The sequence below is a fragment of the Mus caroli genome, unplaced genomic scaffold (genome assembly GCF_978045245.1).
Source record: "Mus caroli unplaced genomic scaffold, Mus_caroli_1 scaffold_1, whole genome shotgun sequence".
Lineage (NCBI taxonomy): Eukaryota > Metazoa > Chordata > Mammalia > Rodentia > Muridae > Mus > Mus caroli.
The window spans coordinates 36,534,548-36,587,308 of record NW_028227256.1 but is presented as its reverse complement, the minus strand read 5'-3'; the positions used below and the strand labels follow the sequence as shown (position 1 = coordinate 36,587,308).

Sequence of the window (52,761 nt, the reverse complement as noted above, 5' to 3'; positions counted from 1 at the left end):
GGTCTACAGAGTGAGTTCCAGGACAGCCAGGGCTATACAGAGAAACCGTGTCTCGAAAAAAAACAAAACAACAACAACAACAAAAAACCCAACAACAAAGTTCTATTAGTCTGTGTCGCTAGCCGCACAACACCGCTGACTGGGTGAGTGATGGAAGATGTGGGCGTATTGTGGTTCTCGGTTCTGCGGAGGTGATGGGGTGCAATAACTGAGCCTGGCGATGCCCTTCTTGTTGGCTCAGAGAAGTTAATCAGCTTGGTAGAATCGCACAGCTGACGAGCGGAGGAGTGCATTGAGCCTGAGCTGTGAACGCCCACCCTCTGGCTGCAAAACGCTTCCCATCCTGCGGAAAACCAAGACACGCGTGGACTCTGAGCCCAGCAGCGGCGGTGGGCGCAGGGGACTCTGGTCGTGCAGCAGACGTCGCTTCTTACGGGAGTGTAAGGCAATAGGGAACCTCGGCCCCGGACTGATTGGAGACCCTCAACCCGGGAATCCTATCACGGGGAGAAGGGTTCCAACGCACGCTCCGCCGCAGGGGGGCGCCCCTGGCTGGCCGCTGCTTGGCCAGTGGTCCCCGCCACAGAGCGCGTCGCCTCCAAGAAGATGTCGCTGTCCGGCAGGGAGCGTCCTGCTTGGCCAGGGAGTCGCCTGTCCTGGTTGCTATGCTGCAGCGCCCTGTTGTCCCCAGCCGCCGGCTACGTGATTGTGAGCTCGGTGTCCTGGGCTGTCACCAACGAGGTAGACGAGGAGCTGGACAGCGCATCCACTGAGGAGGCGCTGCCCGCGCTGCTGGAGGACTCGAGTAGCATCTGGCAGCAGAGCTTTCCGGCCTCGGCGCACAAGGAGGACACGCACCTGCGACCTCGGGGCTCCGCCCGCGCCAGGCCCGCACCGGCCGCGCGTGGCATGTTCTCCTACCGGCGGGAGAGCGGCTCATCTGAGGCATCCCCTGGCCCCAGGGTGCATGCCAGCACCGCCCGCTCCCTAGCCCACGCTAGCTCCTGGGGCTGTCTGGCCACGGTGTCTACCCACGAAAAGGTAAGCCAGAGGTCGGGACGCGGGGGCGGTGAGCGTCTCCCTTCCAGGACGCAGGGCGACTCGGGTTTCACAGGTTCATAGGCTGCAAATGCCCTGTGAATAACGGAACCAGAGTGTGCATGGGTCGGTCCATCCGGCCAAGTGCATGTGAGTGGGGAGGAAGGAGAAGCTGGGAAACAGTCTCGTGGTTAGTGATTGAATCCCTGTGTACTAAAATGGCCAAAGAGATGATCAGATAAACAGTGACAAGCTGGAAACCTGGAACACAGGCAGGATCGCTTTTGGAATCACAGATGAGGCGCATCCAGTTCCCAGCTCCTGCAGGCTCCGACAGTCCTGCAGACAGACTCTGGCACCGCCTCCCACACCAAGTGGGTGTGGAAGAAGAATGCCATCCACACTCCGGTAGACATTTACACTTAAAAAAAAAAAAATGGAACTCAGATTTCTCAGAAAGAGGACTTAAGCAAAAGGTAACAGCTGGAGGAGCTGTTTCGGCTGCAATTCGTCTCTTTCGATCCACAAAACTGTATTCACATTTTATCCTGCTTCCTTCCACCCAGAATGGCATGAAGAGGGGCCGAGGCTCTGTATTCCCTAAGAAGAGCCTCCAGAAAGCTTCTAGCCCTGTCTGGTAAACAGAGATGTGATCCCAGCCCCTGTTTAATCTGTGCAGGGAAGGGCTTTGTTATGTATCCCACGGTGTGGTTCTTGCCACAGCTCTGGGTCTCACTAACCCCAGCTTGGCCAAAGCATCTATAAAACTAAGAAATTCGGTGGGCAGAGTTTGAAAGTTCTTTCTTCTTCTCCTTCTTCTTAAAAAAATATTTAATGACAACTTTATCCTACTAATGGCAATGATCTTGTCCTCTTTCTACATCTGAATCTAAGCCAGTTCTGTATTCCCAGGGTTCAAAGACTTTTTACACATCTAACATATACCTTAATAGAATACAGACTTTAAATATGAAGCTAATCTCTAGGTTTATAACAAATCAGTTCAGACAATTACAAATCTACTGCCTGAAGCTAGGGAAGAGGCTGGGCTGTAGAATGATTGAGAGTCTGTGTTATTCAACCTCCAGAATCCATGTTCTTTTGTTTGCTTGTTTGTTTTCTTTTTTAAAGCACCAAGCAGGGTGGTGTTAATTTATGGTCACAGTGCTGAGTCTGCTGAAACAGGTGGATCTTTAGGGCTTGCTGGCAAGCTAACCTAGCCTTCTTCGGGAGTCCCAGGCCAGTGACAGACTCTTTCTAAAAAACAAACAACAACAACAATAACAAAAAAAAAAAAACCCCAAAAGTCCTGGACCCTGAGGAAAGACACAGGGAGGCCAGGAGGTTGACCTCTGACCACCATGAATACACACTATGCAGAAGTACCACACACTCAGGCACACACAAAACAAAGAAGCTGGGTGCCAGTCAGCCTGGGTAGCCCATGCTAACACAGCTAAGGCAGGAGAATTGTGAGTTCAGAGCCAACTCTAGATACATGTCCCGGCCCTGCCTCACAGAAACAGGTACAAGAGAAACCATCCACTGTCCTTGCGGGTCGGTCGTTGTGTTGAAGTTGTTTTGACCTCCGACAGCTCTTTTGCTGGCTTCTTTAGGCTCTTCCAGTGTTGACTTTGAATCCAAACAGTAAATTCAGAGAACATTTGCATGAACCGCTGAGCAGTTCATGATAGCCTGGAAATAGAATCTGTGGGTGATGTCATACTACCGTTTGGAGAACTCGTTAATGTTTCATATTTCTAAATTACTAAAGCCTTTCCTTTCAGAATCTTGCCCACCATGTCAGGTGCTTGGAACACAATGGCGGCTTCACTAACAGGAGGGTTCTTTGTAAGGGGCAAAGCAGGGATGGCAGAGTTTGGGGAAAGCTAAGACCTAAACACTTTAATTTAATGTCACATAAGCGTCCACTAGGTGAGCACAAGCAAAGATCAGTATATCATGCTTCTGTGACTTCCATTTATGCTAGAATGGTATCTAACATAACATTTTCCCATAACCTGTTCAGTTATATAAAGAAAAGTTATTGATCATAATATAACATAGAACTGATGAAGAAATAGATGAAGTAATGTTGTTGCCCCATCTGAAACAATTTAAAATATTCTTGACATCCCAAAGACCAAGCAGTTTGTTAAAACTAATTAAGTTTATCCCCCAAAGTTTAATAAAGAATGCAGGGGATGAGAAATGCAGTGGTTATTTAAGAGGAGCTTGTGGGAAAGGCCCAGCACTGTCTTCTCCAAGAGCCTAGTAGTCCCTCTCCCTTCAATAAAACGACTACATTCACTGTGTGAAGTCAGCATCTAGAATAACCCTTCAGCTTCCAGACAGAATGCACTTCCCTGCGCAGCCCCACCCCCAGAGAAATTCTGAAAGCATCACTGTTTTGAGTTGCTTAGATTGGGACCACAGAGCCCAAATAGTCTCCCTGTGAAATCCGCCGAGGCATGCAAGTGGTCCAAGCAAGGTCCCAGCGGGAAACACCAAGTTTGGTCCCAGCTTGTTACGCGTAGCTCTGCCACCACAAAACCTTTTTGTCTTTGTTATTGTTGTATTTGTTAGATCCAAGGACTGCCCTTTGGGAGCTGCCTGGCCATCAGTGATGGCCCCGTCCACAATAGCACAGGGATCCCTTTCTTCTACATGACAGCCAAGGACCCTGCGGTGGCTGACCTGGTGAAGAACCCCACAGCCTCGCTGATGCTGCCGGAGTCTGAGGGAGAGTTTTGCAGGTAAAGGAGGGAGGGTTTGTTCCTAGGGGTTTGGGCAGAGGTAGAAGGTGGGCTGTATGGCCACTGTCATAGGGCCTTAGATGTAAATTGACATCCTTCTTAGAGAGTTGCACTGTAGACCAAGGAATGTGATTTGGAGCAAGCTATCTCACATGTATTCATGTGAAAATGTGAGGGTGCATGGGTTTTGACTTTCACTGGGGTGATATATCCAGTGAGCCTGTTATAAAGAGAAACTGTTGTCTGTTGGAATGTGTAGGCTACACTTAACCTAGCAGACATCTCTGCTCAGCCTGGCCTGCCTTAGCTTCCATCAGAGTGCCAGCATTGACTTCAGGTGAACAAAAAGCTTATTTGCTAGTAAGAGTTTGACAGTGGAATTTGTTGAATCCTGAACTCAAAGGGGAAACACAGAGGACTTTTCTGTACCCACAGCCTAGAAAAAGAGCAAATTTCCTAGTGCACAGTTTGCTGAGCGTAGATCACTTGGAAACTGGCATAAAGCTGAAGACTGCCCTGAACAGTCACAAGTTGGTATGCACAATCATGTCTACCCTACGGAGTGATTATGAGCCTTGGGCATGGGTGCCTTCTGTGAGACAAAATGCTTTTGAGACTGGTTTTCATGGAGCCCAGACTGGCCTTGAACCTAACCTGTAGCCAAGGATGTACCACATTGGTTAATGCGGTACTGGAGGATTGAACCCAGGGCCTCGATGAGCACTCTACCATCTAAGCTATGTGCCCAACCCAAGATGCCTCATATGACTGACAGCCAGAAGGGCACAGTAGGCTGCAGGCTAGAAAGAGACCCAGTAGTTTGTCTCCCTGGGATGTTCAGGCTGGAGCCTATTGTTTTTTTCAATTCATTTATAGCCCCTCTCTCCCCCAAGGGATGCATGGGATACAAGCCAGCATCCTTTAATGCAATTTCTCAAAAACTCTCAAGAAGAAAAGACTTCTAAAGACATTTAAGCAAAAAAAAAAAAAATTAGAGCATCCATTCATTCAGACACTGTTATCTAAATTCAAGATGCAAACCCCCAAATCACTTGCTGCCAGGGAGACACTGCTCTGAGATCCTGTGGCAGTCCAGAGATTAACAATCATCACAGGGTGGCCTGGAGGGAAGGGTAGATTAGGCCTGGGCATCTACCATCTTATCTGCAAACACAGAGGTGATTGAGAGCAGCAGCTGGCTCCCTGCCACGTCTGAGGCTCTGCCCTCTACACACAGCATAGCAAACATGCAGCCATCCTGTTTGTTCTTGTGGAAACCAATTACAGCAAGAACAGGGTACCAAATGCAGCCTGGGAAAGGCCTTGTTAGCCCCTCTCACACCATTTATCCTCAGCAACAGAGACTCAAACTCAAGGACTTCCACTGTTCCCCACCAGGTCATGTCCGGAAGCCAGGGAAATAGCATTCTTTTGTTATGGAATGGTCTCCCTGTTCTGAGCAAGCTCACTGCTACTAGAGATATATTCCCAGGAGAATTTCCTAAATTGCTGGTCCTAAAAGCAGTCATATTGGAACGCATTGCTCCCAGAACCCAGAGTGCACCTGCTCTGGAAGACAAGCCACAGGGTTCAGTTCCAGGAGCAATGTGCAGCCAGCCACACTTGGCTGCACAAGATTTGCCTACCAGCAGGCCTCAAGCAGACATACAGGGACTGAAATCCAAAGCGTTGAGGAAGCAATCTCCATAGAGGCTGGAGGAGGGCAGTGTCTCAGAGTGGCCGTCTCCAGCCTCTTGCCCTTACCTGCATACTTTGGACTGTCTGTCTGTCTGTCTGTGTCTGTGTATCTGTGTGTGTGCCTGTGTGTATCTCTGTATCTGTGTGTCTCTGTGGGGGGTCTGTCTGTCTGTCTGTGTCTCTGTATCTGTGTGTGTCTGTATCTGTGTATCTGTGTGTGTGTGTATCTGTGTGTGTCTGTGTATCTGTGTGTGTCTGTGTGTATCTGTATGTATCTGTGTATCTGTGTGTGTCTGTGTGTATCTGTGTGTCTGCTTGTGTCTCTGTGTGTGTGTCTGTGTATCTGTGTGTGTCTGTGTATCTGTGTGTGTCTGTGTATGTCTGTCTGTGTGTGTATCTGTGTGTCTGTGACTCTGTGTGTCTGTGTGTTTTATGTGTGTCTATGTATGTCTGTGTGTGCATGTGTGTGTTGGTTTGCATGTGTGTCTCTGTGTTTGTGTATATGTGTGTATCTGTGTGTGTGTCTGTGTGCATGTGCACAAACATCTATGTGTGTATATGTATGTCTGTATGTCTCTGTGTGTATGTGTGCATGTGCACAAACATTGGTGTACCATGCTGAGTAAGAAATGAGACAGCATCTGGCCAGAAATGATGTCTCCAGGGTCAAGGGCACATCTCTATCCCCTACTGATGCGCAGAAACATCCACACCTACCGGCCCCTGTGTCTAGAATCTTTCCATAGAACTGTTCCCCAGAACTGCCAATCCCTAGCACTAGTAAAATTCTGAAGTGTTGAAACATAGTATAAATTAAATTGGCCTTAGCAATGGTCAGAATTCCAATCAGATGTTCTGAAATGAAGCTCTACCTTCCTGTGAATGACTTAAGCCCAGATGTGAGGTTCACCTACAATGTTAGAAACATTTGAGTACAGGGCTTAGTAAGTCAAAGCCTGCATTAAAAGATAGGCAAGTGCCAGAGCCCCCAGATAAGCAGGGAGCTCCTTGGGGCCACCTAACCAGAGAGAGGCAGCTGGTAGAAGATATTACCAGAACTGCATCCCAGAAAAGAACCTTGTAGAGTTTAGAGAGATCAACAAGACGACTCCTGCCTGTTCCCAAGACCTGGAAATATCCCTGGTGAGACCCAGACTTGTTGTCAAATACTTCACAGCAATTCTGGGGACTGGGAAGGGGATTCAGAACTCTCCAGATGGCATGATGGTGAGGATCATGAAGGCTCCAGTCACTTGTGTTCAGAGAAACAGCCTCACCTTGTGCTGTGACGAAGCATCCTGTGGGCTGAACCTTGTAGCCATGCTGTTTGCCCATTTGCTGTGTGCTCTGCTTAGAGTCCTCTGGGGCCATGTGCAGTGGGGTAGCGTAGCTGATACATCCCAGGGTCCCCACAGGCCTAGATGAGCCATCAGAAGAGAGAGCACAAGTCAAGTTTGGAAGGGAAGGGAGAGGCTGGTTTGGAAACCATCTCCGTGGCTCCTTGGGCATCCTCGGGTGTGCAGCTCTTTGGCTGCTGGCCTACCTGTGTCTTTATCAGGGTACACCCTGACTCCCACAGGCTTGGTGCCAGCACAGTTTGGTGAGCTCTGTCTTCACCAATGTGGACATATAAGCCATAAGAAGGATAAGCTTTAAGACTATCACAAGAGCAGACTGATCAGGCCTCTGTACATTCAGAACTTTGATAAAGCTGCGTAGAAAAGGTCTATGCTTACTAAGCAGAGCAAGGATAGATAAATCAGTCAACTTCCTGTGGCTGTCACAACATACCTGAGGCTTGATGGTTTGTAAAGAAAAGGGTTTTGTTTCACACCTCTAGAGACTTACAGTATAGTGTTAGTGTGTGCCCATCTCTGTGAGGACCACTTGGCTTCGTCACCCCCACCACCCCCCCAGCAACTGGCAGGTGCAGAGGAAAGATTGAATCACAGGGCAGGAAGCAAGAGGGATCAGGCGTGGTGTTTTGTAAAAGGAATTATATATTCTAGCTAGCCTGTATAAAAGACACACAATTCAGGTGTTTTATTTACAATCCATAAGTCTTGACTCTCTTTGGTTTGGAGCTGTTTTAATTTATATCTCAGTCCCTTGTTACTTGCTGTTTCTCCCGGCCATGTGCTCATGGTCCTGTCCTTTCTCCCTCTTTCCCTTCTACATGTGACTCCAGCCAGGTAACTGAAAACCTGCCTACCTCTATCTACTGCCCAACCAGGGGGTGGGGGCATGGTTACATAGCATCACTTGGTGTACACGAGGCTCTATCTTTTCCTTGTTGTCAGGGGCAACTAGATCTTGGGGAAAGTATTTAGCATTTGAATACATAGCATCACCAGACCAACTCCCCCCTCCCCCCCTTTTTTTAATAAAAAAGCACTCCCAGTATAACTAGACCACTTCGAGATTAGCATTGACCCTTTCCAAGGGTGGTGCCCCCATGACCACCAAATCCCACCTCTTAAAGATTCTGCTTCTCAATACGGCTTCACTGGGACCAAGCCCACGAACCTCTAGGGACCTATTCAAACCACACGCACACCAGAGCAAACCACTAGATCCTCTCACATAGCCAAGCTTTCTCCGAGAACACGCACTACATTCAACCACAGCTGCTCTCCCATTTACTCTTCATCTTGAGTTACTGGCCACTCAGATCCTGCCATCCCTCTGCTAAACTCTGAAAGCATGAGGCAAATCAGCAGAGCCCTCCTGGGCCCTGAATGGTCAGGCATCCATTCCTTCTCGGAAGAGATCACGATGCCCGCTGCTTCGCTGTGCCAACTCTCTTAATATTTTATTTATATCCAGCTTTATCAAATTAAAAGTCTGACCCGAGGCTCTTTGTGATCAAAGCTCGCACAAGTACTTTGGCAGGTAGCTACAAAACACTTTCCACTTAGTGGCCCCCACGGCGTATCACTCAAAATGGTATTCCGGTCCATTAGCTGGCTGTGTATTAAAAGGTTTCATCCGGGGGCTGGAGAGATGGCTGAACACTTAATGATGCGTACCGCTCTTGCAGAAGACCTGAGTTTGGTTCGCAGCCCCAGGGTGGGCAGTTCACAGCCATCTGTAACCGCCAGCTCTCAGGGGTCCCAGTGTTCCTTCTAATCTCCACCAGTACCTGTGTACATGTGGCATGCACTCACACACATAAATAAATATCTTTTTTTTTTTTTGTAAAAGTTAAATCTAAGTGGAAATGGGTGAAGGAGATTGTGGATCCAGGTTCCAGAGGCTTGAGAACTGTAACCATGAAGAGAACATTGCTCATGGTATTTGTTTAGCTAAAGGAGGGAGAAGCTGGTATCTTGAGAGATGAAACACATACATCTTCCTTCCTGTGAGGCAGATTTTCAATGGCCCAGAAGGAGTCTTGTTATTGTTAGATGTATTGTTTTGTTTATATGTATGTCATGTGTACATATGTGTGTACAGGTGCACATGCTTAATCATGTGAAGGGCAGAAGAGGGTGACAGATCCCTCAGAGATAGCGTTACACGGGACTGTGGGACATCTGCTTGTTACGAGGGTGCTGGCATCCAAACCTGAATCCTCATGCCTGAGCCCTCACGCTTAAGCCCCTCATGACTTAACTACCGAGCTAGTGCTCCATCCTGGCCGAGAGTTTTTAAGTGAACGTGTAAAATGAATTTGTGCTGTGCCACCTCACCTAGTCAGTTGTTTTATTGATTTGTTGTGGTTGTGGTTGTTGTGGCTGCTGTTGTTCTCTGTTGCTTAATGTTCTAGTATAGTTACTAAGGTCAGCTGGGTGAAGTTGTCCTGGCCAGGGTATACTGGTTTAAGTGCTTCACCTGCTCTTCAAAAGTGACATCCAGGGCTTAAGAGATGGTTTGGTCATTAAGAGGACAGCCTGCTCTTGCAGAGGACCCTGGATGGATTCTCAGCACCCGCACAGCTGCTCTTGCAAGTGTGCGTAGCTCCAGTTCCGAGGGTTCAGATGCCCTCTGCTGGCCTTTGCGGGTGCTGCATGCCTGCAGTACACATGCATGCAGGCAAAACCACTCATACATAAAAAAATAAATAAATAAACCTATTTAGGGTGACATTCAGTACTAGATAGGTAGCACTAGATTGGTCATTTTGATGCATCCTTATGGCCAAAATGTTGCTGCTGGGATAAAATTAAATATTCAGATTTCCCTTGGTATGCAGGAGAATGTGGGGTTGAACCTCAAGGGTCTTTGAGTCTGTGGTTGAGTAGGCCTTGCAGTAGTGAACCCTGGGTGAGAACAGGCACCTAGGATGCCATGTTTTCTACAGCAAGACTGCCCTTCTTTGAGTGCCATCCACAGATTCAGTCAACTACAGAAAAAAATTTGTCTATATAGAACATAAACTGATATTTTCTAGCTTTTATCCCCTGAACAGTTTAGAACAGCAATTCTTTGCACAGTATTTATATCAAATAGGTGTTAAAAGAAACCTGAGATGATTTAAAGTCTGTGGGGAGTGTGGGATGATATGCAAATATTACTACTAAAATACTTCTATTTTAGTAAGCTGAGCTAGCTTAGCAGATAAGGATGCCTGAGGCTAAGACTTAAGACCTAAAATTGATCCCTGGGAGCCTTATGGCATAGAGAACTGGCTCCCCAAGTTGTTCTCTTATGTCCATACATGTGCTATGACATGCACATACATATATATACTACATAAAAAGTGTAATAGAATACTTTTACTTTATAGAGGGCATTAGGCACCTTCAGATTTTGACATCCGAGGTGCATTCTGAACAGAATTCCACAGGCGTCCCAAGAGATAACTGTGTGTATATTTTTACAAAGGTGGTAAATTATAAAGTACAAGCTCCCAAAACTTAAGAGAAGGAGGCCTGTCAATTACTTGGAGGGCCGAGACAAAAGAGACTCATTAATGATAGGCGTGTCCATCTCTTAGGCCACCTTAGGAAGTATACAAGTGTATAGTCTGAAGGTGCTCTATGGTGAGCCTGATGCTTCTGGAAGATGTAGACATTCGTGAGTCTAAAATTCATCTCTAGTGCTGCCAAGAAAGTCCTGTGAGTTGTGGTAATTTGGCCCATACTATAGCTCATGTCCATTGTAAATTGGAATTAAAGTGAGAGTCTGGCAAAAAGAAGAAATAGTGACTGAGTTCACATACAGGTGGAATCTAAGGAAGTTAAACTCTCATGGAAGCCCAAAATAGACTATGCTTCCCAAGAACCCGGGAAGAGAGGAGTGGGGCGCACGACACCCCTGCTCAGGAAGAGGGTTTGGGGCTCAAACGCTCAGCACGAATCAGCAGGCATTTGCTAAGCTGATTGTGGTAATCATCACACGATGTATGCACACAGTGAGTGATCGCACTGCATACCTTCAGTGCGCTCCGTCTGAATTTGATAATTAGATATTCGAAAGGGAAGGGATTAGTCTGAGGAACAGCAAGGGAGGAGGGTTCTCTACTTGTCAGCCATCACGGCCCACACCTATGTCTTTATTAATAATCATTAGTTTATTTCAAGCACTTTATTTAATTAGTCTGTTTACATTCTGGTGCTGTGGTTTCTTCATTTAATTAATCAAATGAATTAGGGCTGGGAATCTATTTCCCAGCCCAGGTTAAGATGGTAAATTGAAAAAGACTCCATCTTAAAGAGATCCTGGCAACCACTGTCCTTCCTCCATTCCCCTTCCAGGCAGCACATACACGCACATATGGATGGGCAGGGACCAACTCCCTGCCCAGTCAGCACATACATGCATATCTGCATGGGTAGGTGCCCAACCCTCCGGGGAACTTACACTCAGACAGTAGACTTGGCTGTGTGAAAACCTAATCGGTGGTGACTTTCAATGACAACATCTCAGAAGCAAAACTTCTGTTGTAGTTTCTCCCTTTCTGTAGTATGCGGCCTTGCACTATGACCTTCAGCACTGTATCTTATTAATGAGCAGGCTAGCCTCTCATTAATAGCCTCTGGGCCAGGGCCTTTTATTGATTTATGTACTCCTGGAGGGTAATGGGTCAGTTTTCATTTTGATGTCTGGGATATCCATGGAACGAAAAGAGTTAATAAATGCTCTTCTTGAGGTCAAAACCACTTGAAGGGAGATTGGACAAATGCTCCGAGAGTTTGACTTGATCATAAACAAGGATTCAGAGGCCTTTCTTCTCTTCCCCCAAAGACTCTTGATTTTAAAAGGGGGGGTGTGTCACAGATGCTAGCAGGGCTCAGAGCCCTCAATCCTTACTAAGCAGAAACAACGGAGTTAGTAGGTGCTGAATTTAGTGATTCCCTTGTGAGATGTAAAGACAGGTTCTAGAAATAACAAGGACCAATGGCCACTGTGGCCCCTTCATCATAACATGGTGTGTGTGTGTGTACATCCACATATGTATGTATGTGTGTGTATGGATATGCACGAATGTGTGCAAGTGTGTATGTGTGTGTATGTGCATGTGCGCACATGTGTGCTTGAGGGTGTGTGTGCATATGTGTATGAGCATGTGTATATGTGTGTACAGCCATATGTGTGTGTGCACTTGTGTGTCTGTATATGCATGCATGTATATATGTGTGTGCATGCATATATGAATATATGTGCAAGTGTGTATTGTATGCATGTGTATGCACGTGTGTGTGAATGTGTGTGCATGTGTGCTTGAAGATATGTGTGCATATGTGTATGAGCATGTGTATATGTGTATACACCCATGTGTGTATATGTGTGTGCACTTGTGTGTATGTGTACACTCATGTGTGCACTAGTGTGTGTGTATGTGCATGCACACGTGTTTGTGTGTGTGTGTGTGTGTGTGTGCGTGCACACGTGTTTGTGTGTGTGTGTCCTATATCTCTCTTCACATTTTTGTTGTTCCCAGAATCCACTGCTCTGTGCCTGCCAACCCTGGGATTGCAGGCATGGGTGGGGGTGGCCATGCCTTGTTTTTATGTAGATTTCCCTTAATTGTTCTTACAAGAATAAAATGTGGAGCAAAGTGGGTAGTATACTCCTGTAATCCCAACACTTGGCAGGCTGAGGCAGGAGGATTTCCACGAGTTGAGCTAAATAGTCAACACCAGACCAGTCAGGGCTGCATAGCAAGACCCTGCTTCAGAGAACAAAAACAAACAAGGGAATAAATGTGAATAGCTAGGGTAAGCTTCTGCTTAGCCTGATACTAAAGGACTCTCAGCTAACTCCTCCTAGGTTTCAGCAGCTCCCAGTTGAGCTCCATCAGGTGTTGTAAGCACCTGCTGGCAGCAACTAAGGCAATGACTGTGGTGACTCTGTCTGCAGAACTTCACATACCAGAGATGTGTTTCAAAGCACAAGGCCCAGCCCTAATCAGACCTGGTGTGTGTGTGTGTGTGGGGGGGTGCATGTATGTATGTGTATGTGTGTACATGCATGTATGTGTGTATAGACGCACAGATCCATGTCACCTTCTCTTCACCTTTGCCTGAACATTTCTGTTGACTCCTTCTGGTTCACAATTGTTGTTGGAAAGGTCTCCACCTTAAACAGGAATGACTTAAATATGAAACAAGGTAGCAACACCCAGAGTAGATACCTTAAAAAGCACTTAGCCTGCTAGGGTGAATGAAAATGTGTTATCAAAGGGCCCAAGCCCCATAGATGTCCTATGGATTTATGTGTTCTGGACATTTAACTAATTTATTTATTTATTCCAGGTATCATATAAATGGAAGTCATAATGTGTGGTATTTTATAAGTGATTTTAAAAAGACCTATATTGATATTTTCAAGGATCATTATTTTACAACGTTTATCAATAATCCATTCCTTTTAGTGGCCAAATAGCTTTGCATTGTTCAAGTGTCCCATGTGTGGCTGTTTCTGTCCCTCTCTGAGTGGTTTGGTGAACATTTGTCCCCATGCTACAGAAATCAAGACTCCTGTTGCTGTGGGTATTCATGGCCAGTTTCTGGGCAGGTCTACAGTTCCAGTCTGTTTGGTGTGTAGTGGGAGTCGAATTGTTAGATCACATACTAATTCCATGATTAACTCTTTAAGAACTTGCCACGCTGTCTTCCCGAGTGGCCACACCAGCAGCAGTATTTGAGAATTCTGGTTCCTCCTTATCCTGGCCCATCTGGTTACTGTCTGTCTTTTTTGATTCAGTCTGTCCAGTTGTGGAGGTGACATCACACAGTGGTTTTGATGTACAGTCCCTGAAGGCTGTGGTATTGAGTATTCTGTCGTGGATTGATTGGCCATTTGTCCTCTTCTTGGGAGAGCTGGGTTATTTACCATTTTATTGTTGAATTCTAGAGTTTCTATCTATATTCTATATCTATAACTGTTCCTCTAAGCTAACACAGACGAGTGTGCTGGTTTTACTGCTCGCAAATGAGGACAAAAACATGATCATTCATGCTAATGTATGCAGCGCCTCCCTTTGATATTTTGGGGGTGTCACGATTGTGCCTACTTATAACCTAAACATTTTAAAATATAGACGTTGGACTGGGGAAGTGGCCCAGCCACTGGAGCATCTGCCACATGAGCAAGAGGACAGGTTTGGATCCCCAGAACTCTTCACTGCTGGGTAGCCATGGTTCCAGCTGCAGAAGGAGGAAACAGCTGGCTGGTGAAACCCGGACTTAAGCTCTGAGTTCAGTGGACAGTCTCTGCCTCAAACAGAATAAAGGTGGAGAGGGATCAAGGAAGATGCCTAACATCATAACCCCAGAGCATCCACACACATGTGCACACACAGGGACAAAAGGGCACACACAGGTGCATATATCTCTTCCAGAGAGAAATGAAAAAATGAGAATTCAGATCAACCTCAGTGGCCAGAGCAGACTGACTGGTCTGAGAGGGGAGGAGTCTCACGCCTCTGTGGTGCAGGATCTGAGGAGGCAGGACAGGACCCAGCACAGAGTCTGAGAGCAATGTCTGTAATTGGAGGTAGAGCATGGGGAGGGCATGGCTCCCGCTCCCTAGAAACTCCGGCAGGGACTAAGTCAAATTGCCTGCTTGTGTAACCTCTAGGCTTCTGGGTGTGTGGTGGGGCATATTTGCTCAGTAGGAATTCCATGAGCCGGACTCCCTAGAGCCATGGGTCCCTTTTAAAGCCCTGCTGCTGAGGGGAATTTTCCTTCACACATAGAAAAATATAGAGAAGGTAACATGGGTCTAATACATGCAGTATTCAGTTGATGAAGGCAAATCTTGCCATATTCCAAGCCTGAATCCAGCAGCAGGCAGCTACAAAGGGAAGCCCAGAGAATCTTCATTCGGACAGTGACTTGCCCCTCACAGGAGAGTGAGTGGTTTTACTCTCCCTCCCCACCCAAGGGGCTCTACCTCCAGCTTTTCCTGGCCCATTGTGTGTGGCTGGCCAGTGTCTGTTGAATCACAAGACTTCGTGGAGAATGAGTCAAGTTTCTAGCCCCAGTGAATGAGGAAATGTACGGAACCACAGTTTCCATTGGATGCTTTTGCCAAGCTCCTGGGCTGCTTGATTTCACGCAGAGAAACTCGGAATTCTGATAGAAGCTGTGCTGTTGTTGTTGTTGTTGTTGTTGTTGTTGTTGTTGTTGTTGTTGTAATCCTAGGGCTGGCATCAGAAAGCAACAGCGGCTCTCACTGGACCAACATTGAGGTGTTGTCAGGGCTCCTGGCTTCTATGCCCTCTGCCATACTCTGAAGCCAGGAATGGTGGCTGAGTCTTTCTCACATCCTCTCCCACAACATGTCCCTTAACCTTCTTCTCCTACTTTAAAATTGTAGTCAACTGTAGCGACCTAGTTCTTTAATCCCAGCACCCAGGAAGCTGAGGCAGGAGGATTGGGAGTTCAAGGCCAGCCTAGGTAAGGTAGTGAGACTTTATATCAATACACCAATATTGAGAAGAGAAGGGGAAGAACAAAAGAAGCTGATGATAATCTAGGATCTAGCTAGACAGCTCAGGAAAAATTCCCCCCCTTCAATGCCGACCAATTACTAACCTCAATTCTCTCTTGCCACCTATGGTATCGTATTCGCTAGCTCCAGACGTGTGAATGTGAACACCTTTGAGGGCTTGTTAGCCAGCCTATCATAGAGAAAGAAAATGATGCCAAGACAAGCTGCTACCTAATGTACACATGGAATGTTCTATAGTTACATTAACTATATAATTTTTTTATTCTGTATGACCATCACCAATAGAGAAGGAAAAAAAATCCTTATTTAAATATCTTGTTTTACTGGAGCTGTTGCCTGTACATGGGATATGTTCTTCTAGCTGGGTTGCCTTGTCTGGCCTCAGTGGGAGAGGAGGCACCTAGCCTCACAGAGACTTGAAGTGCCAGAGTCGGAGGTACCCAAGAGACCCCACCCACTTAGAGGAGAAAGGGGCATGGGGGAAGGATTGTGGGAGGGGGTAATCAGGAAGGGGCAGTAATAAGTAAATAAGTAAAAGTGAATAAGTAAAAAAAATTAAACTAAATTAAAAATAAATATTATTCTGTGATGACTTACTTAAGAGGGCTAATTCCATTGCTTTGTTCAAGAGAGATTTTGTTGAAGAAATTGGCTTTAACGGTGAACAGATAAAGCTGATGATGTTCTTGTGTGGACAAATTCTAGTTACTTGTAATGCTTGTAGAGTTATTTCTCACTTGCTGGTTCTGTTTATTTTCTCCTGTGTGTCTCGGGGCTGGTTCATTTGTTTGTTTTAACAACGTGCTGAGTGGATTCCATTTTTCTTGCAATTGCATTCTGTGATTCCTTTATCTTAGCCCACGAGAAAAATTCCCAACTCAGCAACTAGACTTTTGCCATGTTGAAAACACCGACGGTAACACTTCTAGATGGAACTCGATGTTCTCCCATGCAGCAATGTGTCTGAATACGTGTGTGCGGTCACTATTACCCTCTTGTTAGGACTCCACTGGGTGTGTGATAAAGAGAAGCTTCCAGGCAGGTAGAGGCAAGTCCCTTAAGTCTAAGCTAAACATGTATGTGGCTTGACAGAGGCATCTTTCTCAAGACATTAGCATAACATGATGGATGAGTCTGAGTGTGGGAGAGTCACGCCCCCAGACAGCTGTTTTATACTTGCCGTTAGTGTTACGAGGAGCTGTCAGTGTTTGCGTGGTCAGGTACATCAGAGCCCCCAAGGCTCCACTGACTTGATAACTTAATAGAAAGATTCACAGGACTCCAAAGCTCACGGGCTACTGCACTGAAAAGGTACAGGCTGACATGAACAAAGGCCTGAGGTGCATGTCCTGAAGTCCAAGAGAAACCAAACATAAGCTCCCAAGGGTCTCCTGCGGTGGAGTCGCATGCAGCAAACTCGACTTTCCAAGCAATGATGCCTAGCGCCAGGTACAAAGTATTGCCAACCAAGCTTCCAGTCCTGAGTAACCCGGGTTTAGTATAATCTAGTCCTATGCACACCGTACTGACTACATCTGATCTCAGCTCCTTGGACTTTTTAAATCCCCAGGGGGCCAAATGGTGTGGTGTGGCCAAAGGTCCTCAGATGGACAGAGCCAGTCAGGGCATTCAAAGGACTCAGAGGCTGCCACCCAGGGGCTCTCTGAGGGCCAGTCCTCCTAAAGATGGACCTTTCTTAGATCATCCTGGGTTTGAACAACCCAAACCTTCCAAGTTACTCCTCTGCTGACAGCACATTGCTGCTCTGTTCCTCATCAGATGGGCACTGTGAAAATTAATCAACCTATAAAATATAAAATATACTCCTGGCAAATAGTTAGACCTGACTAAATGACTGACTTAAATTAGGAGATTTGAACCAATCTGCGTAGCCCACAAGATTCAGTCACGATCTGACTTAAATAGAGCCTGGCTTTCACTATGGTATTGGCAAACACTACCATCTCTGTTGTCCTTACCTGGTGATAAACCCCAGGACATCATGTTTGATCATATTAAAGATTGTGAAAATATAAAATGTATTTTCCCATACTCTCCTGGGTTTCCTGGAAGAGGATCTGTAACAAACACAGCCAGTCTCTATTAAACCTGAATCTTTAAAAACACTTTCAAGTTTTTGTGTAGACTGATACGTGCTTGCATTGTGTATTATTCATTGCCCCTCAATTAAACCTCCTCCACAACAACCCACATCTGCCAAAAACACAGCTGGACCTGTGGTGGTGCAAGGGAGAGATGGCTCAGCAGTTGGAAGCACTGACTGACTGTTCTTCCAGAGGACATGGGCTCTGACTCCTTGACCAGGATACTTACTGTGTGCACAGTCAACTAAGGATAGTCGCCTGGGTCCTCCGATTGCACTCTGGAGACCACCTTGGCTGTGTCCACGCTAGTATTGCTATCATTTTGGCTGAGTTTTCTGTTTCTAATTTTTGTCTAGTTTCTTATTCTCTCTGTAAGGATGGCAGCAGAACTCAAAGCTCTGTGCACCTTTGTACCCAACCCTGTCTCTGTGCACCTGTACTCACCCCTGTCTCTGTGCACCTGTGTACTCACCCCTGTCTCTGTGCACCTGTGTACTCACCCCTGTCTCTGGGCACCTGTGTACCCACCCCTGTCTCTGGGCACCTGTGTACCCACCCCTGTCTCTGGGCATCTGTGTACTCACCCCTATCTCTGTGCACCTGTGTACTCACCCCTGTCTCTGGGCACCTGTGTACTCACCCCTATCTCTGTGCACCTGTGTACTCACCCCTGTCTCTGGGCACCTGTGTACCCACCCCTGTCTCTGGGCACCTGTGTACCCACCCCTGTCTCTGGGCACCTGTGTACCCACCCCTGTCTCTGGGCACCTGTGTACTCACCCCTGTCTCTGGGCACCTGTGTACTCACCCCTGTCTCTGGGCACCTGTGTACTCACCCCTTCTGCTTTGGGCATGGACAGGATATAAGCCTCCTGACTGCTCAATCAATCATAATAATGGTGCTGGGAAGCAATCCAGTGCTTGTTAGACATTATATAAGACTCAGTCTTGGCTTACTGGAGTTAGTTAGACCTTCTAATAGCGAAAAGTTTAGCTATGTAATATGAACTTCTGCCAATGTGTTGGCATTCTGATCTGCACATTTAAATAGTTAAACCCAGTTAGAATTGATTTGATGGCCATATGATTCATAGTGCATATGTGTGCATGAGAATGGAGACAGAGGATAACCTGAGATGTGGTTCCTTGGGTGCCATGTGCCCCATCATCTTACAGAGTGAACACCAACTTAAGACGAGATAAACTGTTAGGAGAATAAAAATTACATATCAAAATAGTTCACACCAATGCAGAAATCCAAAATAAGTTGTTTGTGAGCTATATCCACAACTCTTAGCTACCTCTTGCGAGCATCCAACTTCTCACACGTTTATTGGGAGAGCTTGATTGTAGAGGCAAAGAGACCCCGAGCCCAGAACTGGTGCTGCTTATATAGGCCTAGGAGAGGCGTGTCTCACACCCGGATTGGTTATGCACTATACCTCATTTGCATGTTCCTCATCTGATTGGTTACTCTCTCTCAGTATCTCACTGAACCTCATTAACATACCTCATTTGCATGTCTCACATCTGATTGGTTAACTCTCTTAGTACTTTGCAGAGCCTCATTATCATGCCCAGGCCAGGCAGTGTTTTGGTGAAAAAACTTTACTGCATAAGTAAGCATTGGTTGTTTGCCCAAACTTATGCGTAGTGGCCAGCAGTAGCCTGCGCCACCCTGCAACAGCACATGTGGCTTCCCACAGCTACCCATTTGGATCTGCAGAGATGGCCTCTGAACTCCAAGTGCTTAGATTAAAGACCTGTGCTACCACCACAGCCCAAAGATTAGATCTTTAAAGATTTAATTGTGAGCCAGGTGATGTGGCAAATAGCTTTAATCCCAGCACCCAGGAGGTAGAGGCAGGCAGATTTTGTTATGAGAAGTTTACATGGTGTGTGTGCATGAATGTAGTGTGTGCATGGTTGTAATGTACATCCATGCATGCTCATGCAGAGGCCAGAGGAGAACAAGGTTGTCTTCCTCAATTTTTCTCCACCTTCTTTTGAGAGGCAGGGTCCCTTGTGGAAGCTGGAGCTCACATTTCAGTTAGGCTGACTGGCCATTGAGCTCCACAGATCCACCTGTGTCTGCTCTCCAGTGTTGGGGCTCCAGGGATGCGTGAAACCCATCCCAGCTTTTACTTGGATGCTGATTTGAACTCAGGTCTTCTTGCTTGTATAGCAAGCCTCCCTATCCACTGAGCCATCTCCTCAGTGCCAAAATTGATATTTTAAGAAATCTATTCTGTCTTTATGACCTATTCATCTGTCTTATTTAAGAAATCCTATTTATGGGACAAGAGAGATGGCTCAGCAGTTAAGAGCACTGACTGCTCTTCCAGAGGCCTTGGGCTCAATTCCCAGCACCCACATGGCAGCTTATAACTGTCTTTAACTCCAGATTTAAAGCTATAAACATGATATAGTTCCCATATTTCATCTCAAATGCTGAGAGTTTTGCTTCATGTAGAAGAATATCTTTTGTCTGTATGAATGTGGCACCTGTCAATAATAAATTTGATGGCCTATAGCTTAGGCAGAAAATAGGAGGTGAGACATCTGGGAGGCATGAAGGATTCTGGGAGAAAGTCAGGCACAGAAGATTTACCCAGGAAGTTGTGACTAGAGGGACACATGGTACCTGAGCACAGGTAACCAGCCATGTAGCAGAATGGAGATTAGAATAAATAGGTTATTTTAAATTATGGTCTAGTCAGAGAAGAACCTAACTATATGGACGAGGTATTTGTAAATATATTTTGAGTCTGAGTTTTATTTTTGAGAGCACAGGGCTGGGTTGTAGTACCAACCCTAACTTCTACAGCTTTATACATTTAAATCATTGATTCTGTGTAGAATCGATATGTGAACAAAGCAACATAAGGATTTGGGGCACAGGTTCCAGGAAGCCAAAAGGGATCTCACTACAGAGCTCTGGCTGTCCTGAAGCTCACTCTGTAAACCAGGCTGACCTAAACCTCAGAGAGAGCTACCTGCCTCTGCCTCCTGAGTGCTGGAATTAAAGGTGTGTACCACTATGTCTGGTTTATAATGATCTATTGTTAAAGCTTTTTCTAGATAGTCAACTTTTTCATCACTGATTATTGAATAATAAAACTTTACCTGCTAGTTTCTATTGCGAATATCAGGCATCCTATATGAACGGTGTGTTTCTGAGCCTTTTCTCTCCCTTCTTCTTTTATCAATGCCTGAGGATTGCTTTAATGAATATGACTTCTGTAGGGGCGGGACTGATGCTAAGGTCCTGTTCCCCATTTGGTTCTTGATCTGTCAGTAAAGAAGCCATGGGCCAATTGCTGGGCTGAAGGAATAGGTGGGACTTCGGGGGGAGGGTGCCCCATGGACAGGAGACAGATGCAAGAAAAGGTGAGGAGAGGAGAGTTCACCACACTTCTGAGGGAGAAAAAGTGACCAGCCATATGAAATCTTGGGCAGAGCGGCAGCCTGAGGCCACTCTTATAGGCAGGTGGTTGAAAGTGATTGTTTAACTGGGACTAGATGTAACTGAGCAACTAAAGTTTAGGGCAGGTGGAAAGGTATGGAGCTAAGGATATTGATAAGGGTATGCTTCTCCAGGTGGGAGATAAATAGCACCCAGCAACTGTACCAAAAGGCAACTTGAAATTGAGCTGTGTGTGTGTGTGTGTGTGTGTGTATTTTATCTGTGGATTCAAGGTAATCTGGGTTGGGGCTGGTAGCACAGCCCATTCCCAGAGCTTATGCAGGGTATCAAAGCTACACACTACAGACTTCTACTACAGGTCACCATCTGGCAGAGAAAGGTCTCTAGCCTGTTGCCCTTCATTATAGTGATGCTGACTGTTGGAATTTTGTGATTCTACATGAGGTTATACTCAGCACATAGTCTGACTGGCACATGCTATATGCGTGGTCTAAAATTAGACAATGGTGCTGACTGCCCAAGTATATAATTACATAAACAAACTTCCAGGACTGTTGTTTAAAGGAGGATTTAAAGGACGATTGTGTTGAAAGGTATGCCTTGCACATATTATGGTTTGAGTGTGAAGTGTCCTCCATCTTGGTAAAGACTTGGCCCCCAGAACACAGCACTACTTTGGAATGAGATAGAAAGTTCTGGAGTGGGGGCAGTGGAAGCAAGTGGATCACTAGTGACATAGCATGTCATTAGAGACAGATTCTGTTGCTGCCTTCTCCCAGTCCTCTCTGCCTCTTGTCCATCTTAAGGCGAGCTTGTTCCGTCAGCTGCTCTATGATAGTCAGCCTCCCTTTGGGCCCCAGTAACAGCAGACAGTGGAATACAACTCTGAAGCGATGAGAGAAAGTAAATTTCCTTCCTTAAATGGATTTGCTCAGCGAAAAACTGTGGTAAAAACATGATACTTGATTTAGAAGCTTTTTGGAACCGGTTTGCTGGATGAATCTAGAAGTTTGGAAATGCGCTCTGGAGAAGCCAGAGAACAACACTGCGAGCTAAGAGGATGCTTCTGGTTGACTAGAGTATACATTTGACATTAGGTGGGAGCAAGCTCTCCATTAAGAACCGAGGGCAGTCTGTGTGGGCTGCATTGGAGCAAGCTTCTGGTCTGCATTTTATCCCTTCCCCGAGACGTTGTGGGAGGCTTTGCAGCTTTCAAGCTACGCAGTATGTTATTTTGAGTGTACTGACTGGTTTTGCATGTCAACTTGACACAAACTAGAGTCGTCAGAAAAGAAGGAGCTTCAACTGAGGAAATGCCTCCGTGAGATCCAACTGTAAGGCCTTTTCTCAATTAGTGATCAATGGGGTAGACCCAACCAGTGGTAGGTGGAGCCATCCCTGGGCTGGTGGTCCTGGTTCTATAAGAAAGCAAGCTGAGCAAGCCATGATGGGCAAGCCAGTAAGCAGCACCCCTCCATGGCCTCTGCATCAGCTCCAACATCAAGGTTCCAGCCCTGCTAGAGTTCTGTCCTGACTTCTTCCAGTGATGGACTAAGACCTGGAGGATTAAGCTAAATTAAGCCTTTCTTCTCCAATTTGCTTTTTGGTCATGGCTTTTTTGTTTGTTTGGTTGGTTGGTTGGTTTTTGCCTTAGCAATAGAATCCCTAAGTAAGACATTGGGTGTTTTTAATAATTCTGGGTGTTTAATTTGAGAGCAAGAAAAAAGAGATCAGGAAGATTTGAAAAACTTGTTTAGACAGGAGAGAAGTGGTTTTCAAGTTTGGGGTAATGAAGGCAGCATCAAAAAACAGATTAACACCAATAAAAAAGGAATTTCATACTTTGAACCATAACACTGGCAAAGATTTCCTGAGGGTAGCAGGAGAATTGGCCAGATTCTGTCCACTTCTGGCCTAAAGATGTAAAGGAATAAATTTGTTTGAAAGATTTGGCTTAGAGAAGAGGGCTCTGGAACTTTCTGCTCACAAAAGGCCTCCAAGGAAACTGTCTTACCAGAATTCATTTCACTCTGCTCAGCTATATAGGCATTCAGAGACCACCAAGACATGGTCCAAGGAGGACTCGCTACAGTTAGATCTGATAGCAGAACTTGGCGTTGTCTGTATACATCCTAAGTTTGCATGTATGCAGAATGCATAGGTGATGTAGTCGTGGAAGCACACACCCAGATTGTTCAGGAAAGTTTAAAAGGCCCCAAAATATGTAATGGGGCTGAAGTCACTTCCGGCAGTCCTGGAGTCACTTCCGGTAGTCCTAGAGTCACTTCCGGCAGTCCTAGCCAGGGCAATGAGTAAAGCCTTGAGGGTGAACCCTGAGCTGCAGTGGACACCCTGGATGTCGGAGCCCAGAAAGTGAAACTTCTCCTAAGGAAAGCTACAGGCAGCACATAGAGCCAGCATGAGAGAGAAACCTTCGGGGCTGCAAACGTCAAAGCCGAGGAATGGAGCTCACTGCACACCACGCGGGAGCTGGGCATGGAGCTATAGGGTTTAAGGTTTAACGTTTACCCTGCTAGGTCTGGGTCTTCCTTTCCCTCTCACCCTTACTTCTGGTCCCTGCCTTCCTTTTTGAACTGGGAGTGTTTAGGTTGTACCATTTTATGTTGTAAGTGTGCAACTTGACTTTTGAAGTTGCAGAGGCATGCAGCCAGGTTTGTCTTGAGTCTCAGAAGAAACTTTGGACTTGAACTTTTAAGCCATTCTAGCACTGTTCAGACTTTGGGGGAGAAATATTGGAGATAGACTAAATGCATATTGATATTAAGAGTTGACCATGAGGGCTGGAGAGATGGCTCAGGGTTCTGAGCACTGAGTGCTCATCCAGAGATCCTGAGTTCAAATCCCAGCAACCACATGGTGGCTTACAACCATCTATAACAGGGACCCAATACCCTCTTCTGGTGTGTCTGAAGACAGCTAAAGTGTACTCAGATAAATAAAATAAGTCCTTTTATTAAAAAGAGTTGACCATGAGCCTTTTGGGCCCAGGCAAAATGCATGGCTTGGATATAAAATATTCCCTCATGGGTGAAAACTCAGTCCCCAGTTGATAGCATAATTTTGGTGCCTGATGAAAACTTCAGAAAGTGAAGCATAGTTAGAGTATATATCTCTATAGAGAGCGTATGTTGAGTTATTCAGGGTTCTTAAGAGAAGCAAAACTCATAGAATGGAGAGAGAGAGAGAGAGAGAGAGAGAGAGAGAGAGAGAGAGAGAGAGAGAGAGAGAGGAGAAGAGGAGAGGAGAGGAGAGGAGAGGAGAGGAGAGGAGAGGAGAGGAGAGGAGAGGAGAGAGATTGAGGATTTATTAGAGTGACTTACAAGTTGTGGCCCTGCTAGTCCAGCAAGGGCTGTCTACCAACAGAAGGCCCAAGGCTTCTTAGTTCAGTCCACAAGGCTGGATGTCTCAGCTGGTCTTCAGGATACACTGGAATCCAGATGAAGTAGGCTGCGACACCAGAGAGGAACTGAACTTGCCAGCAAGAGCAAGCAGGCAGAGAGAGCAAGCTACCTTCTTCCATGTCCTTTATACAAGCCGCTAACAGGAGGTGTGATTCAGATTAAAGGTGGGTCTTCCCACCACAAAAGATCGGAATTAAAATTGGCTCTTTCCATTTCAAATGACTTACTTAAGGGAAAAAAAAAATCCCTCACAGGTGTGCCCAGCCACTCAGATTTTACTTATTTCCAGATGTAGTCAAGTTGACAACCAACAATAGCCACCAAGGATCACAAAGCCCTAGAAAGATCTCACCTTCACATCCCTTTCTCCTGTCCCTCTCTGCTTCCCATCCACCACGGAGTGAGCAGCGTCTCCCTTCCCCCTGCTCCCCAATCATACTGTTCAGCTTTCTAAGGACTCACCGCAACAGGTCAGCTGATGCTAGGCTGATAACTCCGAAGCTGTGGACCAAAGTGAACCCTCCTCCATTTCCTGACTTTGCTCAGTGCTAAAAAACTGACTGCATATATTTGAACTTCTAATAATCAACAAATGCTTTTCTTCCTGGGAGTATGGCCTAGTCAATTCTTTCAACTGAAACTCTAACTGGGTTTATATGTTACATAGTAAGATTTAGACTTAAAGTTGGATATAAATATAAATATATACATATATACATTGATAGCTATTTGGAGACAGGGCTGAAATGAGAATGCAAGAGTACAGTTATGGATACATAAGTAAGAGGCAAACCACTTAATGCAACAGGAAAGGAAAGACTAGAAAAGAAAAATCTAATGAGCGATAAACATAGAAACAGGTTACATGTTTAACTTCACATACAACCAAGGAGCTATAACTAAACACTACTGAAATGTTCAATTGTGAAAACTTTATTCTGTTAGTATCAGATGTCAGAGAGAATAAATAGCCACAAATTCCTTCCTAGTCAGAATTTGAATTGCAAAAGCGTTTCACAAAGCCAAAGAGACTGTGCCAACCAATGGTCATTCTCCCATCTAGGCCCAGGGAGTCATATGCAGCAATGGTTACCACGGAATCATTTACAGCCAAGTTAGAATGAAAACAGGGCAACCAAAGTAGAACAAATAGATAAATTTCATAAACATTTTTACATAGACCTATACAGACAGCACACAGATAACTAATTGGAGTCGAACCACCTGCCATCAGCACGAACAAATCTTCGACACAAATCGGGTGGGAAACATCAAGTGGTAGGGTTATAGTTTGATATATGCACACCGTGTTAAGTCCACAGAAAGCAAGATGTTGCTTGCTGGTGCCTATAAATAATAAAATACAATGTCAGATGTGAAACACTAAAGGTGACTCCAGGAAGAAAATGGAATTCAGGAAAAATATGGAGGGTGTCACTGCTCTTGTTTCCTTTAAAAAAAATAGAGGAGTGGGGGAGGAAGAAAGGGGGAAGAGGAGGAAGAGGAGAAGAAAGAGAAGGAGAAAAGAGGAAGAGGAGAAAGAGCAGAAGGAAAAGAAGAGGAGATTGAGGAAGAGGAGGAGAAAAAGGAGAAGAAAAGGAGGAAGAGAAGGAGAAGAGGAGAAGGAAAAAAGAGGAGGAGGAAGAGAGGAGGAAGAGGAGAAGAAGAGGAGGATAAAGAGAAGGAAAAGAAAAAGATGAAGGAAGGAAGGAAGGAAGGAAGGAAGGAAGGAAGGAAGGAAGGAAGGAAGGGAGGGCAGCGGGCCGGGCAAAGATGATGAAACTTTAAGATCTGACAAAGTTGCATGATGGGTATTATTTCAATGACTACAGACCAAGGGAGGAGGAGAGAAGTGAGCACACACACACACACACACACGATGGGGGAGAGGGTGAATGAATCTTTCCTGAGCCTTACAGATTTGCTGACTGGACTACCTCACAGGCACAGTGTCTGGAACTGAACCTGCCTGGAGGAACACTTTTTTTCCAGAACCTACCAAAGCCTTCCAAGGCTTGAGAAATACCAGAGTGACCAGTTTTTCCTCCTAACCTGAACATTCCAATGCACTGACAAAATTCAACACCACCCTGATAGACTTGGCGTCCAAGGACCAAGCTGGGAGTAGCCCAAGAGGCTCAGAACTCTCTCTCTCTCTGTCTCTTTTGCTCTATTTGTGACTCTCTTTTACACATAAATAAACCTGGGTTTGCTTTCCATTAACCCTGTGATTTCTTGGTTTTAGTATGTCAGGGTGTTTTTGTTGTTGTTGTTGTTGTTTTATTTGTTTGTTTGTTTGTTTTCCCAAGACAGGGTCTTTCTGTGTAGCCCTGGCTGTCCTGGGACTTACTCTGTAGACCAGGCTGGCCCCAAACTCAGAGATCTGCCTGCCTCTTGAGTGCTGGGATTAAAGTCTCCCACCACCACAGCCCAGAATTCAGGATGATCTTTTCCCCACCAAGTGTGGTAGCACATAGGCTACCATAGTAACAATAGCAAATTGCAATTTCCATGGCATGAGGACCTGAGCCTAGAGTGTATCCATGTCTCTGACTACCCTGCTGGCATCCAGTATATGCACAAAACCTGCACAGCCTATGATAAAGTATCTTACAGTGGCATTGGACAAGATAAAAATCTGAGGTGCTATAATTGGCAATGTGACTACTTTAAATGTTTGATGAAATCCCCAGTGTTCCAGGCTCTTGTGTTGCCATTGCCTTCACGTATGAACAATGTTCTTCTCATGCAGAAAAAACATCGTCGACCCAGAAGACCCCAGATGTGCCCGGTTAACGCTCACCGGCCGGATGGTCACGGTGCCACCAGGGGAGGTGGAGTTCGCCAAGCAAGCCATGTTTTCAAGGTATGAGGATGCTTTAAAATTGGTTTCCCTGGAGCCAGGTGTGTTGGTGCGTGCCTATAGCTCCTGCATTTGGAAGGCTGGGGCAGATATATATATGTGTGTGTGTGTGTATATATATATATATATATATATATATATATACTGTATATAATATATATAGTATATACTATATATACTATATATATATTTGTTTGTTTCAGACATCCTTCTGGCCTGCCATTGGCCCTTGACTTGTGATAATCACATCATATATATATATATATATATATATATATATATATATATATATATACTGGCTTATATATATATACTGGCTTGTCCCAAACTAGAGAAGATTAAATGGATTTCAGAGACAGTAGCCGCTGGCTTGCTCAGTTTGCTTTTTCAAACACCCCAGGACCAACCTATATAGGGGTGGCAAATCTCATCATCATTAATCCAGGACAGTCATTAATCAAGAAACTGCGCACAGGCCATTCTGATGGAGGCATTTTTCTCCACTGAGCTTTCCTCTTCTCAGATGACTCTGGCTTGTGTCAAGCTGGCAAGAACCAAGCAGCACACATACATGCCTTGCATGAAAGCAAGAGGGCTTTCCTAACCCGATCTGTGCCTTGGGCATGCTCAGACATCTCTACAAAGACCACCATGGTATTTGTTTCAGACATCCTTCTGGCCTGCCATTGGCCCTTGACTTGTGATAATCACATCATATATATACTGGCTTGTCCCAAACTAGAGAAGAATAAATGGATTTCAGAGACAGTAGCCGCTGGCTTGCTCAGTTTGCTTTTTCAAACACCCCAGGACCAACCTATATAGGGGTTGATATATATGATGTGATTTTTATTAAATCTTACAGAACAGATGGAACGCCGCGTCTGCCTCCATAGGTATTACAATGTGTTTGGAAGGCAGGCGAGAATGTAGCAGGGGACTCAGGTGGAGCTCTCTGTCCATGCTTCCTGCAGGAACGAAATCTCTCCAGGAGGAGACGCATTTCACAGGCTCCCCGTTCTTTCCTGCAGACACACACATGGTCTTTTTTGATATTTCCCACTCTCAACTATCACCATCCACTGAGCACTGGCTGGGAATGAATGTTATCTCTGTGGGTGCCTCCTGTTTGCTCCCTGTACAGCCATGTAATAAGCATTGGTGTTAGCATTCTGTCTAAACTCCACCCCACAGTTACCTGGCAATAGCCAGGTGGGCCTAACCCACTATAAAAGGGGCTGTTGGCCCCCTCCTCTCTCTCTTGCTTCTCTCTTGCCCTCTTGGACTTTTCCTCTCCCACCTCCCTTCCCCATTCCCTCCTCTCTCTCTCCACATGTTCATGGCCTGCCTCTACTTCTCTACTCTCTCCCTCTCTCTACCTTTCTCTGCCTCTACTACCCTCTTAATTCCCTTCCCCATGCCCTAAGTAAACTCTATTCTATAATATACTGTCAAAGGAATGCCTCAGCATGGGCCAGCTGAGACATTGCCTTCCCCCATACCTGACTACACACCCAGAGGACATATTGTCTCTCTCTTCACCTTTTTATAAACGCATCAATCATAGCCTTCACTGATGCAGCAGGCGAGGAGACAGCCATAGATGCAGCATTAGCATCTGAACTCATTAGCAGGCTCCAGAACTGAGCGCTTAGCTGCTCTGTATGGAGACTACAGCTTCCTGCCTCCCTGGGGCTCCCCCACCCTCAGCTCATCAGATTCTACCTCTGCCTGGGTTGAAGAACTCTCAACCCAAATCAGGCCTACAGGCGGGAGGTACCCTGGGACTGGCCCAGGTGGAGAACTAAAGGTTCACTGTGCTATCCCTTTGCTCCTGCAGGCACCCAGGGATGAGGAAGTGGCCCCGACAGTACGAATGGTTCTTCATGAAGATGTGGGTAGAACACATCTGGCTTCAGAAATGGTATGGAGGTGTATCTGACATCCCGAGGGAGGAGTACTTCAAAGCAGCTCCAAGGAAGGCCTGATAGTAACACAAACGTCTTGGGGTTTGCATCCAAATGAAGACCTTTGAAGTAAAGAAGCCAGACAGTCTCTGACTGCCGCCTCTTTGTTTGAAGGGTGCCCAGCTGCCCTGTCACCCTACAGCAGAATGAGAAAAGATGAACAGGGAGCCTTGGGCTAGAGTTGAGATTCATCGGAGTGGTCCTTTGCCGACCCATCATCTACACAGGCACTCACACAGAGACGTTTCCGTTTACGCCGTACTCAATCCAGACACACCCATTTGGAAATCGCGGTTGTCAAAATGGAAGTGGTAGTTGCAAATCCTGTCCTTTAAAAACAAACAAACAAACAAACAAACAACGCCTGTCTGTAGCATGTTATTGCCTTCTATCACGAGAACATTGTGTTGCTTACCATCCACAAGTCCTGCTTTGGATGGAAGCTTGTTGCATAAAAAGAGCTGGGCGTGCATCACACAGCGTGGCTGTGGGGTTGGGACAAGGTGGGAGGCTTTTTGTCCGAAGGTTATTCACTAGGTCACTGAGTTGCAGATGTGTTTTCTAGAATGTACAGGTAGGTCACTTGGGGAACCTTTCTCCCACTGTGGTATAGCAAATAGACTAAGCACATGCAGGTTTGTGCATGGCCTGCTCTGTGTGAGCAGACTACAGCAGAACATTAACGAGAATGAGGTAGCTTTGCCATTGAGCTTCCAGGATTCCCACTGTTCATATTTCCGGTAGAAAGTGCCCCTCTACTGTTCAGGAAGTGTGGTGTTCAAGGTAAGAAGAGCCTCCTTCCGCATGGTGTAGCAAAGACAGAGGGGAGAATGCAAGGGAGAAGGCAAAGGCAGAAGGAGCCTGAGAGAAGGCTCACTGCCTAGCCTCAGGCCAGACCCTCAATAGAATCACCTCACTTAAGCCCTACCCAGTCAGATGCTCGGCTTGGTGTCTCCTTCAGACCGGGAGGCTGAGGCTTAGAGAGCACCAGTGAGCACCCCAAGCTCATTGTGTGTTCACCGCACACAGTGGGCAAGAAGCTCTCCCTGTGATTCCAATATTTAAAATGTGTTACTGAAATGCACAGAGGGTCATCAGACACAGGCTGTGATTTTAAAGGACAATGACTAACTGGCCTGCTGGGGTAGGGAACATGCTTTGAACTTGTTCAACAAACCATTTACAAGAGTTCCTGGCATTTGGAGGATACTAAATTGAAACTGTGTACTTACCTGAGGCCTGACTGGACCAGAGCACACACCGCCAAGGCCAAGTTTTCTAACTTTCCACAATGACAAGACATTCTCTATGGTGCATCAGGTATGTTGTATAACATAAAAACACATCACCAACATAGAAAATATACACATTCTTAAAATAATTTTGTTTAACAAAGTAAGGCACGAACAGAGCTTGTGTTGTTAAAACCTATCTAAGTACTAATTACTAGAAACCTAGCAGAGCTGCAGAATCCTTTTTTTATTTGACATAAGCCAGTTCACAAGAGTTCCCAGCAATCATTATTTCTAATACATAATTATAGGGTGGCTTTGTTAGAGGTATTTCCTATTTCCAGGGTTTAAATTTATTGCTACTCCCAATTTAGAAGAAGGTGGAGGGCCGGAAGAACAAGCTGCAGGTTTCAGGTACTCCATAGGTCAACCTCAGACATCAGTCCTTGAAGCACCACTGCCTCTCATGGCTTCCTCATCATGGCTTCCCAGACCACCTCACTGGTACCTTTTGCTATGTTAGCTTGTTGTGGGTTAGTTCCTTAAGGGCTCCTGATGCGTCAAAGGCTTTGAAGAGCAGGTTCCAATTAGAAACCCCGAAGAGCATTATCAGCTATTTATCAAAATTACAAGAAATGAAATCTGAATGGTCTGAATGTATATGTGTAGGAGTGTGTGTGTATGTATGTGTGAGTGTGTATGTGTCTGTATGTGTGCATGTGTGTATGTGTGCCTGTATATATGTGTGTATATGCAGGTGTACACCCAGAGAGAGATCAAAGGAGGACATCATGTGTCCCATTCCTTACTCTTTACTTTATTCCCCTGCAACAGGGTCTCTCTCTGAACCACAGCTTGACTGGCAGCTAAGTGACCCTCCTATCTTGTCCCTCCACAGAATGGCGTTACAGGTGTGTGGTGCTGAGTGTGGCCAGGCCTGGATTTTTACATAGGTGCTGGGATTTGAACTCAGGACATATATGTACCTAACAGGCACTTATACTGGCTGAGCCATTACCCCAGCTCCCTCCACTTTGTTTTTAAGACGAGGTCTCTCACTAACCCTGGTGCTTACTGAGTTGGCTGGGCTGGTTGCTGAGCTCAGCATTCTGCCTGAATCTGTGCTCCCAGTACTGGGCTTACAGGAACCCAGGTCCTCAGGTTTGGGTGCTAGAACTCTGCAGACTGAGCCAACTCCCCAGGCCCTGCATTTGCTAGTTTGTTTCCTTTTGTTTGGCTTTTGGTTTTTCGAGACAGGGTTTCTCTCTGTACCCCCGACTGTCCTGAAACTCACTCTGTAGACCAGGCTGGCCTCGAACTCAGAAATCCGCCTGCCTCTGCCTCCCAAGTGCTGGGATTAAAGGTGTGTGCCACCACTGCCTAGCATCATAGAGAAGGAGGAAGAGTCTGGGCTCACAGTTACAGGGAGATCAGTTCTGGAGATAGCCTGCTCCAAGGTGTGGGCAAGGGACTGAGGACTGAGGTAGGGGTGTAGCACAACAGCTGTATTAAAAACAGTATGTTTTAAATACAGATGTTATTCCTACAGACCAGGACTAAGAAAAAGTCCTGCTTTATACACGAAAAGAAGACATCAAAGGTCAGACAAGAATGTGGAGCACCCATGAGAATGCTCCATCATGGGAGGCTGAGGCTTTCACGGATGGACCAATATCTCTCCTTAGGCTAACAATGCCAGCTCACCCCAGAGTGGGATGTAGGTCTTCCTGCAGCAAGGTTGGGAAATGCTACACCCCTACCTCAGTTCTCAGTTCCTTGCCCACACCTTGGAACAGGCTATCTCCAGAACTGATCTCCCTCTAACTGTGAGCCCAGACTCTTCCTCCTTCTAGCCACGAAGCCCAAGCAGCTGCTTGCCCACCACGCCTATTCAGAAGGGTTAGAGAAGCAGAAGAGGTCTACAGTGGACAGCAAGCCAGTGACCCTGCCCACAAAGTAGGCCTGTGGATATCAAGGTCCACCAATTCAGCCAGCATCCTCAGCATCTGCCGTTGCCAGGCTAACCACATAACACACTCCATCCTTGGACAATTCCTATATTTATCTCTGTGCTGACTCTCTGTGTAGGAATCCATCCAAAGGACTGGCTCCCATTGTAAACCTGAAGTCCACATTTTTAAAGTCCACATCTTTGACTGGGCATGCCCTCAAGGGATTATTTAGACAGCAGCCAGCCACTCTTTCTCTTCCTGTGGAATGGCTCTGTGTGTAGGCAAAGCAAAAGTCAGGTGGGAACAGCTACAGGAGCTAAAGGGATGGTTAAGGGGACTTATAGGAGACATCTGGCTGTCCCTGTGAGTGACCTTGAACTCACTGGGCAGAAGATCACTTTGAATATCTGATCCTTCCACTTTTGGGCATCCTTCCTCCTCAACATGAGATTACAGGCATGATCAACCACATCCAGGTTTGTGTCCTGCCAGTGTCTGAACCCTTCAGGGCTCCATGCATGCAACATAAATATTCTACCAACCTAGCTACATCCCCCTGGCCCAGGAATATTAATTTTTAAAGAAATAGAAATTTCCGGGGGCTATTGTTTTGGACTGAGCTTCTACACTGAGCCCCAAAAGACCAGGGTAAAATTTAAGATGGAGTCACAATTGCTAGAGTGTTATACCACTATGCTGAAACCAGGGGACTAATGCAATCTTGTGAGGAATTGGGTTTAAGGGATGTTCTGGTTTTAAAGGACAAGTCTCCCACAGGCTTGCTGCGTGGTCTGAACACTGGTCCCCAGCCATTGATGGAGTTTACAGAGGTAGGGAAATGTTTGGGGTGGGGCCTAGCTGCAAAAGTCCCAATTGATAGAGGTGGCCTAGAGGTCATTGCTGCCCCTCACTCCTGCCTGGGCTCTCTGCTTTCCATCACAGCTGCACAAACGTAACCAAGCAGAGGAGAAATCAGAGAGACTGGTTTCAATGGATGGGATACGGTGACAGAAATAACCGGGCATGCAACAGTCATTTCTTTTGTCATTGGTGTTAGTTACCCTGACTCTACGAGCCGGGAACACCATTTAGCTTCTTGCTTCTTGTTTGTGCTTCCCTCCTCCTCCTCCTCCTCCTCCTCCTCCTCCTCCTCCTCTCAGCTCACTGGGACACCAACTCTGGTCTGTAGTGTCTTCCCCCATACTAGAACTTAAAATTGGTTTGGAGACGGAATTGACTTCGTTTCATTGCTTCACCAACTTTCGAGCACGAGGGGTTCGTTTTTACCTCAGTTTCTCCCCACTAGAACAAGATTATCCCCAAGCCTGCTTGGCTCACCGTAGGGGCTATAGTGCTGGCTGTGCCTCGACGTCCCTCATTTTTTCACATCCCACAGAAGCCCTTTGTCTTCTGTCGGATCCCCCTGGCAAGAACCGAGGTATCTGAGAACGAATGGTTTCACTTCTTGCTCTGACCGTCCTTACCTACTCCATGTCTCACGGTGGTTTCTTCATCTCCTGGACATTTCTAGATAAGCGGTGGGACCTTTGGGAGTTTCTAACAAACTTACAGTTTCCAAACTTGGGAATTTTGCAGGAGGCAAAGCTTTAGTGCGCCCCCTGGTGACTGAGCAGTGGAACTTTATTTACAGTCGCTTGTCCTTGAAGCATCCATTAAACCCCATCTTGACTCAACTTCTTTACTTCCCACATGCTTTGGGAAGTCCAATAAGGATGGAGGTGGGTCCTACTCTTCCCCTCCTGGGGTTGCCCTCCTCTCTTACTTCTTCAATATCCTCAGCGCAGCTACTGAAGCCCCTGCCTGGCCATCCAGGATCCAGATACAGGCTGTAGGAACAGCTACTTGTAAAAGAAGAGGACGGCAGAACAGAGAAGCCTTTCCCAGTGTGCTCACTCAGACCTTGTGTGTGCCGGAGGCTAGAGTTAGATCAATTGGCTGATTGTTAGAATCGCTCCAGGCTAGAGAACACTGGAGACCAGACCCTACAGAAGCAGGTTTTCCTTTCATCAGAACAGCCAAGGGCAGAAGCCACTCCTGGGGAGTGTGCTAAGGACTGTGTGTGTGTGTGTGTGTGTGTGTGTGTGTGTGTGTGTGTGTGTGTAGGGGTGGAGTTTTATAGGACAGAAAAGGGAACTTGTGCTCCCTTCCCCTGCAGTCTTCAAGCTTGTAAATGCTCTTCTTATCAAGAGCTCACTGGGTCCTAACTTCCTGCAGAAGATGCTGTCTTTGTGTTTTGAACTTACCTGTCCTGGAGTTGCTCAACTTGCCAGAGGCTTTTGGGTTGTTTGGCCTTTAGCTGTATCAGCACCAGATGTTTTAAACCTCCACAGACACCTGGAGAGGCTACGCAGGTTGCACTGGCTCCCGAAAGTACCGGCCCCAGACACATCTACTTCCAACAGTGTGGGCTTTTCTCTGTAGCCATTGTCGCGGGAGTCAGAGAGAGCATTTCTCTCGAGGGCCTAGCAGAGAGACTGCAGTGACTGCCACAAACAAGCAAGGCCAGTGCACTGGCCACACTTCCCTTCAGTAAGGCAAAAGGGAGCTTTTCTTCATTTTTCTGAGAAACTAGGAGAAAAGGTTAATGCTCAAATTTCCCAAACCTGTTTCAATTGTTGTGATCTTCCTTCTGCCTCTGCCAAGGGGCTCACACTCACACAAAGGAACCAGAGGTAACCTGATCTCATCCTCTAAGTCCATCCTCCTGTCTGCAGCCTTCCAAGAGGAATAGCACCAAGCCCACAAAGCCCCTTCTTGTTTCTATTTTCTTCATCATTTTGTTGTCTATAAAGTAAGCCTTCAGTGCTTGGTTCCAGGAAAACTTACTGCATCTGATAGCCATCGGATAAGAGCCATCGGATTCCAGAAACACAAATGAGGCAGTCAAGATCTTTAAACTAAAAGTAACATCCTCTAGATCTTTTTATTTTAGAATTTATTTTGAAGGTGTGTGTGTGTGTGTGTAAATGTAGTGTTGTACATGTGAGTGCAGCACGCACAGAGGCCAGAATCGGGCACCAGATCCCCAGAGCTGGAATTACAAGCAGTTGTGAACTGCCCCCCAAAGGCTGCTAGGACCAGAATTCCATCTGCTGCAGCGCCGTGTGGGACCTTAACCTCTGCACCGTCTCTCCAAGCCCTCTAGATTTAGATCTGTCTTGTGCAAAAGTCATCTTTCCATAAATACTTGGGAAAGATCATGTACTTATCTTGAATGTTTTGTGGGGTTTGTTTGGCTTGGGACATATTAATCATTGTTATTGCTTGTCCTATGGTGTCCTATATTCTGCAAGTATATTCTGGTGGATATCGCTTATGAAGAATCTCTCTCCAGATGCTTTTATTGAAAAATTAATAATTACCTCAGAGTAAGAGTCTTCTCTGCCATGAATCAGGATATAAGCGACAGACAGCACCAGCTGTGAGAGAAACTGAAAACTGGAAGCCCGCCCCTCAAGGTCACTGTGAAGCTGTCCGAGGTCAGACAAAAGCCCTTTGGAGCCTTTTAGGCTTTCTGGAGTAGGTGGGGGAGAGACTTTCTCCTCACATCCTAACACATCAGAAACTTTTGAACCAGCTTGGCAAGAAAGGCTTCACCTATGCCTGGGGGTTCTGAGTCTTTGATCCGGAAGTTTTCCCACACAGGTGCAGCTCCATCACAATACTAACAGCCACCCTGCTTCCCAGTCCCAGGCGCAGCCCTGCATCTAACCTGTAGGTTAGACTCTCACAGGAGGCCTCTTTACCTTAAGGCAGTGGTTCTCAGCCTTCCTCAAGGGGCTCGAGACCCCTTTGGCAAACCTCTATTTCCAAAAATATTAATATTACAATTCATAAAAGTAGCAAAATTACTGTTAGGAAGTAGAAATGGAATAATTTTATGCTCGAGGAGTCACTACGACACAGGGGTCACGGCATTTGGAAAGTTGAGAGCCACTGCCTTTAGGGCATCGAACCTAACTTGGTTTAATTTTTACCCACAAGCCTCTTTTCCCCAAAGAACATCCTAACCTGTTTCTGGTAGCCTGCCCAGTAGTTCCACTGATCCATGCTCTCCTGATTTAAAGTGCCCTGTGGCATTTTATTAAGTCAACACAGTGACCCTCACAAGTCCAATAATATAGTCAGGGCAAATCCACCCTGCTCCCAAGTCCCCAGAGGAGTTAAGGAGCCACACAGCTGTGATGAGCATACCCACGGATCTTAAAGAGCAGAGTGAATGGCTGGGCAGTGGTGCCTTTAATCCCAGCAATGGGGAAGCAGAGCAGGTGGATCTCTCTGAGTTTAAGACAAGCCTGGGCTACATAGTGAGACCCTGTCTTAAGAGGAAAAGATGGAGGAGGAGGAAGAAGAGGAGAAAGAGGAGGAGGAAGAGGAGGAGGAGAGGAGGGGGAAGTCTAGAAGAGGTTGTTTACCTAAATTCAAAAACAGACAAATGGAACAAAGTCTTTATTTCCCAACAGGGAATGCAGTCAAGTGACCCAGAATCCAGACTGGGTGGTCTATTCCTCCTCAGGAGACCGTGACAACTAAATGCTTCGTGTCACCGATGGAGCTAACATTCCTGGCACTCTTGCATGGTCGCGAGACATTCTTTAGTGAAGTAATATGTCGATTTAATTGCAACCATCTAAAGTTTGGAGATGTCCCACAATGACAAGTACCAACCTCTCTGCTTAGGTAATAGACTGGGTTTCACTGCTTTAGTTATCTGCTGCTCTGATACGGATTACTTATGCACACAGCCCAAATTAGTTACTTAAAACCACACACATAAGCCAGGCATGGTAGTATAGGCCTGTAGTCCTAGCTTTCAGGAGGCCGAGGCAGGAGGATGGCAAATTGAGGCAAGTATGAGCTGCACAATGAAAGACTGTCCCAAATGACCAGAAACAAACAAAAATCCACCAGTATCTCACTTAACTTCAGAGGCTGGGAACGTATGTATATGTATATGTAGTTAGCACTAGCTTTGGACAGCTCACGCCAGAATATCCAACGCCCTCTTCTGGCCACCTCAGGTACTGCACTCATGTGCACCAACACACACACACACACACACACACACACACATCAACATATAATTTTTTAAACACCATACAACCAGATACAATATCATATGCCTGCAGTCCGGCTCCTTGGGAAACTGAGGCAGGGAAGTCACGTGAATCCAGGAGTCTGAGATCAGTCTAGGCAGCATATTGTGACTTAACTCTTTAAAATAAACAAATAGGGATTGTGAGCGTAGCTCAATGAAAGAGCATGGGAAGAATAAATCTTGCATAAATATCCATCTACCCATGGGATGAATAAATATTGCTTCAATGTTCATCTTCCCATGGGTAGAATAAATATTGTTTAAGTGTTCATTACCCAAAGTAATCTACAGAGTCAATGAAATCCCTATGAAAATATCAAGAGTCAAGCTATTTTAGAATATGTGAAAATTATTGCAGAGACACCTATCATAGAAACTACTCATTGCTACCATGGCCAAAGGATACTGTCACCAAGGAAAACAGTATTTGTGTCCATGTGTGACAGACATGTGGAAGACCTCCCTCAGAGGCAAAATAGGACCACCTGCACCCTCAAAAAAAAAAAAAAAAGATAAGGAGAGGAGCTTGTAAAGGGAGGGTTTGATCACGTGGCTACCGGAGAGTAGCCATCTGGAAGGCTGCACCAGAAGCATAGCTTGAACAAAGAACACCACAGCCTCCTACAAGGACCTGTGCACACAAACAGGCCAGCCTTAGATTGACACCACGCCACTTTTGTTACTAATCCAAGGATTACTGATTCAAGACATCAGATGTAAGTCTTCTTGGCTTTTAAAACCTCCCTTTGCCTCAACCCCTGGAACACACCATGGCTCACCATGGTGCAGGACACACACACACACACACCTCCAACATGCTGATATTCTCAGGCAGGTAGTGTCATCTCTCTGATGGATTTATTTAATTAATGATGGTGTAAATTCTCTCAATTTTTCCAGTACTTGTGTAGCCATTGCTTTTTCATTGCTGCAACCACAGTACCTATGGGAAACAACTTAAGAGAGAGAAAAACATTTTTTTTCTGTTCTGTTTTGGGTTTTTGTGTGTGTGTGTGTGTGTGTGTTTGTTTGGTCCATGGTGTCCTAACAGCTCCGAACACTGTGGAAGACGTGTGTAAAGGCTGTTCACATCTTGGTAGACGGGGGAAGCAGACAGTGGGGCAGGGACAGGAGGAAAAAATAATCTTCAAAAGCCCACCCTTAATGACCTACTTCTACTTGCTAGACAGTACTTGTTAAAGATTCCAGAGCCTTCTAAATTAGCAGCATCAGCCGGAGACCAGGCATCAAAGCATACACCTGTGGGGGCATCTCAGTGTCACTCCATAACACCTGGGGAGTCATTCACCCCCAGATGGGTTCCTTCCCCTGTCTTCTTGCTCTTCTTGCCAGTCACCAGGCTAATGTGCAAATGCTGTGACTAAGCAGTTACCCTTCTGGAACCAATAAATATAAAGTCTTTGAGCTAAGTTATCAAATTGAATGCTCAACGCTAAAAACAGCAAATTCAAACAAATTTTCATTCATTCTCCAGTATGTTTTATAATTGTTTTGAAAAAGGATTGCAATAATGATTTATAATAGTCACATATATTTTACAATCTAATTTACAATAATAAATTATAACAATAATGTCAGATTGGAGTTATCTTACACCATTCAAGATTGTTTGAGAAGTTGATTAATTCCATCTTACTTTTTGAATTATGAAGTATATCATTATAATATACTAGACACCCATTCAATAAAAAGCCATCTTTTTAATTTTATTTGAAGAAATAAACCATTTCTATCATCTATCATTTATCTATTTCTCTCTCTCTCTCCCTCCTTTCTCCTTTTCCCACTGTAAGAAATAAAATCTGGAGGTTTACGTTCAAAGATGCCTTGGTTCAGTTTAGGTCCAGAAACTCTAGAAAACTCTCAAGCCTGCTGACCAATGCCTGACTGTGTCCCCTCCCTCACCCCAACCTAAATTCTGCTCAGCTAACCACTTCAACACACACCCAGACTATAAGTCTAGAGTAGAAAATGACTAATGGTCACTCTTGTCACAGGCCATGTGTCCAATATGCTCTGAGATAATAAACAGGATGTAGCATGCAGAAATGAACTTACATTTAGTTTCTGTTGAGAAAAAAAAACGGATGTAAACGATAGCAGGATTGCACCCTCCTGCTCACTCAGTTAGAGTAACAGAGAGGAGGGCATTGTGTTAGGGTTTAGGATACATTCTTGGGGCTGGAGAGATGGCTCAGTGGTTTAGAAAACTGACTTCTCTTCCTAGAGGTCCTGAGTTCAATTCCCAGCAACTATGTGGTGGCTCACCACCATCTGATGCCCTCTTCTGGTGTGTCTGAAGACAACTACAGGAGAGAGAGAGAGGACTGCGGGATATCCCAGCCCCCTGTTCTCTCTCTCTCTTCCTTCCTCCCTTCCTCCCTTCCAAATTTTTCCCTCCTCCCCTCTAACGCACACTTTAGACCTAAGTGTATTTATGTCAAGCATCCCACAAGACCCTCATCTGGACCTGAGATCCCCACACGCACCCACCTGTCCACCATTTTTCCTTCCATCTTTAACTCCCGCAGCAGGCAAAAGAGAGTAACAAAACAGCCCGACTGCAAACCTGGTGCCCTTGAGACCGGTGGATGGTGAAACAGTGCCAACAGACCTTATCTGATCTCTCGTGATGTTATATTTTAATATCTCATGGAGTAAAAATAACTACGGTGATACAGAGAGGCCTGAAGCTTCCGTCTTGAGAAGCTGAGCCAGGGAGAAAAAGCTCTGTGTGGACCGCTGACTGCCTCCACCTCCTCAGTCAGTTTCAATGTTGTGAACTCTAGATTTGATGGTGTTCTCTCTGTTGATATTGGATGATGCACTATCTACCTTCTTACCTACCAACCTCTTATTCGTTACTCTCGTACTCTGGCCTGCTATATACTCAGTAAGCTCACTACAAATAGGGTTAGGGTTATTGTTGATAAGTCCCCAGACCATCCAGGTCATCTGGCTTAATAATAAACAGCTAGGAGCCAGAGAATATGGGCACCTTCTCAGAGCTGGACGAAGAGAAGAATTCTGTTCTGACACTCCCGTGAAAAATGCCACAGTTGTGCTGACACCTCGATTCTAACTCGAGAATTTATTTACAGTTCTGACGCTGCCACCCCCACGTTTTTAAGATAATAAATGTGTCAGGTCTTAGGCCATTGAGCTTAGGGTGTTTTGTCATACAGGAAGAGGAAGCCAGTACACTACATAACAGTGATACATTTATTCACAGGACAAACAAGTGAAAGCGGAAAGTTACTGTTACAAATCTGACCTTGGCGTCCACTCAGAGCTCGGTTACAGTTATAAACCTGATCTGAGACTTCCCCTTGCAGCTCTTTTGTTGAAGGTTCGCCCCTCAGCTGACAGAGCTTCTGGAGGTCAGAACCTAACTTAAGTCTGTCCTTAAGGGTATGTGATAAGCTATAGCTCCCCCTCTCACCTCTCTTCTCGCCCTCCCTCTTCTCTCCTTCCTGACCACCGTGAGGTGGGAGGCTTTGCTCTAGAACATGTTTACCACATGTCGTGCCCTGGAGCCAAGTGGTCAGAGGCCGAAATCTCGAGCCAAATGAACCTTTTTCCTCCTCGTCAGTCAGCCAGGGGTTTTCTCACAGTAAACTGGAGGCGACTAATGCAGAACCCAGTCTCAAACAAACCTCAGTTTACATGAATGAGCAACACCTTGCTCGAGGCGATCACATCAGGTGGCTCTGGAAGGTTTTTTTGTTTTTGTTTTTGTTTTTTTTATGAGATATTTTCTTTATTTACATTTCAACTGCTATCCTGAAAGTTCCCTATACCCTCCCCGCGCCCTGTTCCCCTACCCACCCACTCCCACTTCTTGGCCCTGGCGTTCCCCTGTACTGGGGCATATAAAGAAGATATATTTTTTAAAAATAACAAATGTAATTGAGTAATACGTGTTAGTTCTTTATGGCAAAGACCTAAGTAGTAAAAATGGGGCAAAATGGAATGAGGTGAGAAGACAGAAAGGTGCCCCCTTCCCAACATTCAACTTTTCTCACCACAAATTTACTATTAAGGAAATAACACCTTGGACTTTAAAAAAAAAATTAGATTATTTGAAGCTTTAAATTGAGACTAAAAAATAAGCTGTGATAAACAAAGGATATATTCTGCCAATGCACATCCAGCTGACTGTCCAAACACACTTACAACTGATGTCTTTATACCTGTAAACATTAGAAGATGTTAATCCACAGGGCGGGGGGAGGGAGTCATAGCTGAGTGAAAGAGACCTTTCTTGGCTTGTGCAAAGCCCTGAGTCCAATCCCCAGCTCTGTAAACCAACAGACAATATTTTTAAGTACCGAAGATATATTTTAAAATGTGTATTATGCCAAGCAGTGGTGGCGCACGCCTTTAATCCCAGCACTTGGGAGGCAGAGGCAGGTGGATTTCTGAGTTTGAGGCCAGCCTGGTCTACAAAGTGAGTTCCAGGACAGCCAGGGATACACAGAGAAACCCTGTCTTGGATAAAAGCAAAAACAAAATTAATTAATTAGTTAATTAAAATGTGTATTACATTATTTATGTATGGGGGCAGCATGTTTGCAGGAAGTCCATTACCAACTAAGCTATCTCACCGTCCCTGAAAAATCCTGGACAGCATCTGAAGAAGATGACGGATGTTTGTCAGCCAGCCCTGCTTCTTCTTATTTTGGAAGGAGAACACTGAGATCCATATAGACACAAACGTGGAAAATCCTTCCTGAGCAGGGCTCTGAGCCTTTGTGTTCACATTGTGCAATCTTATCATAGCTCTCTTAATCAATCACCCCCTGTTAGCGAGTTCATGAAAATTTAAAGTTAGTCACTTTTTTAAGTTCTCATAAGGAAGTATCTTGAGACGGCTGTGCCTTTTTAATAGTTGGGCGTTTTCAGTCTTTTGATGTAGTTAATAGCTAGTGGGAGTCACTCCCGGCTTGCTTTATCTATTATACGATTAAAATTCATGAACTTCACTGAAGATAAAAACTGCCTAAGATCTGAGAAGTCTTTTAACTGGCATTCGGCATAAAGATAAGCTAAAACAGACAGTGAGCTTTCCTGTGGATACCCTTGAATCAAGGTGAAATGGTGGCAGCCTCCCTCCTGTCCAGGCAAACTGCAGCTTCCCGGGTGTCACAGGAAATAAGGCATAGTTGGTTCTGAAGCCAAACAGAAGTGGCTGTAACCTGGAAGCTCAGATGCATTCAGGTTGCCCCAGATAACTTGTTCTAACATGCAAATGGTTTCATGAAGTTTTTATACTTACAGAACAAAAGAAAGTCATGAATTACAGTGCTTCTAAACACACTCGTGAGAACGGCAGGTGGGCGGTCACAGCGAACTTAGCTGTAAGTTTCAGGTGCTGTGTCTCTCAGGCGTTGTCAGTTTTAGCGTTGGGATGGACAAAACTCATGAATGGTCAGTTCATCCATTTTCCTGAGAGACAGGAGGTGTTAGGTAAGACAGAGGTGGGCGGTGAATAACTAGGAAAGGGGCAGAGGCCGTCTAAAATCATTTAGCTCTGGATATACAACATTGCACGTCTTTACAATTCCAAAGTTCTAATCTGCCCCTCATCCTTCCAGAATCTTTAACACAGCTATGGCTTTTTTTTTTTCTAGGAACTTCAGTTCACACAAAATATTCATTGTAAAACAAGGATGCTTGATTTTTTTTTTAATTGAAGCAAAATCTCCCAAACAGAGATTTAACCATGTTAAAATTAAACCCAATTCAGTGGTGTTACATACATCCAACCATATTGTACAACCAAAACAATCTCTTTTTTTTTCCCAAAATTTCATCTTCACAGATGTTTAAACATAGTTAGTCACCAAATATTAATAATACATGAACGGATAAAGACTGCAATTGTTTTAGTTAAAAGAGGCCAAATATCAAACAGCTATCTGTCCCAGCTCTTTGTCTTTTCTGATGCCAACAGAGACTTCCAATCCTGTCAGTGGAAGTCAGCAAAGATCAAAGGGTCTTAATGTTGCCTCCGAGGAAAGAGCAGACTCTTTGCACATTTTAATAAGCCAGGAATGTGCAGTGACCTGCAGGGCAGATAATGTTCCCCAGGCTTTCCAAGAGTCAGCAGTCAAAACACCCAGACTACCTCTGATAGGTAGGGATGTCACAAGTCACCCTGATGACACACTGGCTTGTGTTTTTCAGTGCTGTGTGATTTAACCTGGTTAAGTTTTCAATCACTTAGCAACATCAAATATCAGACTCTGATATCTGGAAAGGCTGGTGGTTTATCTCAGTTCATTAGAGTTTGGTTTCACCTATTAAAGAAGCATCATCTTCCCTTCTTGACTAGGGCCTGGCTCACCACCAGTGTCTCTTTGGATCTTGCTCTGTAGACCAGGCTGGCCTTGAACTCACAGAGAACCACCTGCCTCTGCCTCCAGGGTGCTGGGATTAAAGGCATGAGCCACCACTGTCCAGCACCACCATCTGGTAACCAGTGCCCCTTATTAGCAAAAGTTAGCAGGGAGTCAGATGGCAAGAGGTAGAGATTTTCTCAGTCTCACACTGAAGCTGATTCTCAAGTTTAGGTGTACACTACCACACAGAACAGAGCTACTGTGCATTAGAGGGACAGTCCGCTCCTCTGATTATTTAGCATTCGTAATCTTTAATAATGTCTAAACATCCCTTCCCCCAGCAAGGCTCATGCTGCTCCCCTTAAAACGCAATTATGCTTTTCACAAGTGGCCAAACCTTCATCCCATGAAGCCTTGTTCCTCGACAGTCTCGTTTTTCTTGGTTCTTACAATCTTTCACTATGTTTTACTAGGAGATATCCAAACTCCCTTTGTGTCGTACAAGACCTTTTCTCCTAGGTCATCAGTTATCCCAGTCTTTTGGTTCAAAGGTCTAAAGACCCTGACTGTCATATGATGGCCTCTTGTATGTAGTAAAGCTGATCAGCAGGTGAATGGTCAGTCCTTCTGGGAATAGCACCATCTTTGGAGGTAATCATTGATGTTTGTTTTAGAACATCTAAGTCACTGTAGTTGCAGTAGTTAATACTGTGTGTATGTCTGTGTGTGTCTCTGTGTATGTGTTTGTGTATATCTGTGTGTGTCTGTGTGTATATGTCTCTGTGTGTCTATGTGTCTGTGTCTGTTTGTACGTGCATGTCTGTGGGTGTATGTCCCTGTGTGTCTGTGTCTGTTTGTATGTGTATGTCTCTGTGTGTCTGTGTGTGTGTCTATGTGTGTCTTTGTGCGTATCTGTCTATCTGTGTGTGTGTCCGTGTCTATGTGTGTCTCTGTGTGTGTGTCTGAGTGTATGCTCTGTGTGTCTCTGTGTGTGTGTCTGTGTGTTTCTGTGTCTGTCTGTCTGTGTGCATGTGTCTATGTGTCTATATATGTCTCTGTGTGTGTCTGTGTGTGTCTGTCTGTGTGTGTGTGTCTGTGTGCATGTGTGTGGAGTAAGTGCTGTGCACTCCACATCTCACCCGCATCCTCCATCCATTGTGCACAAGCAGAGGAGCCTGGAGACGTGGGCTGATGCCCACAGCAGAGGACATCCCATCCACTCTCATTATGGTCCTCATCTGCTGAAGTTCCTCTTTGGTGACTATTTATAGAACCTAAATATCTCCATGAATGTTATCTGTCCAGGAGAACCTCCTGCATGTTCCTTCCCAGGACTCTGTGCTGTACTTTCCAGACCCCTGACTGTGTAGCCAACCTTTCACTCCTGCCCACAAACAGCTCAAATGGTCTCCTCATCCAAGCCTTCTCCCCATCCAAGAAGTTAGGCCCAGGGTGTCCTTTCCGATTGCCTTTCAGGCACCCTTTGTAACTGTGTCTCCCATGTGGTGCCAGTGTATAACAGATTCAGTTGCAGTCTTCCCCCCAAGGATCAGCCATGGAAAAGTCCCCGTGGACTGGGAGAGATGTGGACTCCCTGTTCCTCATGCCTGCCCCTCTGGAGTCACCATGCACTCCTTAGTTCCATCATCTGTTCCGGTATTAGCTTGCCCACTTGATACCAGGCATAAAGTAAATACAACAATAAACAGATCTCCATGGCTTTGTGGGGACTCTGTCACACAGAGGATCTGTCATTTGCTGTTTATAAAACCTTGATCAAACCACTCAGGTCTTTAGACTATAAGTTCTTCAATGTGAGATGGATCACATAGCACTTGCTTCATCAGGATGTGTTGAGGCTGAGTGAATGAATGCACGAACACACAGAGACACAGAGACACACAGAGACACACACAGACACACAGGGATACATACACACAGACACACACAAAGACATACAGACACATAGACAGACACACATGTAGATACACACATACAGACACACACAGACACACATGCTCAGAGTAGGCCCTGACACATACTAAACACAGAGGAAAAACATTCTTTTCTTCCTTCCTTCCTTCCTTCCTTCCTTCCTTCCTTCCTTCCTTCCTTCCTTCCTTCTTTTTGATAGCATCATATTCCATAGCCCAGGCTGACCTGGAAGTTACTATGCAATACAGACAGGAACCAAAGTGGCCTCACTTTCCCATCTTGGAGATTATAGATATGAGTCACCATGCCCAGCTGAGGAAATGCTACTCTTCCTACCTACATTTGAGAGAGAGAGAGAGAGAGAGAGAGAGAGAGAGAGAGAGAGAGAGAGAGAGAGAGAGAAAGAGAGTATGTGTGTGAAAGTGTGTGTGTGAGAGAGAGACAGATAGTTGTGCGAGAGAGTGTGTGTGTATATGTGTGTGAGAGAGACAGAGAGTATGTGAGACAGTGTGTGTATGAGACAGTGTGTGTGTATGTCTGTGTGAGAGAGACAGAGAGTATGTGAGACAGTGTGTGTATGAGACAGTGTGTGTGTATGTCTGTGTGAGAGAGAGAGTTGTGTGTGTGAGAGAGAGACAGAGAGAGTGTGTGTGTGTGAGAGAGAGGGTGTGTATATGTCTGTGTGAGAGAGAGTATGTGTGTATGTGAGAGAGAGAGACAGAGAGAGAGTATGTGTGTGTGAGAGAGGGTATGTGTGTGAGAGAGAGACATAGTGTGTGTGAGAGAGAGAGACAGTGTGTATGTATGTGTGTGTATAAGAGAGAGTGTGTGTAAAAGAGTGTGTGTGTATGTTTGTGTGACAGTGTGTGTGAGAGTCAGAGTTGTGTGAGTGTGTACATGTCTGTGAGAAAGACAAAGAGTGTGTGTGTATATGTGTGTAAGAGAGAGCATGTGTGAGAGAGAGTGTGTGCGTATGTGTGTGAGAGAGAGAGACAGACAGAGGAGAGAGAGAGAGAGAGAGAGTATGAGGGGGGAATTTTAAGGGGGCAAGCAGCAGCCACAGAAGCCCAGCAGGCCAGTAGCAGGCTGGTAACATCATCTTGCCAGAACAGAACTGGAGCCCTGGAAGTGCCCAGCCTCCACATCTCACAACGCATAAGGGAAGAAGCCAGAGGCATAACCTAAGGATAAGATGAGGCCTCTAGGAGGGTGTTTGCATGGCACTGCTGAGTCAGACAGAGCTGACTCTATGTCTCAACCGTGCCACTTCCTAATTATGACACCCTGGGCAAGATCTCTGCCGGTGAAGAGGAGGACCACGGTGATGACGGTGAGGACCATGATGACCATGAGACAGCCAGTCTAGACACATAAACATAAGCTTCTGTGTCTCCTTGTTGTGCCTGGGGTTTGTCCTGAAATACAGAATATGACTCAAAACTGGAAACTGCTTCTGGTCAGTGGAAGCAAAGGAACACTGTGAGACGCTTTGGGCATGGCCATCGGCCTGAGAGAAAGTTGAAGCTTCTCGCTGCTGAAAGCCGAACAGAGGAGTCAAATTTCTGCATGTGGGCTGAGGCAGGGCCCCTCCAGGGTCCTGTCCCTTCAAGGAATCCTTCCCTGGTGTGTGCAGTTTTGTCCCGATCTACTTTAGGATCTGAGAGAAAAGCCTCACTCTGAAGAATCTGAGTTGCCAGCCCAGCCTGTAGCCACAGGGAAAGCAAGGCTTAGCTTGAGTGGCATTTGTCAAGTCAAAGCCTAAGTTGTGCTTTCTTGTTTGTATTGTGTGTGTTTATACTTTCATATTTGTGTTGTGGTGTATATGTGTATGGTATGTGCATGGGGGGCGGCGTATGGACACACATTTGTGCGTGTGCACGTGGAGCTCTGAGGTGACATCAGGTGGCTGCTTCCATTGCCCTCCAAGTCTTTGGAAACAGGCCGTCCCACAGAGAAGCTCATCACTTGCCAGGGTCTTCCAGGACCAGCTCCTCATCTGCCTCTCTCCACACCTCTGCCACCAGCCTCTGCCACATCAGCCCAAGGCTGGGGTTACACGCATGCTCCACTATGCCACACTTTTTATATGGGTTTTGGGGATCTGAATTCAGGCTCTAGTGCCTTCATGGCAGGCAGTTTACTGATCCAGTCATCTGCTTTCTTCTCAAATGTAAACTATTGCTTTGGGTAAATACAGATGTCTCGGTATGGGACAGCCAAGTGTTGGGCCTGTAGCACATGGACCACCCTGATGGGGATGTAGTAGTGAAAAAGGCTGTCCATCTGCTAAGACAGGGCAGCTAGGAACTCCCTGTACTGTCTGCTTAGTTCTACTGTGAACCTAACAGTGCTCTAAAAAACTAAAATGTCAGAAAAATGTATTGAAAGCTACTGCGTGCTGAGGCAGACTACTTAAAGATGTGGCTTGTACTGTCTTTTCCCACTTGGCTTTGTACAGTCATCCTTCCAAACGCCCTTTCTTTCCCTTGTTCATGCTTGAACAGTTTTCAAATCCTACACACGCTTCCCCCATCGAGTTTTTGTGCGTTGTGGTGTGTCAAAACCAGTCTTCTCCAGTGTAGAAGACTATGTGTACAAAGCAGGAAGTGACTCTGGACCAGGACATCCTGACAGTCACCCCCCTCCTTAGTTGCTAATAAGAACAGACCCCTCGGTGAAGTGTTAATTTCCACAGGCCACCTCTCACCTCTTTATCTTTGGAAGCGAGAGGAGAAGGTTGCAGTCTCCCTCCCACCCCCACCGCCAAGCAGAACTTCCAGATGTCAGTTATTAAATCAGGGGAGTTATAGCACTGGCTCTTTCCCAGGGGTGGTTTGTGAAGGCTGGTGTCAGATAGTTCAGACTTCTGCTGCCTCTGCTCAGCCCACCTCTGGCCCTAGTCTGCTGGTGTTGTTCTGCTCAGAACTGTAGAAGTCCTGAATAATGATAGCTTTCTAGGACGGGTTCCAGATAGAAGGCTGTGAAACAGAAGAAGTTCTACCCTTCTCGACTTGAGCGTCCCACCTCTGCCTCTGCCTCTGGGCCACTTCTTCAATGAGATGGGGGAGGAAACAGAATCTCACACACATCTGCCGATTCCTGAACGATATTTTGCTGATCTTCAGTTTGCTACCTATGCAGGAACAAGAGTTTTATAAAACTAAGTAAGCCCATCCCATGATACCACCTCTGCCTCTCTTTAACCTCTGGGCTGTGGTGTAAAAGATCTATGTCAACCCATGCCCTCAGAGAACCAGGCTCCATGATGAGATGGGTGTTGGATGGATCTGCAAGTCATGCGGAAGAGAAAGATGGGAAGGATAAAGTACAGAATGGAGTCAATGACACCAAGAAAGGGGAGAATGAAGAGAGAGTGTCCAGACATGCCATGCTCTGCTCATGCTTGGAAGGAGGTGAGGCCAAAATAAAGCCCACAGCCAAAGAAGGGGTTCCTGTGCTCTAGAACCTATCTTAGCACCCCTTACTAAAGCCCCCAGTCAGCCATCATACCATATACTCCTCCTGGAGTATAAGGGCCATGAGATGTGATCAATGGTCCAAGGTCCCCTGGCCCCTGAGGTGGATGCTCTGTGCGAAAGTACTGACATATATCCATCCATTGTCAGTGTTCCCATAATACCTAAAAAAGTAGTCATTTTATCTTCTGCCTGCATGTCTCTGCTTCCTAGCTACAGATACACTGTGCCCAACTGCCTCATATCCCCGCCACCCCAGCAACCATGCAAGAAGTCCTCCATGGTGGTACACACTCCAAAGTGGAGACAGGAGGCTCCCTGCAGCTTGCCTGGCCCTAATCAAAAAGTCCTCAGCCCCAATGTGAGAGCCCACGTCAAAAGACAAGGTGGACCATACCAAAGGATCGAATCCAAGGGTGGTCACTGGCCACCATGTGCATACAACAGCAGCCTGTACTCGTGTAAACCTGCACCACCACCTACATGAAAACACACCCAAGTAAAGTACATACCGGGGTGGGTGTCAGAAATAGAATAATGACTGCAGTCTGAACCGATCTTCACTTTCAATAAGTATAATATAAATGTATAAATTATGAATATAAATAAGTATAATTTATGATTATATGTATAATATATAAATATAAAATAATATAAAACACACAGGAGACTGCTTGGAATCACTCTCTATTTGCCACGTCTTGACTGATTTCACCACACACTCTCGGGTGTTTGACTCATTAGTTTTTTTGGTGGGCTTCAGAAATGTGCTTGCCTGCTTCTAGCAGACTCTTCAGTTCAGGCCTAGCAAGTGTGCCAACCTTTTCCTTTATTTCCAACCCTACCCCTTCCCTGTTTCTCATAACCATTGCCTACCCTCTTGAGAAGGGGAGAGCCCTGCCAAGAATGTATCTAGCTTCTTGCCCTTGCTACAAAACTCCTTGCATTTGTATCCTTACCTGAATCCTGGACGGTGTCTTCCTTCAAAAGTCCCTTCTCTACACTGACTTTAACATCTCAGCTTGTTTTTGCAGACTTGCTGTCTCAACTCCATCTTCTAGCCTGCAGTTCCTGGCTTCCCTTGTTCCCCTGTTTCCTTGGGGTCAGGCCATGAAGAGTCCCTGCTCCAAGAAGGAATGTGTTTCCCTCGATCTTACAGTTTGGGGTTCCCATCAAGAGTCTTCTCAAACAACTTGGGTGACTAAAGCTTAGTGGTCCTAATGTCCAGCCAGCACTAAGTTAGCCACATATGACAAGGCTCACTATTGTGTTCTGCACCTATCCCTCATGGTCCTTGGGGGAGGGGTGATTGTCTTCATCCCTAAGTCTTTGACTGTCAGTCATTTTAACCGGCCCTTCTCTGATCTCCACTCCACCCCTCACTGTGCCTCCGGGGTTCTCCCCTGGTGAACAGCATCTTCTTTCTCCAGTAGCTTGTTTCTGAGCTCCCTAGCTGTCTCCACATGGTTGGCTGCCCAGAGCCTGTGTCTCTCTAGAGTGTTGACCTACTTTATCTATGCACAGTTTTCCTTGGATGTCTTGCCAAGTACCTCAAGCGGGAGCCACGCCAAAATCATTATCTTCCCATCCGACTGGTTCTTTGTGTTGCCTTTCCCTGCTTGGCTTTGTACAGTCATCCTACCAAACGCCCTTTCTTTCCCTTGTTCATGCTTGAACAGTTTTCAAATCCTACCATCGAGGCTTTGTATGTTGTGGTGCTTTCAGATCCTCCTCACAACAGCGAGCATCTCACCCAGGTTCCTTCTCTTCAGATGGCTTCTTAGCGATACAAAGTTAATATAAAATCACAGTTGACGGGCTGCAGAGATGGCTTAGCAGTTAAGAGCAGTGACTGTTCTTCTGAAGGCCCTGAGTTCAAATCCCAGCAACCACATGGTGACTCACAACCATCCATAATGAGATCTGATGCCCTCTTCTGGAGTGTCTGAAGACAGCTACAGTGTACTTATCTATAATAATAAAGAAATCTTTAAAAAAAAAATCACAGTTGACACATGTCCTTCTCTGCTCCATTCATGTCAGTAAGCTACTGTTGTCCTCCAATCAGAAGACAAGCTTCGTGTATAGAATCTAAGCCCTATCTAGTCTGCCCTCAGACTCTTCCTGACTTCTCTTTGCTATGTTCAACTTGTACATCATATCTCCATTTAAAACTGTTTCCTGTTCTCTAACTACAAATTCTGTTTTCACACCTTTGCTTAGGTTGTGTTTACCTCATGTCCTGTTCCCTTTTTCCTGCACATGTCATCAGCACGTTGACCTGCAGCGTTCTGAGTTTCTTTCACCTTCGAAGCTGCCGGGCAGCAGCGCCTGCTTTCCCTTTGGGAAGTTCCCTTGGTGTGGTGCTTCTCACAGTCCTGTCCTGAGCTCAGCTCACCAAGAAACAAGAGCAACGCCTTTCTGCTCCGCCATTCTCCTGTATAGGAGGCAGCCATGGCGCCCAGCGGGAATGGCATGATCCTGAAGCCCCACTTCCACAAGGATTGGCAGAGGCGAGTGGACACTTGGTTCAACCAGCTGTTGCGCAAGATCTGCAGGCACAAGGCCCAGCAGGCGAAAGCTCATTGCATTGCCCCTCGCCCCGTGTCCCGCCCATCAGGCCTATCGTGAGGTGCCCTACAGTGAGATACCACACCAAGGTCCGGGCTGGCAGAGGCTTCAGCCTGGAGGAGCTCAGGGTGGCTGGCATCCACAAGAAAATGGCTCGCACCATCGGCATCTCTGTGGACCCGAGGAGGCGAAAGAAGTCCACGGAGTCTCTGCAGGCCAACGTGCAGCGCCTGAAAGAGTACTGCTCCAAGCTCATCCTGTTCCCCAGGAAGCCTTCTGCTCCGAAGAAGGGAGACGGTTCTGCTGAAGAACTTAAGCTGGCAATCCATCTGACAGGAGCCGTGATGCCCATCCGGAATGTGTACAAAAAGGAAAAGGCCTGAGTTATCACAGAAGAAGAGAAGAACTATAAGGCTTTTGCCAGTCTCCGAATGGCTGGTACCAATGCCCGACTCTTTGGCATCCGAGCAAAAAGGGCAAAGGAAGCTGCAGAGCAAGATGTTGAAAAGAAAAAGTAATGTGCTGTTGGAGAGTTGCAATAAATTTTCCATAAAGAAAAAAGAAAGAAAGAAACAAACAAAAGCAACATGAACATCTTAGCTTTGCCACCACAGCTTGCAAGCCGGCCTATGCAGACTCTTTTTTTTTTTTTTTGGTTGTAGCCCTGGCTGTCCTGGAACTCACTCTGTAGACCAGGCTGGCCTCTAACTCAGAAATCCTCCTGCCTCTGCCTCCCGATTGCTGGGGTTAAAGGCCTGCGCCACCAGCGCCTGGCTCACAAGCCACATCTTTAAGTAGTCTGCCTCAGCACACAGTAGCTTTCAATACATTTTTCGAATGCTTTGGTTTTTTAGAGCACTTTTAGGTTCATAGTAAAACTAAGCAGACAGTACAGGGAGTTCCTAGCTGCCCTGTCTTGGCAGATGGACAGC

The 52,761-nt window shown here is 45.8% G+C and overlaps 1 protein-coding gene and 1 pseudogene across 1 annotated transcript; both read left to right on the top strand.

The window, feature by feature from the left end:
• The first annotated feature begins 334 nt into the window (after positions 1–334).
• On the top strand, positions 335–30,689 carry Creg2 (cellular repressor of E1A stimulated genes 2). Its single transcript, XM_021172533.2, has 4 exons — positions 335–1,041; positions 3,625–3,794; positions 27,102–27,215; positions 29,053–30,689. Exons 1-4 carry the CDS (start codon positions 607–609, stop codon positions 29,198–29,200), a joined length of 867 nt encoding a protein of 288 aa, XP_021028192.1. The 5' UTR covers positions 335–606; the 3' UTR covers positions 29,201–30,689.
• A 21,008-nt stretch (positions 30,690–51,697) lies between these two features.
• LOC110302160 (large ribosomal subunit protein eL13 pseudogene) lies at positions 51,698–52,347 on the top strand (annotated as a pseudogene).
• The last annotated feature ends 414 nt before the right edge of the window (positions 52,348–52,761 follow it).

What these genes read in the sequence shown, in the direction of transcription:
- Creg2 (XM_021172533.2), top strand. Translation starts at nt 607, where the DNA reads ATGTCGCTGTCCGGCAGGGAGCGTCCTGCTTGGCCAGGGAGTCGCCTG. An exon ending in CGGTGTCTACCCACGAAAAG is followed by an intron (nt 1,042 to 3,624) that starts GTAAGCCAGAGG and finishes TGTATTTGTTAG; the next exon opens with ATCCAAGGACTGCCCTTTGG. An exon ending in TCTGAGGGAGAGTTTTGCAG is followed by an intron (nt 3,795 to 27,101) that starts GTAAAGGAGGGA and finishes CTTCTCATGCAG; the next exon opens with AAAAAACATCGTCGACCCAG.